Source organism: Rhinoderma darwinii, chromosome 1 (genome assembly GCF_050947455.1).
Source record: "Rhinoderma darwinii isolate aRhiDar2 chromosome 1, aRhiDar2.hap1, whole genome shotgun sequence".
Classification (NCBI taxonomy): domain Eukaryota; kingdom Metazoa; phylum Chordata; class Amphibia; order Anura; family Rhinodermatidae; genus Rhinoderma; species Rhinoderma darwinii.
Genome location: NC_134687.1, coordinates 43,121,779 through 43,193,867, shown reverse-complemented (window position 1 = coordinate 43,193,867; position 72,089 = coordinate 43,121,779). Strand labels below are relative to the sequence as shown.

Here is a 72,089-nt window from a genome sequence, read left to right as displayed (position 1 = left end):
GCGGAACAACAGTCACAGAACCTGCAGTGAACCCTATGTTTTATCTGTCTTTTATAAAAATAAAGTGTATCATATCAAAATACGTTACCTGGAAGACACTCAACAATATGCTCTGGGAACGGGACGCAGAGGAAACAATGTAAGAAAAGATATAATGTTTGTGCAAAATCTCCTGTAAGAAACAATCCCAGAAAATAACATGAGTGTTACTATAGGACAGAATTAGAATTACAAGAGTCCACATTATCACACCGCATCTTTGTGGAACGTTCCAAGTATGCATCTGTTAGTACCTACCAAATGTGGTCCAAGGAAGGACAATCGACAAACCAGTAAAAGGGGCATGAGCGCCCAAGGTTTAGTAATGTGCGTGAGGAGCAAAGGCTAGCTTGTCTGGTCCAATGCAACAGAAGAGCTACTGCAGCACAAATCGCTGAAAAGTCACTGCTGACTACGATAGTAAGGTGTTAGAATACACAGAGCTTTGCAGTTTGTTGCATTTGGGCTCCATAGCCACATACTGGTAAGTGTGCCCATGTTGATCCCATTCCACAGACGAAAGAACCTGCAATGGCATGTGAGTGTCAGAACTGGACCATGGAGCAATGAAAGAAGGTTGCCTGGTCTGATCTGCCATGTTTTCTTGTACATCATGTGAACGGCCGGGTGTGTGTGCGTCACTTACCTGGAGCAGAGATGGCACCAGCATGCACTATGGAAAGACGAACCATGGATATAACTTGGACACATACCACCTACCTAAACGTAGTTGCAGACCAAGTACACCTCAATACTATTCCCTAATGGCAGTGGCCTCTTTTAGCAGGATAATGCGCCCTCTGGAAGGGTTTGAGGAACATGACACATGCCACAGGACACCTTCAGAGTTCTTTTGAAGTCCTTGTCTTGATAGGTCAGAGCTGTTTCGGCTGAATAAGGGGGACCTACACAGTATTAGGCAAGTGGTTTTAATATTATGGCAGAACGGTATGTATCTTCAATTCTTCTTAAAGGGCTGTCTCATATACCCCTTTCCATATTTCCTATTAAAGTACATAGAGTACCTTCTATGAGTTAAAGCAGCCCTCGCTCTGGCAGACCATATCCTCTCAATCTATTACATGGTTGGCCATTTATTTGACAGAATCGGCTTCCACTAACGATAACCGTGAAACAACCCCTTTTATTGTAGCAGGGATATGGACTGAAGGTACTTGACATATCGGGAAAATTTGGTCTCTAGGGTTATTTACCCAACAGCTTGATTGAAAACTTTGCTCCGTTAGGGTGCAATGAAAATGTGTTTGTAATATTCATATATTAATTCATCAAAACATGTTCTATTTTAACATATAAAATTTTCCTCCATAATGATCCAATGTTCTGGTCTCACTGCCAGCAAATGAAAAAGAATACATAACAAGGTTATGGCTCTTTGCATTTAGACAGATCTAGAAAAATCTGGAAATTAATTTGCTATATCATGAGGGTTTTGCAGCTTGGTAAAAGATAACTTCTCCCGATTTCCACCTTCCCGCACTGTGGAAACGGCCAAAACTCTAATTGTTGCTCTCTCGCTAGGTCTACTGCGACTCATTACTAATTGGCATTTCCCTCACCAATCTCTCCCCTCTCTGTCCAACCTTGATAGGAATGGCCTATTCTGTGCCAGTCACTGCACGGGTTGCCTATTCTCTTTTTAGAATTAAATTCAAACATACTGTATAACTCTCACCTACAAAGCTCTCCACAGTGCTGCACCTCTTTAGTCCTTACATCTTCTCGCTCATCTTTATTTACCATCCTACCCATGCTCTCTGTTCTGCTAATGATTTAAGATTAACATCCTCCATAATCCGAGCCTCCCACTCCAGTCTCCAGAATTTTTTGGAACGTGCTTCCCTGGACAATCTGATTAATTCCCAACATCTACATGTTTAAAAGGGTCCTGAAACACATCTTTTTAGGTATTCCTACCACATTCCCTAATTTGACTCCTCCATCTTTTCACACAAACTACGTTATTCCTCAGAACCAAATACCTTCATTTTTTTTTTTTTAGCTATATATACTCACCCTCCATGCCACATTACTGCACTTCATGTCTGTACATGTAGATACTGGCTTGGTGACTTGCGCACACACACACACACACACACACACACACACACACACACACACACACACACAGCTTTAGGTGTCTTCCCAATTTTGCACACATGACGACTGGACCATTGTAAAATTCAAGCACTATACCCCTAGTGTCCCCCCTAATTCCTCACAGATTGTAAACTCTTAATGAATTGGTGGGCAGCTCTGGAAACCTTATCTAGGGACTAAAGGTATAAAATATGACATAAGAATATGGAAAAATAAAAAAGTGGTTTAATATACAGTGAAGGAAATAAGTATTTGATCCCTTGCTGATTTTGTAAGTTTGCCCACTGTCAAAGACATGAACAGTCTAGAATTTTTAGGCTAGGTTAATTTTACCAGTGAGAGATAGATTATATAAAAAACAAAAAACAGAAAAACAAATTGTCAAAATTATATATATTTATTTGCATTGTGCACAGAGAAATAAGTATTTGATCCCTTTGGCAAACAAGACTTAATACTTGGTGGCAAAACCCTTGTTGACAAGCACAGCAGTCAGATGTTTTTTGTAGTTGATGATGAGGTTTGCACACATGTTAGATGGAATTTTGGCCCACTCCTCTTTGCAGATCATCTGTAAATCATTAAGATTTCGAGGCTGTCGCTTGGCAACTCGGATCTTCAGCTCCCTCCATAAGTTTTCGATGGGATTAAGGTCTGGAGACTGGCTAGGCCACTCCATGACCTTAATGTGCTTCTTTTTGAGCCACTCCTTTGTTGCCTTGGCAGTATGTTTCGGGTCATTGTCGTGCTAGAAGACCCAGCCACGAGCCATTTTTAATGTCCTGGTGGAGGGAAGGAGGTTGTCACTCAGGATTTGACGGTACATGGCTCCATCCATTCTCCCATTGATGCGGTGAAGTAGTCCTGTGCCCTTAGCAGAGAAACACCCCCAAAACATAATGTTTCCACCTCCATGCTTGACAGTGTGGACGGTGTTCTTTGGGTCATAGTCAGCATTTCTCTTCCTCCAAACACGGCGAGTTGAGTTAATGCCAAAGAGCTCAATTTTAGTCTCATCTGACCACAGCACCTTCTCCCAATCACTCTCAGAATTATCCAGATGTTCATTTGCAAACTTCAGACGGGCTTGTACATGTGCCTTCTTGAGCAGGGGGACCTTGCGGGCACTGCAGGATTTTAATTCATTACGGCGTAATGTGTTACCAATGGTTTTCTTGGTGACTGTGGTCCCAGCTGCCTTGAGATCATTAACAAGTTCCCCCCGTGTAGTTTTCGGCTGAGCTCTCACCTTCCTCAGGATCAAGGATACCCCACGAGGTGAGATTTTGCATGGAGCCCCAGATCGATGTCGATTGACAGTCATTTTGTATGTCTTCCATTTTCTTACTATTGCACCAACAGTTGTCTCCTTCTCACCCAGCGTCTTACTTATGGTTTTGTAGCCCATTCCAGCCTTGTGCAGGTCTATGATCTTGTCCCTGACATCCTTAGAAAGCTCTTTGGTCTTGCCCATGTTGTAGAGGTTAGAGTCAGACTGATTAATTGAGTCTGAGGACAGGAGTCTTTTATACAAGTGACCATTTAAGACAGCTGTCTTTAATGCAGGCACCAAGTTGATTTGGAGCGTGTAACTGGTCTGGAGGAGACTGAACTCTTAATGGTTGGTAGGGGATCAAATAACTTATTTCTCTGTGCACAATGCAAATAAATATATATCATTTTGACTATGTGATTTTCTGTTTTTTTTTAAATATAATCTATCTCTCACTGGTAAAAGTAACCTAGCCTAAAAATTCTAGACTGTTCATGTCTTTGACAGTGGGCAAACTTACAAAATCGGCAAGGGATCAAATACTTATTTCCTTCACTGTATGTCCTAATGCTCTAGAAGGATGGATAGGTCTGTGCGAGCTAGGCTGGATTAACTCTTTAACTGCTAGAGAGCAATGTGTGAGTGTGTTGGGTAGTTATCAGCCAAGAGCTCGGTAAGTGGTTGCAGCACGTTGCGAGTTTGGATTATGTGGACTGTGTTGGGCGTGTGATTTTTGCTCACTTCAGACATTGCTGTTGAGGTGCGGTCGAAAAAGCATAAAAAACCTGCATGAAGTTTTACCGTGTTTTTTATTGCAATTGCGGTTACAAAAAAATATGTTTCATCTGTAAAAACCCAAACCGCATCGAAAACTGCAGCAAATCATGGTAAAACCACATGCAATTTTATGCAATTTCAACTGCACCTCAACCACAACATCTGAATAAACCTTTATGTGGAAGGTGAAAGCAACATTCAGTGAGTGGATATACTGTAGATTAACCCAGGGGCAGACTGACCAATTAGGTATTTTCCAAGGGGGTTTATGGCCAGATCCCTACTTAAAAGTTTAAGTGCATCCTGGCTAGTCATTGGGAAGGGGCCCATGACCATTAATGCCCGGGGGTTCAGATCACTCCCAGTCCACTCCTAGATAAAACCTTTACAGCGACACCCTTATGTCACATGCAGTGAATGGCATGTACAGTATGTGACAAAACACTTAACGGTATGCTAGGTATTATATTCAGCAGGTACATGATTGTTATTAGAGACGTAACTTGACAACGACCCCCGCCCAACATGTGCCATTTAAAATATTGATGTTAACTTATGTGGCAGAGGGGCCTGTGGGTGCAACTGCTACCTCTGCAGCCCCGATAGTTTTGCTCCGGATATGTTATATTGTACGGAATGAATATTCAGTACACCCCTTATTTTCTACTCTGCACAATGTCAAATATATAATGTACCAGTCAAGCTTTGAACACTCTTTTTGTATACGTGATATGACTTGTTACATTTATTTGGTGAATATAGAGAACGGATGAGTTTATGATGTGTAATTTACCCAGTCTCTGCTTCGACTTCAAGAGAAAAGATTACAATGTTTTTGTATTACTTTAATTATTAAAAGATACAGTTTTTACATTTGTTCCTAATTTATATTAGTTTTTATCACTTAAGCCAAACATATCCACTAAAAATGTAATTTGGAGCCTGCAAACCTTTAACAATAGATGATCTATCCGCAGTAATGGATAATATGAAGAAGTTATATGAAAGGCATCGGATTTATAGAATTTTTAAAATATCCAACTTCTTAAATTGCTTTTCCATTAAATCTCTAATTCTGCAATACTTGTTTTGTTTTAGAAATTCAACTCCGTGGGGGATATTATAGAATTCCACAGAAATTTACCTCTGCTGCTTCTTGATGGAAAAACTAAAAGTCATTTTCAAGGAAACCAATGTTTTCTGACCCGTCCACCTGTCATGGCTGGCAGTACGTCATCACAATCGCTTTAATGGCATTATGCAATTTACCGGTTATATAATATTTGCCATTTAATTTAAAATCAGAACTACTATTGTCTGTACTTCTTTTTCCATGATGAGCACCATTCCTTCCAGCTTGGTAAAACTGCAAATTCCTGTACTAATATTCACAATACTAACTGCCAAGCCACTGTAAAGCCAAGTTCTATAAAAAAAAAAAAATGCATATAATGAAACACCGATTCACCTGAAAAACGAAAGCACCGGAGACATCGAAAAGCTTATCAGTGAGTTCAGAAGTGAGCAGCCTCCAATGTTTTGTAGTGCAAAATTCAGGACTTGGAGCTCCGTTCTCATGCCAATCTTGGCAGCCATGGCCACAGAATAAGTGACTTTTTTTGCATTTATTTCTTTTGAGACCCAGCCACCAACTGTTTATGTGGCTTAGTGGAGCTCTGTAGAAAGACAATTGAGCTCCAAATCTTTATAAACTATATAAAGAAAAGTAAGAAAATAAAATGACTGGTTTCAGAACTCCATGTGCCTCAGTACATGCTCCGTGACATGGCTCTGCTGTGTGTATGAGGCCGTAACCCCTTCATGACCATGGGGTGTTTTGAGCTTTGGTGCCAAAAGCAAAATATAACTTTTTGGAATGCTGCAGAAATTTTACATTTAAAAAGGGTAATTTTGTACTACAATTTTTTTTAGGACTTTTGATTTATTTAAAATTAGAGAGGATATATTTTTATTGTGTAGGTCTTATTTAGGGAAAAATGGTTTGTGAAGAAAATTATTTTTTGCGTTCAATAAACTAGATTGATGTGAATTTGACTGTAAGAAATCTAATGAAGTAATTAATTATAATGTAGCAATTGTCTATTGATATAATACGATTAACTTATATTAATAAAATACTTATTCTTATACTTAATCTATAGAGCTTGCCTAATTTTTTTCCTACCTAACATTTATTTACATGTGCCTTTTTTGCGCCAATTTCTTCCATGATTTGGCCAAATTTTCAGCAAAAAAATGATTGTTATGTAAACTCGCAGTAAAATGCAGCAGTTTAAAAAAAATCACAGCAATCAGGTGGTGATTTTACGTAGTCGTAGCAAAAAAACACCATAAAAATATTGCACCAAAAAAGAGAACATGGAGTCTATAAGTCAAAAGATCAAACGTAAATTTTTATTTCACAAAATCTAAAAAATCAGTACATGAGCGGTTTAAAAAAAATGAAACACCACAGATGACAGAAAAAGGCCCGCCAAAAGATGAAACAATTATCGTGAGAGGGTTCACATAACAATCACATGTCCACATATACGTTGGTATACTGTATCATGAAAAAGTGCGTAGTGCAAAGTGAATATTTGACTGTTTGTATGTCTAGTCGTTGAGATATGAGAACTACACTGTTACCAGCCTCCACAGGAAAACCAATAGAAACCCCCCTACCACTATTCCATTATACTCTATTTAATAAAGTGCTAAGTGCAAACAATGAACAACCTGGAATAAATGGTGGACTACTGACCCATGTTTGCTGTTTCTCAAAGATGGCGACCTGCCCCGACACGCGTTTCGACTGCCGCTTTCGTCTGGGGGTGGCACTTGCTAGTTTCTACTTCCTATTTATCCCCTATGCTAACCAATTATAAGATGTTCTACTCATCTGCAGAATGTTATTACCAGAGACATCTCTGTCATTCCTCGGCGTCATGACCGCGATAGTCCATGGCCGCTCATCACATGATATGGGCGTCATATGACACGTCGAGTGCGTGCGTGATTGCATCATGGACACCTGCGCATGCGCACTTGAAACAGGTACGTAAAAAACTCTCTACATGTCTAGGTTATAACAAGTGAGTGTCTTAGTAAATAGTGCTTACAGCATCTCCATCTACATGCAGGAGAAGAAATATTGTGTATGTACTACTACAGAAATGTACAGATAAGTCATATCATCACAACGTCCTATAAATTTGTTAGTTCTTATAGCATTACTAGTTGTCAGTTTGGTATAATACCTAGATCTAAGATTATATATAACCAAATCTAAGAATGCGTAATACCTTTGAAAACAACAACACAATGATGATCATGACATGTGTACTTAAAGAGGCTCTGTCACCAGATTTTGCAACCCCTATCTGCTATTGCAGCAGATCGGCGCTGCAATGTAGATTAAAGTAACGTTTTTATTTTTAAAAAACGAGCATTTTTGGCCAAGTTATGACCATTTTCGTATTTATGCAAATGAGGCTTGCAAAAGTACAACTGGGCGTGTTGAAAAGTAAAAGTACAACTGGGCGTGTATTATGTGCGTACATCGGGGCGTGTTTACTACTTTTACTAGCTGGGCTTTCTGATGAGAAGTATCATCCACTTCTCTTCACAACGCCCAGCTTCTGGCAGTGCAGATCTGTGACGTCACTCACAGGTCCTGCATCGTGTCGGCACCAGAGGCTACAGTTGATTCTGCAGCAGCATCAGCAGGTAAGTAGCTACATCGACTTACCTGCAAACGCCGATGCATCTGCAGAATCATCTGTAGCCTCTGGTGCCGATGTGTCCTCGCTCGTCTGACACAATGCAGGACCTGTGAGTGACGTCACAGCGTGATCTCTCGAGAACACGCTGTGTCTGCACTGCCAGAAGCTGGGCGTTGTGAAGAGCAGTGGATGATACTTCTATGCACAACGCCCAGCTAGTAAAAGTAGTAAACACGCCCCGATGTACGCACATAATACACGCCCACTTGTACTTTTACTTTTCAACACGCCCACTTGGACTTTTGCAAGCCTCATTTGCATAAATACGAAAATGGTCATAACTTGGCCAAAAATGCTCGTTTTTTTAAAAATAAAAACGTTACTGTAATCTACATTGCAGCGCCGATCTGCTGCAATAGCAGATAGGGGCTGCAAAATCTGGTGACAGAGCCTCTTTAAATACATATAATGAAATAACAATTATCCCATTGTCCAAATTTTTCAGTATCTTTCGAATATATAGATAAATTTGTTGAAATACATGCACATGTCAAACTATACAAAGGGGGTTTCGTAGTGCGTAAATAATATCAAGTGAAAAAATGTCACAAAAACAAAAAATATTAAAAAGAGTATATTATTATGACACAAAGGAAGATCATAATATTTCTTATGAATTGCAAAAGATATTAAATGTGAAAAGGCAAATGTGAAAAAAAAAATATAGTGAAAAGCATGTAGATGTGGCGAAACGTCTCTCTACCTATGGTGCATGCTGGTGAAAAAAACTTTATACCAAATTATTAGTGAAAAAATATATATAAATAAATATTTGTGAGACAAAAAGAGTGATGTCTGTATTTATCAATGTATATTATATTTTATATATTGTGTTGTTGTGGTTGTGCCATAAAAAAAAAAGATATATTTTTGTATGTGTGTGCATATGTTCAATCCACTATTTTTATATATATATATATATATATATATATATATATATATATATATATATAGTAATAAGAATATACATCTCCTACTGACAGTATTCATGTACATAGATGAGATGATGAAAACTTGATAAACGAAGAACATCTTATTGGTATCTTGCATAGGTCCATCAGGTATTTTTATGTAACAATATCCTACATATCAGGATGATTCGCACCACCTATGTCTACTAAAATGAAAAAATAGGAAGAGAAAAAGCATAAGTTAAAATCATGGCATCATATTGGAATAATGCTTTATCCAGTTGCAGAATGCCACAAATCGTACTAATAATCAGAGAAAGGAGGAATAGCCATGAGATTCATTTTAATCCCTTAGGCTGCATGGTCCCCAGCGTCCATATCCATTTGCTCTCAAGTCTCAACTCAATGTCATGTACATGTTCCCAAACGCGAACCCAAAGTTCGCGTGTGGTTAATCCTACATACATTTTATCGCAGGGGCATAAAGCATAATAGATCACACCACGTGTGGCACATGTAATGTGCCATACAATTTTGAATGTTTTGACCCTTTTAGAGTTTGTGAATTCAACAGCACGTTCGATATTCGGACATGAGATGCAATCTCCACAGGGGGAGCAGCCCCATTTTGGCCCTTTGGTCCCAAAGAACTTTTTACCTGGTGGTATTGGGGCATAAAAACTCTGTACCAGGTAAACCTTAAGATTCTTTGCCCGTCGATATGTCACCGAGGGGAATTGTGGTAAAATATTATTTAGTATTGGATCAGCTTTTAGTATTGGCCAATATCTATTCTGCTGACATTTCATCTCATCCCAGCGAGAATGGTATGATGTGATAAATCTCACCTCATTGTTCTTAGTTGTTTTCGCAACTGGTTTTAGAAGTTTGTTTCTTTCAGTATCTTCAGCTCACTTTTTAGCCTTCCTAATACATCGTTTACTGTATCCATGGTCGATAAATCTATTTTCCAGATCTTTTGCTTGCTTTTGAAAATCTTCTTTTCTTGAGCAAGTACGTTTTAATCTGAGGAATTGGCCTATGGGTATAGCTGCAATTGTCTGTTTTGGATGCGCAGAAGTGGCGTGTAAAAGTGAATTTACCGATGTTTCCTTCCTAAATAAATCAGTTTGAATATATCCATTATCATCACATTGAATCAAAATGTCTAAGAAGTCTAATTGTTTTTTATTGTATTTGTATGTTAATCTAATATTCTGGTCATTTTAGTTTAACTCCATCATGAATTGCTCTAACTGGTCAGATGGCCCCTGCCAGATCATGGAGATATCATCAATGAAGATGGCCCAAAATATGACCCGCTCCATTGATGTACCATGATCCGACAGGAATAAGTCACTCTCCCACAGCCCCAGGAATAAATTTGCGTATGAGGGTGCACATGCCGCCCCCATCGCAGTTCCCTGGAGCTGTAGGAAAAATGAGCCATTGAATGTAAATACATTGTGTGTCAGAGCAAATTCTAATAGGGTGGTAAGTAACTGAGCAAAGTTCTCCTCTAGGTTGCTCATACCTAAAAAAATATCTGGTGGCTTGTATTCCATCACTATGTCTGATGCTAGTATACAACGATACAACGTCGCACGTCACCAGCCACATATCCGCATTCAAATGAATATTCTCTCATTTCTGTAGCAAATCAGATGAATCTCTAATGTATGATGGTAGACATTCTACTAAGGGTTTGAGATGATGGTCTATAAATTTGCAAATATTCTCGGTAAAGTTATCTTGCCCGGAGATGATGGGTCTACCCGGTGGGTTCCTCAGATTTTTATGTACTTTTGGTAGTAAATATAATGTCGCGATCACAGGTGTTGATACAATGAGTGCATCATATTCATTTTTAGTTATGATGTCATCGTCAATTGCTTGTCTTAAAATATTTGTCAGTTGTTCACTGTAAGAGAGGATTGGATTGAATGTTAGCCTCTTATAGCATTTGATATCTCTTAATAGGTGATTTGCCTCTTTCTCATACATAGCGCTAGGCGACATCACAATGTTTTCCCCCTTATCAGCCGATTTGTACACCACGTATTTTAAAGCTTTCAATTTCTGAAGGCTCACTCTCATTTTTAGTTAAATTATCATTAATTAGGGTCTTTGGCATAGACTCAAATTCCTTTGTTACCATTTTTACAAATGTATCAATCACAGGGCATAGGAACAATGGTGGAAATTTTTCCGACTTTCTTTTGATACACTCAGGAATTGTTCTTACCTGTATCTCGTCTTGTTCCCCCATAAGTGTCTCTAGATTTCTCAGTGTAGTCTGTTCTTCAGCAGTTTTAAAAATATGATCCTCCTCTTTATAGTGCCATTAATGTTCTGGCGAACAGATTGAGGTCTTTTATTGCTGTAAAAGCTTCAAATGGTGCAGTTGGTGAAAAAGTTAGACCTTTACTCAACACATTTTCATCAATCGCAGAAAGTACATGCTCTGATAAATTAATTACCTTAGGATTACGATCCGATAGTTCGCCTTGTCCATCAGGTCTCATTTTATTTCGGCCGTTATATTTATTGTCAAATTTACGTTTAGATCTTGTTGATCTTTGGCTCGGCATGGAATACTGTTGTATCCTTTCTTCATTGTCACTTTGAAGCGACACAAATGACATGGATGAGGATCTACTTATATTTCCTTTGAGTTCCTTACATCTCCACCGGTACACCCTTTGTTGCAATACATCATTATGATCTCTAAACAGTTTCTTTGCTTTTGTATTTCCTTCTCCAATACTTCAAATTGTTTGTTTAATTCTTGATTGAACACTAGTAGGTTATCTGGGGTGATGGTATCTTTTAATATTCCTTGATTTACCTCAATTTCATTATCTATTGTTTCTAGTGTTTTTTTATTAAGACCAATGAGCAACTCCATAAATTTTCTTGAGCATAGATCACAAGCTTCTTCCCAGTTGGAAATAAAATTCTAACTTTCTATGGGAAAAGAGGGGAATAACTGTATACGTAATTCTCTCGGTATTAGTCCCTTCTGTATATATTATACGATTAACTTATATTAATAATATATAATACCATTAACATATTAATAAAATACTTATTCTTATACTTAATCTATAGAGCTTGCCTAATTTTTTTCCTACCTAACATTTATTTACATGTGCCTCTTTTGCGCCAATTTCTTCCGTGATTTGGCCAAATTCGCAGCAAAAAAATGATTGTTATGTAAACTCGCAGTAAAACGCAGCAGTTTCAAAAAATCACAGCAATCAGTGGTGATTTTACGTAGTCGTAGCAAAAAAACACCATAAAAATATTGCATGTAAAAACTACACTTAAAGAGGCTCTGTCACCAGATTATCAAACCCCTATCTCCTATTGCATGTGATCGGCGCTGCAATGTAGAGAACAGTAACGTTTTTTTTAAAAAAAAAACTTTCATTTTTGGCCAAGTTATGAGCTATTTTATATATATATATGCAAATAAGCTTTGAAATGGACAATTGGGCGTTTTTTTTTCCGTTATGTCCAACTGGGCGTGTATTGTGTTTTTAACTGGGCGTGTTTACGTGTATGACGCTGACCAATCAGTGACCAGTCAGCGTCATACACTCCTCTCCATTCATTTACACAGCAGCGATGTGCAGCCACATAAACAGAGATTAACGTTAATCAAGTGTCCTGATAATGAATACACATGATCATCCAGCCTGGACGTCATGTGTATTCAGAATCCTGACACTTCTGACTCTTTTCTTTGAGATTTCTAGAAGAGAAACGAAATCTCGCGAGATTACGGAGGTAAACGAAATTTCGTTTCTCTTGCTGGAAATCTCAAAGAAGAGTCAGAAGTGTCAGGATTCTGAATACACATGACGTCCAGGCTGGATGATCATGTGTATTCATTATCAGGACACTTGATTAACGTTAATCTCTGTGTATGTGGCTGCACATCGCTGCTGTGTAAATCAATGGAGATGAGTGTATGATGCTGACTGGTCAGCGTCATACACGTAAACACGCCCAGTTAAAAACACAATACACGCCCAGGTGGACATAACAAAAAAAAAAGCGCCCAGTTGTCCATTTCAAACCTCATTTGCATATATATATATAAAATAGCTCATAACTTGGCCAAAAATGAACGTTTTTAAAAAAAAACTAAAAATGTTACTGTTATCTACATTGCAGCGCCGATCACATGCAATAGGAGATAGGGATTTGAGAATCTGGTGACAGAGCCTCTTTAAAGGGGTTTTCCCATCAGGAACATTTATGACATATCCACAGGATATGTCAAATGTCAGATAGATGCGGGCCCCATCTATCTCTTGAACAGGGCCCCCTAAACCCCGTTCTACCTCTCTCTGTGGAGGCTGAAGCGTGCGATTTATGACCATAAAGAAGAAAACAGAGTAGCTCGCTGAGCTACGCGGTTTCTGTAAGTCCCATAGTAGTGAATGGCAGTTACGGAAGCAGCGTAGCATGTGAGCTACGATGTTTTCGTAACTACCTTCCAGTTCTACGGGACTTACGGAAACAGCAGTTTTCTTTTTCATGGTCGGAAATCTCTGTATTGTGGCTGAAGCGTGTGATTTCCAACCATGAAGAAGAAAATAGCGTAGCTCGCTGAGCTATGCAGTTTCCATAAGTCTCATAGAACTGAATGCCAGTTACGGAAACAGCATAGCGTAGCTCACATTGGGCACTCCAGTGCTGCCGGAACCCCACAATTGCAGAGAGAAGTAGGACCATAAATTTATGGCAGCTCTGCAGACTTGCACACTACTAGCTGCTCTAGATTTACGTGATGTGGTCGGGAAGTGGTTAAGCCAATTGGCTATTCTAGTAACTAATAAATTCTCTCTTCAATTCTCCTGCCCATTCTCTGACATCAGGATTGAATAGGCGTAAGGTCCTATAATTAATTACAAATATACCCGCTAAAATACTTTACAACTAGAGAAAAATATGTACAAAACTGTTCCTATCTACAAGAAAATATAGAGGCTTGCACTAGAAAATTATTAGCAAAAAATGTATTACTAATTAAATACAACACAATTTTTTTTTTATCTCTTTATATACCTGACATTAAAAATGGAAAAAATCTTAGATAAAAAAGGTAAGATAATTGTTTGGTTTTTTTTTTCTTAAAAGAACACTGCAGGCAAAACTCATGTCTAGTGCTGGAACGGAGGGGGTTAATATGATTTCTGTCTCTGCTGTTCTTTGAATCACTGAGTCATGCACCACCCCCTAAGGCCTTGTATTAGGCACTATTCACACGACAGGGTCCGAGAGTCAGCCGATAAAAACAGCCGATATGGTCCTTTTTCTCGGCCGTTTGGCATCCGTTCCATTTCCGTTCTGGGCCGTGATTCCGTTTAACGGCAGATTTTGACCCGTTTTGTATCAGCTTTTTTCCCTATACGTTTTACAGATGAATTTAATTTGGCAATTTTTTGCCACACACTTCCTTCTGTAGATAATGCCACACAGCCTCCTGTAGATTCTGTCACAGCCACCCTGTAGATGCCACACACTGCCCTCTGTAGATATTGCCACACAGCCCCCTGTAGATATTGCCACAGCCCCTGTAGATATTGCCACAGCCCCCCTATAGATATTGCCACAGTCCCCCTGTTGCTAATGCCAAACTGCCCTCTGTAGATACTGCCACACAGCCCCCTGTAGATACTGCCACACAGCCCCCTGTAGATACTGCCACACACTGCCCTGTGTAGGTACTGCCACAGTCTCCCTGTAGGTAGTGCCACACAGCCCCCCTCTAGGTAGTGCCACACAGCCCCCCTGTACATAGCAACACTGCAGATGGCACACCCCTTTCTGTAGATAGCGCCACTGTAGGGGACATCTCTAGGAGAAGTCCCTGAATTCACTGTCCATATATGAAGAGGAATCCCCGGACACAGCGGCACGTGATTCCGCTCCAGGAGAAGTCCCTGATGTTACTGTCCATATATGGACAGTGACGTCAGGGACTTAAAAAAATATTAAAAATAACTCCTCTTCACATGCACTTCACACTGTGAGAAGAGAGCGAGCGGCAGAAAGCACGGCCGTCACTCGGATCACATCCAAGTGACAGCCGTGTTTTACGCGGCTCCATAGACTTCTATGGGAGCCGTGCAGTCGGGAGAATGGCCAAAAATAGGGCATGTTCAATAGGGCTGTCAAAAAAAAAAATCGGCCGTGTAAATAGCCCCATTAGGGGTCTAATGTTCAAAAAAACGGCCGTCACTTGGCCGAGAATCCCTGTCGTGTGAATAGGGCCTTAGGCATAACACAGCGTGGCAGATTTGACAGGAGTGTTCCTTAAATAATTTTTACTCACAAAAATTTAATTAACTAATTAATTCCTACTGCATCCTCTAAATCAATGTACCCTTATATTAAGATAATTTTTGGATTAACAGAAAAAATGTATTAACTTAGATCTTTTTATATTATCTTTTCATTGCTTTTCACAAAAGAAATAGCACCAATACATGTGAAACCCACTTAAAAGCATCTCCAAATTTTAAAACATGAAAAGGTCTTGTTTGAAAATGTGTTTGAATAATTGAAAAATGTATTATTGCCAATATTTAAAAATGTGTAGTATTCTAATTTTTTTTTTTTGTGTTATATGAAAAACTACATTCTTAAATTTAGTTTTACCAATCACTAACATTTTCAGATAAAAGAAAGTTTAAAAAAACTAACAAGTTCTTGTCCTTCCATACTCTATTATAAAAAAAACCCACCTACAATGTGGTAAACATTGGAATACATTGTACAGATTGTAATTTAACAAAATAATTAAAGTGTTAGGGCTCATGCACATGACCGTACTGGTGTGCATGGCTGTGATTTGCGACTCGGACTGTCGCGGAGTGTTACTTGCGAGCTGCACGTAAATCGCGTGCCGTGCAGATGGCCGTGTGCATGCATTCCTATGATCCTGGACCGCAAAATACGGCCATAAAAAGACATGTTCTTTTTGCGGTCATGTGCATAGGCCCATTGAAATTAATGGGGCCGCAATTCACCCGCAGATTTGCGGGTGAATTGCGGCCGCAAAAACATGTTAGTGTGCATGGGGCCTTAGGGTCCTCTTACACTGTCCAAAATGGGCCGTGTAAACGAACGCTGATCAACTAGACAGCGAGATTTGCTCCTTTCACAAGAAGCTATGTTTGGGGACGAAAGATCATTACTACGATTGCTCGTCCTCATACATTTCTATCATGTGGGCAGCATGTCTCCCTGTTTACACATGGAGTGTTCTGCCAACAGAGATATTTCTTGCAGCATAAAACTATACGATCAGCCGATGAATGAGCGTTTGCTCGTTCATCATTGCCCTGTTTACACAGGGCAATGATCGGGAACCAGCGTTCATATGAACACTCGTTTGCCCGATAATTGGCCCATGTAAAAGCTCCTATAGACCCATTCTTGTAGTTGTGTGATACCTTTTTTTTTTATTGGCGGAGTAGATTGCAAATGGTAGCTTGGCCGGACGTCTTTGATATGCATTTTTTTTGTTTGCGGTACTTTCCGGGTCACTAAATAGAGTAGAAGTCATACTTACACATGAAACATTTATCCCTATTGAGCCCACATTGTAGGACCTTTCTGCAAGTTTTCCATATTGTTCTGACATGTATTTTATCAGTCCCATCGGAACTTTGCTCAAGATGGTGAGCAATCGTCCACATACTTATGAGTTATGTTTGACCGGTGACCATTCATTTTTTGACGCAACATTTGCCCATTTTCCAGACTCCTGTGGAGGTGTATTTCACACATATGATTAGGTAGACCACATTGGATCATTTGCAGAATGACCCTTTAAAGCTGCCCATATCCTTAAGATAGCGAACGGACGAACGAACGAACGAACGTGCGTGCGTTCGTCCAACAGCTATCCCTTTCAACTTTCCCATACACAAGAATATTCTGCTCAACTGAGCGTGCCTGTGTATGTGTATTCAATTGGGAGAGGGGAATAAGCCGTAGCCATACACCTCTATTAGTCGACATACACATTAGATGCTTGGCCGGTCTCGCTAAAATCGTTGGGTTTGGTTGACATATTGTATCTATAATCTGTATTGCCACCTTAAGTATGACTTCTACTCTGTTAGGGGACACTGAATAGAAATTGTAGTAAACAAATGCATACCAAAAACCACCGATCTCTGGACCTCTATCTATCTAGGATGATATTTTACACCTGTTAAATTGCTTAAAATCCTTTCTGCTCTGTCCCATTATGAAAAGGATAACATGCAAGTTACTGTACCACATAATGTCTTAGGAAGAGAGATACACACACAAAAAAAAAAAATCACCTTAAAAGGGAACCTGTCACCAGCATTTCACCTATTGAACTTTACTTATCCCTCACTGGCCGCTGCTATCAAAAGTTCATTGCCATTATCCCCTCTCCTAAACTCTTCCACTCACTGTAAATAACGGTCTGCAAGCATTTTGCGCCTTTTATCGTAATAATCCAGTGTCCCTTTGTGCGCACACCCCAGAAGAGGACTTCAATGCACAAGCATGTGGTTCTGTGTGCTGGGGGGAGGTGAGGAGCTGTCAATCAAAAGTAAGGAGGCGGGGTAAACTCGGAAAGACTTGAGGAATGAAGCTATGACTCTTTTCAAACGAAGATATGAAATTTTTATGCTCATTAGCATACGGTGCTGGAACACTAAAAAACTGAATAGTAAAGCTACAGAGCCGACTAAGAAGACAATTATAGGTTATATAGAAATTATATTTCACCCACTACCACCAGATATTTCTGGTTTAATAGGTAAAAAGCTGGTGACAGGTTCCCTTTAACATAGATATACCGTCCAGGGAGACACGTAGGCACAAATATATTAGAGTATAAAATCATTTATTATAAGTTTTATCTGATGGGTATTCGAATTGATCATCATCACTGAGTCATCAGCCATTAAATGGTTATCCCTAACAAACAATTATGGCATGTCCACAAGATATTCCATAATTGGGGGATATTTACAGGTCCCAACTCTGGAATCCAAACCTAGATGGAGAAGGGGGGGTCACCCAACTAACGTCCCAACTGCTGAGGCGGCCGGTCTAGGCAAAGAATAAATAGAAAGGTGGGCGCGCATGTGCGTGGATCTCACATTTATTCCTATTAGAGTAAGGGAAACAGCCAAACCCGCTTGCTGGCAGGTGAAGTGAATAACATTATAATGGCATCTATCAAGCGATGATATATAGATGGCTTGAGAAAGGCTCCTGTTGAACCGAAACGTTGCTGTATTGAGGTGAATAAAATCCACTTTTGCTTTCATCTACTCTGAAGTCCTTGTGCCGTTGCTGTGGTCTATGTTTTTCTCTATATAGATATATATATATAGGCAGCAAGTGAACAGTCAGTTCTTGAAGTTGATATGATGGAAGCGTAAAGGTCTGAGTGACTTTGACGAGGACTAAATTGTGAAGGCTAGACAACTGGGTCAGAACATCTTCAAAACCGTGGGTCTTTTGAGCCGTTCTTAGTAAGCAGTGATTCGTACATTTCAGAAGTGGTCCAAGGAAGGAAAACCTATAAATCAGAGATGGGGTTATGGGTGTACAATGCTCAATGAAGCGCGTGGGGAGAGAAGACTATTTCATCTGGACCAATCCCACAGAAGAGCTACTGTAGCAGAAATTGCTGAAAAAAATTACTGCTAGCTATGATAGAAAGAGGTCAGAACACACAGTGCATCACAGCTTGCTGCATTTGGGGACGCGTAGCTGCATACTGGTCAGAGTGCCCATGCTGACCCCTGTCCACCACCGAAAGCGCCTACAATGGGTACATGAGCATAATAACTGGACCATGGAGCAATGGAAGAAGGTGGCCTGATCGGATGAATCATATTTTCTTTTACATCATGTGGATGGCCGGGTGCACTTACTTGGGGAAGAAATGCACTATGGGAAGAAGACAAGTGTACCATCTACCTAAAATTGTTGCAGACCAAGTACACCCCTTGATGGAAATAGTATTCCCGAATGGCAGTGACCTCTTTCAGCAGGATAATGCCCCCTGCTACACTGCAAAAATTGTTCAGAAATAGTTTGAAGAACATGACAAACAGTTCAAGGTGTTGACTTGGCCTCAAATTTCTGCAGATCTCAATCTCATCGAGCATCTGTGGAATGTGCTGGAAAAATATTTTAGATCCATGGAGGCCCCACCTTGCAACGTAAAGGATATGCTGCTAATGTTTTGGTGCCAGATACCACAAGACACCCTCAGAGGTCTTCTGGTGTTCATGCCTCGAAGTGCCAGAGTCAAATTGGCGGAACGAAGACGACCAACATAATACTAGGAAGGTATTAATGTTATGGCTGAATGGTGTATATTATATGAACTAATACATCACAGTATGGATTGTGATCTTTGTCCCCTCTAAAAACAGAAAAAATGCCTCCATATGTCTGTACCCTATTTCTGTCAGAGGGAACAGCGACAGATAACTTGTTAGCCAACGAAATATCAAATCACAACACAATTTGTGGTTTATTTGAATGCATGAGGCCACTGTTTTCATAAAGCTGAACGACTACGCAGGTAAGAAGTTACCCTCGCTCCTGCGCAGACTCCTTAAGCTCTTCCCTTAATCATTCGGGAGAGCTCTCTGTAAAAGTTCTTCCTTGATCATAGAAAGAAATGTGCTGCAATACTGTTAGAGCTGCTCCATCCTATGTGTCCACTTCCTGTACTCATTGCTGTGATTGGTGCAGGGAGAGAACAGGAAGCTGATCAGTGTTCAGCTTCCTGTTATAGCAAGGATAGCCCTGGAGCTGTAAACTAGAAGTATGAAGGATTAACCCCTTCACTGCCCTGAGATTGGGCATTACTAAACTAGTGACAGATCCTCTTTAACACTAAACCTAGAAATGAATAATGAAAGAAAAAAAACGTACTTAGTGTTGGTCAGTTCACTGGATTTTCTTAATATGTTTTCCTGAAACAAACGGTGACATTTTACAAGAGAACACATGGGTTACTTTCCTCCTGGACTCCATTTTCCATCGACAGATGCCTGAATAGCCGGACTTCGCAAAGTGTTCAGGGCTTAATGCTCCTAGTCTACAATTGCCGAAAGCACAGATGGGTTTTAGGGTATGTTCACACGCACTAATTACGGATGTAATTCGGGCGCTTTTGCCCCGAATTACGTCCGAAAATAGCGCCTCAATAGCGCGGACAAACATCTGCCCATTGAAAGCAATGTGCAGACGTTTGTCTGTTCACACGAGGCGTAATTTACGCGCCGCTGTCAAATGACGGCGCGTAAATAGACGTCCGCGTCAAAGAAGTGACCTGTCACTTCTTTGGCCGTAATTGGAGCAGTTATTCATTGACTCCAATGAATAGCAGCGCCAATTACGTCCGTAATGGACGCGGCGTTCAAGCGCCTGCACATGCCGTTACGGCTGAAATTACGGGGATGTTTTCAGGCTGAAACATCCCCGTAATTTCAGCCGTTACGGACGCCCTCGTGTGAACATACCCTTACAGAGAGTGACAGGTCTGACGGTTATGAGGAGGAGGGGGAGATGACCAAACTCCTGGGACACTTTTTTTTAAAATATATTTCTTACAGCTCTGTAAACTATTAGACACTTCAGGGTCAAAAATAAGACGAAGATTAACCCCTTAAGGACGAGCCTGTTTTGGCCATACAGACACAGCCCCTTTTTTTTTTTTAATCTGATATGTCATTTTATGTGGTAATAAGTTTGGAATGCTTTTACTTATCCAAGCGATTTTGAGATGGTTTTCTTCGTGACACATTGTACTTGGTTAGTTGTAAAATTTGGTCGATAAAAGCAGAGATACATTTAAAATTTGAAAACGGCAACATTTTTGAAAATTCTTACAATTTTGGTGTTTTTCACAAATAAAAACTGTATGACAAATAGTAATACCACACAAAATAGATAAAAGTTAACATTGCCCATGTTTTTTTTAGGTTTGCATTGTTTTTTGAACATCCTTTTATTTTTCTAGGACTATACAAGGCTTATAACTTAAAGAGGCTCCATCACCAGATTTTGCAAACCCTATCTGCTATTGCAGCAGATAGGCGCTGCAATGTAGATTACAGTAACGTTTTTATTTTTAAGAAACGAGCATTTTTGGCCAAGTTATGACCATTTTTGTATTTATGCAAATGAGGCTTGCTAAAGTCCAACTGGGCGTGTTTAAAGTAAAAGTCCAAGTGGGCGTGTATTATGTGCGTACATCTGGGCGTGTTTACTTCTTTTACTAGCTGGGCGTTCTGACGAGAAGTATCATCCACTTCTCTTCAGAACGCCCAGCTTCGGCCAGATCACGCTGTGACGTCACTCACAGGTCCTGCATCGTGTCAGACGAGCGAGGACACATCGGCACCAGAGGCTACAGTTGATTCTGCAGCAGCATCAGCGTTTGCAGGTAAGTCGATGTAGCTACTTACCTGCAAACGCTGATGCTGCTGCAGAATCAACTGTAGCCTCTGGTGCCGATGTGGCCGACACGATGCAGGACCTGGGGCAGGAAGTGAGTGACGTCACAGCGTGATCTCTCGAGAACACGCTGTGTGTACTGCCAGAAGCTGGGTGGTAATGAACAGAAGTGGATGATGCTGATTCGTCAGCATCATACACTCCCATTCCTAACGCCCAGCTAGTAAAAGAAGTAAAAACGCCCCGATGTACACATAATACACGCCCAGTTGGACTTTTACTGTAAACACGCCCAGTTTTACTTTTGCAAGCCTCATTTGCATAAATACAAAAATGGTCATAACTTGGCCAAAAATGCTCGTTTTTTAATAATAAAAACGTTACTGTAATCTACATTGCAGCGCCGATCTGCTGCAATAGCAGATAGGGGTTGCAAAATCTGGTGACAGAGCCTCTTTAACAATTTTGCACATTTTCAAATCTATTTTTTTTCGGGACCAGTTAAGTTGTGGTGTGGATTTAAGGGCCTATGTATTAGGAAACCCCCCATAAGTCACCCCATTTTAAAAACTGCACCCCTCAAATAATTCAATTGAGCATTTAGAACGTTTCTTAACCCTTTAGAGGTTACACATGCTTTAAAGCTATTAGAAAGTTAAACTTGCAAATGTATTTATTTTTGCAGAAATTCAAGTCTAATCCATTTTTTTCTGTAATACAGAAGGTTTTACCAGAGAAACACAACTTAATATTAGTTGCCAAGATCGTGCCGTTTTTAGAAATATCCCACATGTGGCCCTAGTGTGCTAAAGTACTGAAGCACCGGCCTCATAATCAAAGCAGCACCTAGAAGATTTTGGGGCCTCCTTTTTATTGGAATATATTTTAGGCACCATGTCAGGTCTGAAAACGTCTTGTGGTGCAAAAACAAAGGAAACACCCCAAAAAGACCCTATTTTGGAAACTCAACCCCAAGAAATTAATCTAAGGGCATAGTGAGCATTTTGATTCCACAGGTTTTTTTGCTGAATTTATTGGAATAAGGCTGCGAAAATAAAATGTAGTTTTAAGTCAGATCTTTTCATTTCACAAGGTTTAAAAAAAGAAAAAGCACCCTAAAATGTCTAAAGCAATTTTGCCCACGTACGCCAATATCCCACCTGAGACTCGCACCTATCTCTAGAACTGAGCCCCCTAAACCCCGTTCTACCTTTTTCTGATCCCGCTGCCTCCAGTCTACTTCCTGACTATATGGTCGGGAGTTATGAAAACAGCGTAGCTCACTGGCTACGTTGTTTCCGTAACTACCATTCAGTTCTATAGGATTAACGGAAATAGCGTTAATCCTACAGAATCACCCAGGGCAGAATCCTCCCATTCTTCCCTGGGTGATTTTAATTAGTTGAACGCTGGTTTCTACCATCCCCAAGAATATGTAGGTTTAGTCCCAGTTCTGGGTGTTTGTGCAGCGTAGGTTCCCACCTCATAGAGGTCGCCTTGTAGTGGCAGGTGGGCTCACTCAAAATGTGCGCTAAGAACCTCCCTATTGTAAGTAGATTTAGCAGTAATGCATATTTATTTATATGTTATGTCTTAGGTGGCATTAGTGTTCACAGTGTGCGGTCGCCATTTTCTTGTGTGCTGTATAAATTTGCAGTCACAGGCGTTCTTGCACCTGTATACACATTTTCTTTCCTTTTGTTGGAATGTGCTGTTCAAACTTTAGCGTTGTTTATGTGATTCATATATGCGGGTTTAATGACTGCCTCCATTTTTTGATCTTGCACTCCTCCCATTCTGCCCTGGGTGATTTGAATTAGTTTAATGCTGGTTCCTACCATCCCCAGATATATGTAGGCTTAGTCCCAGTTCTGGGTGTATGTGCAGCGTAGGTTCCCACCTCATAGAGGTCGCCTTGTCGTGGCAGATGGGCTCACACTATTTGATCAAAATGTGCGCTAAGAACCTCCCTATTGTAAGTAGATTTAGCAGTAACGCATATTTATTTATATTTAGTGGCTTAGGTGGCATTAGTGTTCGCAGTGTGCTGTCACTATTTTCTTGTGTGCTGTCTTACAAGCAGATGCATTTAAATTCAGAAAAATGCTATTTTTCACAAATAAACACTAAATATATCGACCAAATTTTCCCACTAACAAAGTCCCATGTGTCACGAGAAAACAATATCAGAATCGCTTGGATAGGTATAAGCATTCTAAAGTTAGTACTGAATAAAGTGACATGTCAGATTTGAAAAATGGGCTCTGAGCCTTAAGGCCCAAACTAGGCTGCGTCGTTAAGGGGTTAATAGCAAGAGTATAGCAAAAATAAAACAAGGGGGTTTTTTTTTTTCTTTAAAAAAACCTTTATTTTACAAAGTAATATTTTTCATGAAAAAATACCTTTTTAACATGACTTGTGTGAAACCATTAGTCATATAAATAAAACAAAAAATGCATTAAATCACAGAATGAAACAAAAAAGTCAACTGATTTTATAGAAAATGTCATTGGGCTTAACACAATGGGCCTCAACTATCAAAACTATCTAACACAAAAACCGGCCTTATTGCTCATGCTAACCAATCACAGTGGAGCGTTCATTTTTTCAAAGCAGTTCAAGAACTGAACGCTGGACTCCGATTGGTTGTTATGGCGAGGGAGACCAGTTTTTTGGGATAGTTTTGATAAATGAGGCTTAAAGAGGCTCTGTCACCACATTATAAGTGCCCTATCTCCTACATAATGTGATCAGTGCTGTAATGTAGGTAACAGCAGTGTTTTTTCTTTAGAAAAACGATCAAATTTCATCAAGTTATGGCCTATTTTAGCTTTATGCTAATGACTATCCTTATGCCCAACTGGGCGCGTTTTTACTTTTGGCCAAGTGGGCGTTGTGGAGAGGAGTGTATGACGCTGACCAATCAGCGTCATACTCTCCTCTCCATTCATTTACTCAGCACAGCATGTGCTGTCACTTACACCCACATTAAAATGTTACTGAAGTGTCTTGAGAGTAAATAGACATCACCTCCAGCCAGGACGTGTTTAATAGACATTGCGTCCTTCGGTAACATTAATGTGGGTGTAAGTAACAGCACACGCTGCTGATTATATGAATGGAGAGAAGTGTATGACGCTGATTGGTCACTGATTGGTCAGCGTCATACACTCCTCTCCACAACGCCCACTTGGCCAAAAAGTAAAAACACGCCCAGTTGGGCATTGAGAAAGTCATTAGCATAAAGATAAATAGATCATATCTTGGTGAAAATTGATCGTTTTTCGAAATAAAAACACTGTTGTTATCTACATTACAGCGCCGATCACATTATGTAGGAGATAGAGCACTTATAATCTGGTGACAGAGCCTCTTTAATATCTTATCTCGACATTAGGAAAACTCGCTTATCTAAGAATCCATGTAAAAAACAAAAAAAGTAATAAAACCATTTAACGTTCAAATTGAACAAGCAAAAAAAAAACAACTCAAAAAGGGGTATTTTTCACAAAGTTTTGTATATACTTTACAACCAGGGTTCTTTTACTTTAACAAAATTTATAGAAGAATTTTTTAAATAATGAAAACAGTAGTCGGGAATTATTCACATAGCCAATAATCTTGCAATATTTTTCCCACAATGAAACAGAAACGTTATAATATATTCAATTAGGATCTTTAGAAACGTTTTACATTCGGCATATATACCGGGGAAATCTCCCAACATATGTGAGGTAGTATACATCAGTAGCATACATCACACATAGGACCCAATGTTATATATAAAAAAAATATATATACCGCACTGTATACTTTGCCACTGTAGAAAAGGTATACCGTTGTATATCTGCCCGGCAGACCCCAAAACGACAATTTTGGCATCTACCATGTCCATAGGGCTCTGTGGATTCATTCAGCGTACGCGTCGGGAGTATCTACCAGCACATATGCTGAACGTACATGCCAAACGTGCTTTATACAATTTCTCTAATCTAAGGTGCAGGGGGTTGGAATATGTTTACCAAATAACCACACACACTTCTACATTGCTATAACCTGTGGATATTTAAAAAGGAACGGTCAGCTCTCCTGATATAAAGTTAATACTTTTATTCCCCATGAAAGAGCAATGTTGGGGCAGCTATACTTAAAACCCTGCACTGTGCCATTCCTCTGTTATCATTCCTGGAAACTTTCAATCAGTGCGGACTGTGTCAAGCTATATAGAGACACACCCTATTGAGAAGGGGACTGATAACACCCAGTTGTTTATTCATACATTTCCAGGAGGAATAACAGAGGAACGAGACAACACAAAATTCTAAGAAAAGGTGCTCCAGAATTGTTATTTCATAGGGAATACAAATATTTACTGAAAAAGACATATCAGGTGAGTTCACAGGTTAAATTTTGTTGGCAGGTACCTGTATGATACAACATGGACAAGATGTTTAGCTACCTTGAAAAAAAGCTCATGGAATTTAGGTCACATGCACATGACCATGTGCACTTCAGCCGTAATACAGTGTGCAAAACGGAATCATAGTGTACTATGATTTGCAGCCTATGCAACCCTTTGTGGGGTCAGTTTCTGCCCAGATGCTCCGAAACGTTTTTTCTAGAGGAAACCTTGGTCTGCTATACGGCATATGATGGATGTGTACAAATCCAACATAAAATAAATTGTGGCATACTCCATCAGATGACAGATATACAGATGTATCCTCCCCAGGAAGCATTACTTCTAGGTGGGGGGTGGGATAACTCCATATATACAACACTCGACAGAGCCTGTATGGCTCCGTGCAGTCTCCGAGCAGTCTCCGGGCACCGCCGTGCAGTCTCCGGGCACCGCCGTGCAGTCTCCGGGCACAGGTCTCTGCTTTGTGCATGAGCCCCTAGAAAACACTGATGGAAATACTAGTTTGAGGGTTATAGAACACTGACATGTATGAGGTTTTGGCAAAACTCCAATACAAAGCAGATATATTTAAAATAAAAGTATTTACTCCTAGGGTTTTTTTTTCAAAAAGTTATTTTATTAACTTCAAATGGATCATATGATATTAGAAAACCAGTATTATTATTTACTCAAAAACAGCGCCGCTCTTCTTCAGGGTCTGTGTCTGGTGTTGCAGCTCAGCCTCTTTAACTTGAATATGGCCAAGGTCGAACCACAAACAACCGCTTAAAAAAGTTTCAATGTAAATAGATTATTGGCCACTAAATATAGTGTGTTTACTCTTATAAGGCTGGACATACATTTTAGATACCTGTGGGCCGAACACTCGTTCAACCGACAGCTACTCCTAGGCTGAGCTTGCAAGTGTATTCAGGGAGAAAGCAGCTTATAAAGAAAAGGATCAGGTATGCTGAAATTCAACATGGCCGACCCTTCTCTCACCGGACATCTGCCGTCGGGGAAAAGTCGGGACGACGCCATACACATTTGCTGCATACTTTCATTAAAGGGAACCGGTCATGCCCATTATGCGGACCTCACTGGCTTCACATTAGCAGATAAGTGACAGACCACTGAAATCAGCGTGGCTGTCACTATATTATGCTGCCCTTTTTAACGTGCATGATAGGTTCCATTTAAGCTGGATTCACATGGTGTTTTATGCAATTTTCAGGCAATTTTTGAGCCAAACAAGAATGGATACAAAAGAGAGGACGGGTCTGACTTTTCCTTCTCTTTGGAGCAACACTATATATGAATTCCACCTTACCGAAATAAAATGGTGCAAACTCGCCACCATTTACCCAATTACCTCAGCAGTTTTTTTTTATTTACATGACTATTGCAGTGTTTGCACCAAAATGAAATTAAATTATTTATTAACACTGAAGAATGATTTACTGGGAGCCCTAGGATATTAATTTACATCAATGTCCTCATCGGATATGGTCGATGATATTTTTAAGTGGAAACGAGAAAATAAATATTGAAACCAACTTGTCGACGGCTTCCATTTTCTAACCTCTATATAAAAAGCCGCTATATATCAGGTCAGCTTGCCTGGACATTTCTTTTTTTTCTAAACACTCGTTTTTACAATCAAACCTTTGGCTGCAGGGAATATTTTTACGAACACCTGTGAAAAGAATTTATGACTTTCTCATACTGGTAAATTTTGTCAAGAGAGCAGTAACAACACCCTAAAAGAATGAAGGTAACATTTTGTTTGCTACAAATTTTTATTTTTTTTAAATGACACTGTGGGCAAAAAATGTACAAGGTTGTCCAGGATGAGAAACAAAAAGAGCCCAACGTTTTTCCATGAATTGTGCCGGATATTGCACTTGAATGTGGATAAGCTGCATTACCAGACACAACCCATGGACAAGAGTGGCTCAGTTTTTGGTTCAAAAAGAGAAAAAAAAAATTGCAGCCCATTTTTGTCCTAATCTGGGACAACCCTTTTAATACTTTTTAAAATTGACTCACTAGGTCCATTTAACATTCCAGGGCCTTTACTTGGTGTCATTTGTCCCCCCAAAGTTCTGTTTTGCAGAGGCTTCTTGTAGTGCACATGGGCTTGTAGTTGAAGTTGTCGTGATCAGGCCCTAAGCCCGCTGATAGTAGTCATTGCCCTTTGAGGCTCTTGCCTAAAAATAGAACAGAACACTAAGCTGGACAGGTTATTATAGCAATGCTCTGCAGCTTTAAAGAGTCTCTGTCACCACATTATAAGTGCCCTATTTCCTACATAAGGAGATCGGCGCTGTAATGTAGGTGACAGCAGTGCTTTTTATTTAAAAAAAACGATCTATTTTCACCACTTTATTAGCAAATTTAGATTTATGCTAATGAGTGTCTTAATGCCCAAGTGGGCGTGTTTTTACTGTAGACCAAGTGGGCGTTGTACAGAGGAGTGTATGACGGTGACCAATCAGCGTCATGCACTCCTCTCCATTCATTTAGTCAGCGCATAGGGATCCTTTTAGATCACTATGTGCTGTCTTATACTAACACATTAACGATACTGAAGTGTTTAGACCGTGAATAGACATTCCACGGGATGTCTATTCACAATCCCTGCACTTCGTTAATGTGTCTATGGTAGTTACAGCAGAGCACAGTGTAATCCCGCTGTAACCTGTCATCTATAGCGTAATCTCGCGAGATTACGCTGTGCTCTGCTGTAACTACCTTATGTAGGAGATAGGGCACTTAGAATGTGGTGACAGAGCCTCTTTAAGGAAATAGGCGTTGAGTTTGGATTGAAATCAGAAAGGGTGCGGGGCTGGCTACCAGTCAAGTAACGTGCAACAGAAGCGGTTATATGTGTGGCACACGGGTAATTTACACTACTAAGTAAACTTGTAAAACAGGCTTTTGATGGGACGAACAGGCCCTGGTATGCTAAATGCCTCAAGTGGATCAGTTTTAACAATTATTTCTTTTTGCTCAGAGTTTTGAGAGCATTGACTCAAGCTTCTATGCATTTATATTATCGAAGTTTCTATGCATAAATACGAACCTAGATGTAGCAACCAACGTTAATGGATGTAAGGTCTGGGCTACATAGCAACAAACTCCCAGTGGTCACATACACGGTCATGGTTTAAGGATTTTCCCCACTACAAATATTTAAAAAGTTATTCCCATGAAGGACATTTATCACCTATCCACAGCATAAGTGATAAATGTATAATCGCTGGGGGCCCCACCACTCGGACCCCCATGGATCTCTAGGTTGCCCGATCTCCGTTCCTTCTCACTGCACGATCGCAGTAAGGAGGATTTTGAATGGAGAAGTGGTCACGCATGTGCGCTGCCACTCCAATCAAGGTCTATGAGGGTGACGAAGACATCCAAGTACAGCGCTCGCCTGTTTCCGTCACCCCTATAGACTTTGAATGGAGCGATTGTGCAGCGAGATAGGTGATAAAAGTCCTTCATGAGAAAACCCCTTTAAGAAATATCGGAAGGATCTGGAGAATGTAGGTCCCATGTGCCGTGTTTGCTGAGTAAAGGTGGCCGTGCATGCATGGTCACTCACCATTATACTCTATGGAAGATATGGAAACTTTAGAAGATCCTATTGCTATACCATAAAGGTCTGTGGTGGGAAAACCTTCACAACTTTAGTTGCTATGCACAATATATCCCGGTACTACACATGGTCATAAGGCTTAAGTGACATTGTTGAAATTACAACAATGAAAAATTAAAGTCTCTACTGACCAATCAACATCCTTTTACAACACCGTGAATGTAGACCCATAGACCCAACAACATAATGTACACATTTGGGCATTTAAAGTGAATGACTGTACATCACATAGAACATCTAATAAAAGGTAAAAAGGTTGATATGTATAGTGAAAAACCATTGGTTTTAATTTTAAATTCTTCTAAAAAAACAACAACAAAGTTTTAACAAAGTTACCACTTATGTAGACCAACACCTAAAGAATAACTACACCTTCAAACATGTGATACGTCATAGAGACATATGAAAAGTTTGGATCGGTGGGGTCTGGGTGTGGAGACCGCCACCATTGCTGGAACAAATGTGCATTAGCGCTCAGCGGAGCGACCTGCACCTTCATATGTGATCAGTACTCAGTCATTCTGAAGACCGCTCTCATAGTCAGTCTGAAGACGGTTCTATGTGAGCAGAGTTTAGCCTGACGATGAGCGCTTAATACAGCCGATGGAGTAAAGCTCTCAGCTGAGCGCTAATGCGCCTTCATTTCTGCAATGGTGGGGGTCTCAGCACCTGGACCCCCACCGATCCAATCTTTTGATGTGGCTCTATGACATATCAAGTTTGATGAAAGTGTATTTCCTATTTAACACCGTCTACTTTACGATCATACAGATTTCTTGCACACTTGCTTGGATAAAGTTATTTTTGTGATGTTGCCCTTAAACACACGGATTGATTTCATAATATGAGATGTTTCCATTGACTCCAGATCAGGATGATTCAATACAACTACAGGTTGATTGTAGCGTGGCAGGTGTGTCCCCTGATCCACCTTAACAGGTTGCAGTCTGAGGGTTTGCAGATGTGGCTGGGCTCTGCTTTTCACAGATGGAGCCACAAGTCTTTTAACCTTCTCCTTTCTGGTTTTAACTAGGGCCTGAAGTTGTTCCATAACTTTACCTACCTGAGAAGCAGTCATATTAGTATTCTGCATTGTGCACGAAAGTGGCTGCATGACAATTCTTTTGTCACAGGATAAAAAGAGTTTCTGAGGCTTAATAAAGTTGTTTGTTTCTATCTTGCCAAGACGGTCAGATATACGCCCAACTTTCCTGATTTTCAGATGGTCAACAGATGGTTGACTCCCAATCTTCTGGTCATCTGTTGGTACTGACTTAAGAGGCAATTGTATTTCAGGATTAGTGCTTTGTTTCAAATCGTCCATCTTAATTTCAGATGACTCTTTTTCACTTTGAAGAACAGTTTTTTCAACAGTCTTCTGAGATTCGTCAATGTCCATTGGCTGGTTTAATGCCAAATCAAATGTAGTAGTTCCTTCTTGGCTTGCAGGTGGGTTCAAAGACGAGTGTGTTGCATCAATATCATTTTCTGGACTTTTGTTTGGACTGATGAATGGACATTCCCATTGTATACCTTCAATGGTGTTTTGGGAGTCAGAACTTAGAGAAAAAACTGATGAAATTATTGGTCCTCCCGAAAACTCCTCAAGATCATCAAACATGTCCTTGGCAATATCATGAATAGCATTAATTATTTCATTGGTTTTATCAATTGAACCGGTCACATTGGTGTGAAGGTTCTCTTTAGTTGAACCAACACTATTTGATGGGTTCAATGTATTCTCTTTGCAGTCCTTACGTAATACTGTACATTCTTGCGATGAAGGTCCAACTGGGTTTTCCGTTATGCTTTTAGATTGGATGTCAGGGTTTGAAGATTTTTTTCCAGAAATCGGTTCAGTTTTAACAGGACGATTTGGCTCACTCGACTCAAACCAATTCATACACTTTAAAACCAAGTGACACGCACTGTTGACCGGTTTCACTTCCACAACCTGAGCAATACAGTTGGGGGGTACTCTAAAAGATGTTGGTGCAACCACAGTTAATGGTATCCATGGATATAGTTGTTGGTCTGCTGGTGAAATGACTTCAACTTCCACCTGACCAGGAACGTTATTTCCATTGGCAACCAAAATATTGTTACTTGAGCCGAGACTGTCCACTTCCGTTGTGAGATCTATTACATCTTCAGTTAATAAAGAAGGGTTGTTCTGTAAGATGTTCTGTACATTGGGTGCAGTCACTTGTGTTTGCATTATATTAATTGATGCTTTCATGGACTCGTTTTCAACAGTGCTCACAGAACACTGGATCTTGCCATCACCATGAATTCTTCTGATGTGTTTGACTATGTAATCGTTTCTTATGGCCCCATAGCCACAGTAGCCACAGGTGTAAGGAAATTTCCCCGTATGTGTCACCAAGTGTCTTTGAAATTCCGTTTTAGTGTAAGACACAAAGTCACAATGCGAGCATGCATACTTAATGTCATTGTGAAGAGACACATGGTTTTTGTACTTATTTGGGTCCTTTGTGGAAAATCTGCATTTTTCACAATTGAACTTTTCTAACATTTGTTTTTGTAGCATACTATTCATCATGGATCCCGTTCCAAGGTTTCCTACTTATTCACATGAAAATACCCTTTGCGTTACATATTTATACTTTTCAAGGACCGATTTATGGATCAAGATGCTTCACATCACCTAAAGAAGATGTCCATTAGCTAAGTAAAAATGTTCATCCTCTGATGGAGTTTGTTAAGTGAATGGTGGTTTCAAAGATTCAAGTTCATGGATTTAAAAAAATATCAGATTGGATATCCCAAAATTGTATTGATGTTGTTCATTGCAATTTCTTCAGCTTTAAATTGCACACATTTCTACAGAGACCTATAACATAAGAACAAAAACTATTTAGAAACCATTCATTGGGAAATATTTTACAACATAATATATATATTTTTTTACGAGAATGCACATTACTGGTCTATGCTTAGGATAGCTCATTCATGTGTATTCAGTTGGGGTTCGAACCTCTGGGACCCCCATCAATTAGCAGAACGGAGGGGCAGCAGGTCTTAATGGAGAAAGGTGAATGAGGCTGAACTGCAGTACCAGACACGGCCACATGTACAGATGAGGTGCTGTGCCTGGAAAAACCCAAAGGACCATGATCCTCCAGCAAGTGCTGTGGCTGCTCTATTCTGCTCATCGTGGGTCTCCCATCGATCACACATTAATGGCCTATACGAAGGGTAGGTCATCAATGTGTATTTCTAAAATATAACGTGTTACATTTTTGAAAAACAAATTATCATGAGGTTAATTTAACAGCCATTCTTGCTAGAGATGGACTTTGAATAAGAAAACAAAACAAAGATATTAGTAAATTGGCAAGTTAGTTTAAAATAAAAACCATATCTTCACTACGCATCTGCCTATTTTCCTTTGGCGATCATCAGATGATTAACAGAAAATCTGACTCCCTTATGACCCTTTTATACCGGCAGATATATCAATGTCGATCTGCGCTCCTTTAGTTCTATTTACATGAGAAATTATTGAACTGTATGTGGATGTGCAAAATAGTTTGCCCCCACACAGTTTGCATTGTCGTCGGCAGCACATACCCTATTTAGACGGGAAGGTGTGCAATGATGATTTTTAGGACTGCATAAAAGTTGCGATTGCTCATTTGTCGGCTGATCGTTGTGCCATTTTACACAGGCCGATGATCGGGCCTTTAGATGGTTTACTTCTTTATCTATGGTGAAAGTGAGTAAGGTGTGTTTATGGGACTTCATTTTGTATGTAGACTCCATTTCATAGTTTGAAGTATCTGTTTCTCTGTAAAACTAAATTTATGCTACGGCTCCCTGAGAAATCATGTCTTGACCTTGCATTGCTGTAAGTAAGTGTCTCATGTGAACCTGGTCTTACTCATGATTGGCTCAGCTCGAGTCAACTCCCTACTTGTAACTGCGTACTAAACAAACTAGAGAAGGATTTTGGGTATACAAAGCATGTCCCTGTCTCTTACTTCTCTCCAATATATCAATATAACTAATGGATGTGGATCTGGGCAAGTGACTGAAGGGTGTCAGTTAAAATATCCATCTAAACCTTCAGTCTAATATATTTTTCACTCTATTGCGTCAAAAGTCTTTGGTTCCGAAACACGGGAGATTAATCATCTGATAGCTGTCACTGGGAGGTCGGTCATCAATGCATCATTGAAACAATAAAACCACGGTAAGTAAGAAACTTATTCTTACAGAAACCGTTTCACTCATGTATTGTTGAGACCTTGTATTAGCTGTTGTGATGAGACAATCTCCTAGACACAGTCACTTGTCCAGAGGTACGTTGAAAACCATTGTGTGATGAATGAATGAAGACGTGTAAATCTATCTTGAGTTAGTGGTATGAATGTGTCAGTGAATGAGGTTTGTCAGACCCCCTCGGTTACAGTTCTATCGTACTGAGTAGACGGTTGGGAGGAGTTTTAACATACACAAAGGTTTTTGAAGTCGTTCAGGCATTACAAATTGGACTGTTGAAAAAAAATTGTGCTGATAAATAAACCTAACTTCAGAGGTGCGGTAGTGTGTGGTCCCTCAAGTTGTGTTAGAAGGTAAAGAAGATTAAGGCTTTTCTAGAATAAAACTGCAACGAATTGGGGGCTGTTGGATTTGTGTTGTATTGTATTGTTATAGGTCTGTTATTTATTTAATGGATTATTTGGCGATTGTGTAAAATTGTTAAGGCTCAAAGGAAAGGTTACCCTGTGGCTCGCTTGATCTGAGAGAGCGGAGTGTAAGAGACGTCTCACTCAGTGGTACTACAAGTGTCCTTAGGGTGACAACTATCCGTAGGTGACAAAGAAGTTGGATATTCGGAGGTAATATCCAGTGCAAGATGCAAGGACTTCTACGGTTAAGTCCTGATGATAGGAAACTTAGAGAGCAGAGCAACATGGGGAGCCCCGTGGTATAGAGACAAAGAAATTGGGACAAACAGGGCAAGCAAGGATGCTACAACAAACTGTGATAAAATGTTTAAAAAAAAAAAAAAAAGTCCGGCATGTTGAAATATGGTTGTTTGGATGTGGAAAAGTGGAAAGATTTCATAAAAATTTATAAAGGATGGTTGAGTGAATATGGGTTAACCGAAAAAGCAGAAGCGTGACAGAGGAAACAATTACTGGTGGATGGAAGGAAGTTGAACGGAATGGACATTATATGTATCAATGTTTTAATGACGGATCAAAGGAAGACTGTAACGTGAGTGGAGTGACTGTCAGCGCAACTCCCCCCTACAAGACGGGGGGGTCCCCAGGGGAGTGGGGGGGCCCGTGAGCTGGAGCTGTCCCCATTGTAAACAAAACCAGCCCGCAGCTGAATATTGCATCAGCTGTGGGAGGCAGAGACCGGATAAGGTACCAAAAGGAGCAGGGATATTCCCCATACAGACTAGGAGCCAAGCTTTCCAGAGACAGGACACCAATAATAACGGACAGAAAGTGATAGTACAACACAATTGTGAATAGTACATGCATTGGTCACCTAGTGATCAGTTGTCAATGAGCAACAGTTTACCCAACTCAAGGAAACAGCCAGTGATGTTTTCCAGACGTCTTGCAGTTATCCAACGTACATACCATTGCACATGTAACTAGTTGTTGTCGGGAGGGGACCCGCTAAAAATGCAGATCAGGAGACAGAACGCAACCCCTCAAGATAGGCAGACCGGGACGAGTGGGCAGGAATACTTTGTAGTTTCACAATTATGGGCAGGACTAGAACGAGACAAGATTGTTGATTCATGTATGGCTATGCAACAAAGACCAGACCAGGGGTTGGAGGTGTTTTGTTGTGAAATGGAGGTCAGGAGGCAAGACTAGCGGTATGAACTGGCCGACAGAAAGGCCGTCAAAATTCCAAGGGAAGCCATAATGAGGGGGGCTTAAGAAGGAGATCAGAGAGAAGATCATTACCGCCAGACCAGAATAGAGAAGTATGGAAATGGCAGCATTGAAGGTAGTAGCTTAGGGGGGGGGGGGGGGATGGAGGAGATGATGAGGAAAAAGACGGCTAAAATAATGGTGAACCAGCCTTACAGGGGCAGGGGTGGTTCCAGAAGAGAGAGTGGTTGACAAAGATTACAGTAACAGAGTGCTGAAACTGTGGAGAAAGGGGACACCTTTCCTCCCAGTGTCAGGCATTCTGGAACTGTGGAGAAAAGGGACACCTTTCCTCCCAGTGTCAAGCAATGACTACAAACGACTCTGACTTGCCGACTCCCTCGGAACAGGAAGCTTGCAATCCAGATGTCGACCTCTGCTCAATGAATGTGATATCGGAAAGTGGGCCCACACCAATGGCAGAGGCAGAAGTGGAGGGTACCAACCTCCAATTCTTAGACACCGGAGAAGCCAAATCTGTTTTGAAGACTTCGCTGATCTCACCGGATTTGATTTCTGCTGACTATCTAACATGTATTTGGGTCAAGGGGACATCTATCAGTAGTCCCCTGACCAAGCCCCTAAGAGTAAGATTACATGATACACGAGAACTGGTCACTTAGTTCTTGGTATCGGACACGGTGTCTTACAATTTCCTTAGCACTGATATATTTGGAGAAATAGGTGCCTGTGTTGAATTTACATCTGAAGGGAGTTAAGTAATGAGACCTCTAGGGGACAAGCAGCTGTCCATGATAACAGCATGTATAGTACAATTCCCCGACACCATGTTAGATGCATTTCCAGAGGAACTATAGCTAGTCCTAGAAAAATTATGGGCAAGGGGGAAACAAGATAAGGTAGGCTACAGGTTTTACCTGTCCAGGTTAAACTCAAACCAGGGTGTGTGCCCCCATGTGTAAAGCAATACCCCCTTAGTCAAGCCCAAGAAAATGCAATAGCTAGAGATATCCAGGAGTTCCTAAAGGTGGGAGCCATAAAAAGATGTATCTCAAGCGTCCTATACCCAGTAAAGAAGAAAACTGAAAAGGGGAAACCAGTGACATACCACAAGGTGATTGACTTGCGGGCTTTGAATGCTGTAACCGTGAGAGATGCCCCCATAGTGCCAAACCCACACACCCTGCTGGCACAAATACCGCCCACAGCACAATGTTTTATGGTCCTAGATCTGGCAAATGCATTATTTTCTCTTCCATTAGCCGAGGACTCTCAGTTATTGTTTGCATTTACACATAAGGGACAACAGTATTGGGTTGTGCTGCCCAGGGAGCCTGGAACTCACCCACCCGGTTCTCCAAGGCCATGAAGGCAGTTTTAGACGGCTGGGCTCCCTAAGATCCAGGTAAGGTCTTCCTACAATATGTGGATGACCTCTTACTGTGCTGCAGTGACAAACAAACTTGTCAGACAAACTATATCTCTCCTCATATTCTTTTCGGAGAGTGAATGCAAGGCATCCAAAAGTAACTTACAGTACTGTTTACATACAGTCAGATTTCTGGGCCATTGCATCTCTCCAGGTGCCAGACAGTTGTTCATGGAAAGGGTTAAGACAATCCAAGAGATTCGACTACCAAGATATCACAGAGCGATGCAAGCATTTTTGGGACTATTGGGATACTGTCGGCCATGGATACATAATGCCTCGGCCCTACTCCAGCCATTGCATGATTCCCTGTCGACTGAGCCATTAACCTTTAGGGTATGTGCACACACACTAATTACGTCCGTAATTGACGGACGTATTTCGGCCGCAAGTCCCGGACCGAACACAGTGCAGGGAGCCGGGCTCCTAGCATCATACTTATGTACGATGCTAGGAGTCCCTGCCTCGCTGCAGGACAACTGTCCCGTACTGTAATCATGTTTTCAGTACGGGACAGTAGTTCCACGGAGAGGCAGGGACTCCTAGCATCGTACATAACTATGATGCTAGGAGCCCGGCTCCCTGCACTGCGTTCGGTCCACTACTTGCGGCCGAAATACGTCCGTCAATTACGGACGTAATTAGTGTGTGTGCACATACCCTTACCCAACCAGCTTTGGACGCCTTCAACTCCTTGAAACTTGCAGTGCAGAGTGCACAGGCTCTAGGTTTGCCTGATTATGGGCTGCCCTTCACTCTTTTCTGCCATGAGTTGGAGGGGTCCTTACTCAGAAACATGGTGACCGAAACAGACCGGTAGAGTATTACTCAACCAACCTAGACCTGGTCATCCTAGGATTACCCTCCTGCATCCGAGCAGTAGCATCAGCAGCTACGCTCCTCAGGAACAGCGCAGATATAGTCCTTGATCATCCACTCACCATTATGGTACCACATTCGGTCACAAAGATACTGCAGCAGGTCCAAACCAAGAACTTGTCCATCTCCAGGCTCACAAAATATGAAGCCGCTGTACTTAAGGCCCTTTTACACAGTCAAATAATCGGTCGCTGCAGCGAGCGCCCCTCGAGACATCGTTGATCGGCGCTCGATTGCTTCGGTCACACGGAGCTATGGATGGGGACGAGCGGTCGTTACTCCGATCGCTCGTCCCCATACTTTATCATCATGTCGGTAGTGTGTCTCCCTGTTTAAAGAGAGAGATGTGCTGCCGACGAAGATGATATTTTACTTTTTTAAAACAATACGACCAGCAGATTATCGAGCGATTGCTCATTCATCTGCTGATTTCTGCCCTGTTTACGCAGGGCAATTGTCGGCAATGAGCTTTCTATGAACGCTCGGCTGCTTGATAAATCGCCCAGTGTAAAGCCCCCTTTAGTCCACCTCAAGTGACAATCCAGAGATGCACCACACTAAACGCAGCCACTCTCATGCCTATGGGTTTAGTGAGGGGGGAGTTAGCATGGGAGTTAGGATACGAGTTAGCAACTGAGGAGGAACAATTTGACATGACTCATCACCATGACAGTCTTGCACTTGTGGAAAGTGAAACCCAAGGCCTAGCAAACATGTTTTGCATAGCACTCACTAACACGGATTTTGAGTTATTTGTAGATGGCTCCAGATCCTTCCAGGTCGGCAAATATTGCACAGGGTATGCTGAAGTCACTCAACATGGGGAATTGTGCAGCAAACCACTCCCCTCCAGCAAATCTGCACAGGAGGCTGAGCTTACAGCACTCGCGGAAGCATGTAGGCTGGCAGAAGGTGAGACAGTTAATATTTACACTAACTCCAAGTATGCCTTTGGCATAGCCCACGATTATGGCCCCATATGGAAAAGTCACCATTTCTTGAATTCTCACGTCAAGCCCAGACAAACGGCAGAATCAGTAGCAGCTCTAATGTCAGCTTTACAACTGCCTCAACAGGTAGCGGTGCTAAAAGTACAGGCTCACACCAAACGCACGACTCCAGAAGCATTAGGTAATAAACTCGCGGACCAAGTAGCCAAGGCTGCAGCTCAACAAGAGCTTCAATAGATTCTGGTATGCCAACCAGGGGTGAGCACGGTCAGCCCCTCTTAGAGGAAAAAGGCATGGAGAAGGGAGCCACACAAAGAGAAGGAGGTATTTGGCCATTGGGAACAAATGGTGCTTATGCAGAAGTCTATATCCTACAATGGTCCAACTGGTCCACAGGCCTACTCACGCATCCAAGGACGCCATGTGCGCTTTAGTAAACACTGAATGGGTGGCACCCGGACTCAATAACAACATGACCTCACGGTTTGTTCAGGGCTGCATGGTAAGTGCCCGGCATAACACAGGTAAGGCAACCAAGGTACCAGGTAAATGCTCCCCGAAGCCAGACTACCAAAGGAAGGCGTATATGAATACATAGTTGTGTGTGTGTTTACCTGTTTTCTGGTCGTCCGGAAGCCTAGCCGGTAAAGATAGCAAATACCAAAAATACCGCCATGAGTGAGTTGGTCTTCAGGTATGGGGTACCTGAGGTAAGACGAGGCAGACAGGAGTACACACTTCATAGGGGAATTAATGTGGGAAGTAATGGCTAGCCTAGGAATCAAATAGACATTTCACATAACGTATCATCCGCAGAGTAGTGAGAGGGTGGAAAGGCTGAAAGCCACACTTAAAGAGGCTCTGTCACCAGATTATAAATGCCCTATCTCCTACATAATGTGATTGGCGCTGTAATGTAAATAACAGCAGTGGTTTTTATTTTGAAAAACGATCATTTTTGAGCAAGTTATGAGCTAGTTTAGATTTATGCTAATGAGTTTCTCAATGGACAACTGGGCGTGTTTTTACTTTTTACCAACTGGGTGTTGTACAGAGGAGTGTATGAGGCTGACCAATCAGTGACCAATCAGTGTCCTACACTTCTCATTGTTCCAGCCCAGCATGATCCACAGCACAGTGTGATTGTGCAGTGAAAGAAGAATGAGAAGAACAAGAACAATGAGAAGTGTAGGACACTGATTAGTCACTGATTGGTCAGCCTCATAAACTCCTCTTCACAACACCCAGTTGGTAAAAAGTAAAAACACGCCCAGTTATCCATTGAGAAACTCATTAGAATAAATCTAAACTAGCTCATAACTTGCTAAAAAATGATCGTTTTTCAAAATAAAAACCACCGCTATTATCTACATTACGGCGCCAATCAGATTATTTAGGAGATAGGGCACTTATAATCTGGTGACAGAGCCTCTTTAAATTGAAAATCCGGAAAGCTTTTGAACAGACAGGAAAGCCGTGGATAGAATGCCTCACCACAGCACTCTACTCCATGAGAGTAACCCCTAACAGGAAGACAGGCCTATTCTCTGCCGAAATCCTGTTTGTTAACCCACTCAAGACAGGCTGTTATTTTCCACAATAGCAAACCCAAAATAGCAGTCTGACTGCCTATCTCACTCAGCTCCATAAACATTTAACCGAGACTCATAAATATGTGTTCTCTTCAACTCCAGGTCCTAATTCCAGGGATGGAACGCACCCTCTGCTCCCAGGAGATTAGGTGGACCTAAAAAGGCATTTGACGAAAGGACTGCAACCCAGGTTTGATCGTCCCTACCAAATATAGCTGATAATTTCAACTTCTGTCAAGCAAGAGGGGAAAACCACCTGGATACACACCAGTCACGGCAAGAAAGTTCTGAATCCTGAGGCCAAGGATGTCGTGCTTTCTGCAGAGCTGCCTACTAGTGATATTGCCGGCGAGGACACTAAATTACGTTCTGAAGGAATATTGGGGCAATAAGTTCATTAAGCATCACCAAAAGATAATGGAACTTACCAATTTAACGGATTGCTGGATCTGTACTCATTCCCCTATATCTGGCAAATCTATGCCTTACCTCGCAGTGTCCGTTTCAGAAGAAGAGCGGTTTACATCTTGGTGCTGGGACAAGAAATAATTGCATTTGAAGGGAAACTGTGGTAAAACTTCAGTGGCACTGCCTGTAGCAGGATGGGTACAAGACCCATGGTGGCAAGTTATCTTGGGTTGAAAATTGGCTTGATTTAAAAAAAAAAAGAGATAGGAAATGGGCTATTATACCCATAAGCTCAATGCAAGTTGGAAGGGTGACAACAGGTGGATTAAAAATAAGTTTTTCTGCTCATGGTAGAAATGCACTGGGAAACAGGGAATGTGATTATGGGTCCTGTTCCCTGCGACATATCCATAATTCCATGTGGTCCAAGATATCCAAATTATTGCCCGGTAATGAAACCTATTGTAAATCTATAGCAGCTTACACGTGGAGCGAGGCAGAAAGTGAGGAGGATGAAAATTGTGGACCATTATTATAGCCCCATGGCTCACAATACAAAGGACTCTTGGTGTTTCTTTATTGATTCTATCCTTTTGATGCATATGGTAGATGTTTTAACCAATGGTACACAATATCAGTTACCTAAATGGCATATATGTAGTATATGGGGACAGTGAACATCGATGGATCCCTCAGGGAGCTGAGGTAATGTGTACTTTGGCCAGACTTGGGCCTGCCACTTGGGTATGGGAAGATAAAAAGACTTCCCGTATGGTAACCTTACAAAGCACATGTTGTCTAAACAAGAAGCTAAGCCAGAAAAAGCAAAGCCCTTAATACATGTGCCATGACAGGAAAAGTTTGGGTTATCTCTAGCATTAGTTGGCTTAACATTAAAGAACGCACATAATTTAGAAAAATTAGCTGAAATATTTGACAATATTACAGATTATGTGTTTGATGCTTTGATTGTAACCTCTGTATTTACTATGAACCCCTTTAGGACGCGGCCTATTTTGGCCTTGTGGACACAAATGATTTTTTCAAATCTGACATGTGTCACTTTATGTGGTAATAACTCCGGAATGCTTTTACCTATCCATGCGATTCTCGTGACATATTGTACTTTATGATAGTGGAAAAATTTGGTCGCTAAATTCAATATTTATTCGTGGAAAAACACCAAAATTTTGAGAAAATTTGCAAAAATTTGCATTTTTCTAAATTTAAATGTATCTGCTTGTAAAACCGATCGTAATACCACACAAAATAGTCACTAGTTACCATTTCCCATATGTCTACTTTATATTTGCATCATTTTTTGAACATCCTTTTATTTTTCTAGGATGTTACATGGCTTAGAACTTTAGCAGCAATTTCTCACATTTTCAAGAAAATTTCAAAAGGCGATTTTTACAGGGGCCAGTTCAGTTCTGAAGTGGTTTTGAGGGCCTTATATATTATAATACTACAGTAAATTACCCCATTTTAAAAACTGCACCCCTCAAAGTATTCAAAACAGCATTCAGAAAGTATTTTAACCCTTTAGGCGTTTCACAGGAAATAAAGCAAAAGTAGAGGGGAAATGTACAAATTTCTTCTTTTTTTGACAAAATTCATTTGTAATAAAAAAAATTGGGTAACACAGAAGGTTTTACCAGAGAAATACAACTCAATATTTATTGCCCAGGTCCTGCAGTTTTTAGGAATATCCCACATGTGGCCCTAGTGCGGTAATGGACTGAAACACAGGCCTCAGAAGCAAAGGATCACCTAGTGGATTTTGGGGCCTGCTTATTTTTAGATAATATTTTAGGCACCATGTCGAGTTTGAAGAGGTCTTGTGGTGCCAAAACAGTGGAAACTCCACAAAAGTGACCCCATTTTGGAAACTACACCCCTCAAGGAATTTATCTAGTGGTATAGTTAGCACTTTGACCCCACAGGTATTTTGCTATATTTATTGGAGTTAGTCTGTGAAAATAAAAATCTACTTTTTTTCTGAAATAACAGACATTTTTAATATTTACAAGGAATAAAGAAGAAAATTCACCCAAACATTTGTAAAGCATCTTCTCCCGATTACGGGAAATACCCGATATGTGGTAATAAACTGCTGTTTGGACCCACGGCAGCGCTCAGAAGGGAGGGAGCGCCATTTGGATTTTGGAGCGCAGATTTTGCTGGATTGGTTTTTAGTGCCATGTCGCAATTGTAACCCCTGGAGGTTACAAAATAGTTGAAACACCCCAAAAGTGACCCCATTTTGGAAACTAGACCCCTCAAGTAATTTTTCTAGGGGTATAGTAAGCATTTATACCACACAGGTCTTTTGCAGAATTTAGTAGAATTAGGCCGTGAAAACGAATATAAACATTTCTGTCCACTAAAATGTAGAATTTTTTTCATTTTCACAAGGGATAAAGGAGAAAAAGTCGCCCTAAATTTGTAACGCAATCTCTCCCGAGTATGACAATACCCCACATGTGGTAATAATTATTTTTTTTTAATAGAAATTAATTAACCTTTGCAGGACTGATCCTTTTTTGCTTTTCCATTTTAGTTTTTCACTCCCCGCCTTCCAAACGCCATAACTTTTTTTATTTTTCCATGAATTGAGCGGTGTGAGAGATTATTTTTGTCAGGACAAGCTGTAGTTTTTATTGGTACCATTTTTTGGTAGATGCAAATTTTTGATCACTTTTTATTACATTTTATTTAGAGCTTTGGTGACCAAAAACAGTGATTTTGGCGTATTAAATTCTTTATTTCTTACGGCGTTCATAATGCGCTATAAATGACAATTGTACTTTATTCTGCGGGTCGGTACGATTACGGCGATACCATATGTATATAGGTTTTTTTATGTTTTGCAGCGTCTGCACGATAAAATCACTTCTTTATAAAATAATTTCTTTTTTGTGTCACCATATTCTGAGAGCCGTAACTTTTTTATTTTTCAGTCAAAAAAGCGTTGTAAGGGCTTGTTTTTTGCGGGACGGGTTGTAGTTTTTATTGATACTATTTTCGGGTACATGCGACTTTTTGATCACTTTTTATTCTATATTTTGGGAGGGGTGGTGACCAAAAAATAGTGATTCTGGCATTGTTTTTAGTTTGGTTTTTTTGCGGCGTTCACCGTGCGGTAAAAACAACATTATAGTGTTATAGATTGGGTCGTTACGAACGCGGTGATACCGAATATGTGTACTGTTTAACGGTTTCATTTTTTTTCCTATAATAAGAAACTTATTATAGGAAAAAAAAATCTTTTATTTTTACACTTTTGTAAAACATTTTTATTAACTTTTTTTTTTTTCTTTACTTTTTACACTTTCTTCTTTTACCTGCAGCTCTGATCACTGCTAGAATACATTACACTACCTAGGTAGTGTAATGTATTCCAACTGTCAGTGTGACATCATAGTCACTCTGACAGTTAGTCTACGAGGTCCAGCAGAGGCTGATCCTCATAGGCTGACATACATGGCAGACCCGGGGGCCGTTGTCTGGCCCCCGGGTGCCATCACAAGCATCAGCAGCCCCCACAATTGCATGGGGGCTGCTGATGTGCTACAAACCCTGTACATGCGGGGATCGCAATCGAGCCCCACATGTAACGGGTTAATTGCCGAAATCAGCGGCAATGAGCCGCTGATCGGCAACTAGTGGAGTGTCAGCTGTCAGGGACAGCTGACCTCCCGGTTCCCGATGCACACTGTCGCCGACAGGGTCACAGACACGGGCATCGACAGTGTGAATCGCGAACGGTAGTGACGTCCTGTCACTGCCAGGAAGTCTATCAGGAGGCTGATCCTGATAGGCTTCCGTACATGGCAGACACGGAGGCCATTACTTGGCCTCCGATCGCCATGCTAGCCATCTGCAAACCTCACGATTTATCATGAGGTCTGCCGATGAGCTAGAAACCCCTGAATGCGGTGACTGCAATCAATCACCGCAATCAAGGGGTTAATTGCCGATATCAGCGGAAATAAGCCGCTGATCGGCATACAGTGGAGTGTCATCTGTCAGGGACAGCTGGCCTCCCGGTGCACACTGTCGCCGACAGTGTGCACCGGGAACCACTCAGTAACTGTACGTCCCTGTGCGCTAAGACACTGGCCGCATGGACGTACAGTTGCGTCCTCGTGCGCCTTGGGGTTAATATTAGTAACGAACCAACATACAATAGTACTAAATTATTTAACAGCCTTCTATGGGGGAATGTGCCAAATAGTTGGACCAGCATGTTGCCATAATATAGACTCTTCTGGCATTATGCAGGTCAAGCATGATAAAGATCAAGCTAAGAAAATAAAGGAAGAGTTCAGGAAAGCCAATTTCAAAGATGATTGGAACCTGGAGTGTCCAGATTGGTTGTCATGGCTCAAACCTCTACCTGGTTTAAGGGTGTTGGGGGATGGATAACGAGTTTACTCCAGGGTCTTCTGCACTATATTTTCTGCTGCGCCTCATATTATGGGGCCTGCCAAAACTTTTCCAATGCTTCGCAGCAAAGGCTAAAATTATTACCCACCACACCCTAGGTCCTCAGATCAGGCATACGCCATGAGCGAAATGGGTATGGTAGGAGTTTTGTTGACATAACCGGGGAATGAGGTGAAAAGGTTAGGCAAGTCCTCTAGGGGGGGATAAGCCCCTCTTAAAGAGGCTCTGTCACCACATTATAAGTGCCCTATCTCCTACATAATCTGGTCGGCGCTGTAATGTAGATAACAGTGGTTTTTCTTTTTAGATGGACAACTGGGCGTGTTTTTACTTTTTACCAACTGGGTGTTGTACAGAGGAGTGTATGAGGCTGACCAATCAGCATCATACACTTCTCATTATTCCAGCCCATTGTTACAGTGCGATTGTGCAGTGAAACAAGCTGGGCTGGAACAATGAGAAGTGTATGACGCTGATTGGTCACTGACTGGTCAGCGTCATACACTCCTCTTCACAACGCCCAGTTGGAAAAAAGTAAAAACACCCCCAGTCGTCTATTAAGAAAGCAATTATCATAAATCTAAAATTGCTCATACCTTGCTCAAAAATGATCGTTTTTCAAAATAAAAACCACTACTATTATCTACATTATCTAAGATCACATTATGTAGGGGATAGGGCATTTATAAGCTGGTGACCGCGCCTCTTTAAGTACCTGGCTTGGCTACAAAATGGCCTCAAAATAAACCAAAGGTGGGAAATGTGAAAGTGAGTAAGGTGTGTTTATGTGACTCCATTTCATAGTTTGAAGTGTCTGTTTCTCTATTAAACGAAACTTATGCCGGGGCTCTCTGAGAAATCATGTGTTGACCTTGCACATCTAAGCTTCCCATGAGAACGTAGACGTGTTGACCTTGCATTGCTGTAAATTTCTCATGAGAACCTGGTCTTACTCATGATTGGCTCAGCTCGAGCCAACACCCTACTTGTGAGATACAATTGTAACTGCGTACGAACAATAAACTAATAAACTAGAGAAGGATTTTGGGTATACAAAGCATGTCTCTGTCTCCTACTTCTCTCCGATATATCGATATAACTAATGGATGTGGATCTGGGCAAGTGACTGAAGGGTGTCCGTTGACACACCCATCTAAATCTTCAGTCTAATATATTTTGCACTCTATTGCGTCAACACTATTCAGATAATTATCCATTAACATTTGAGATTTTTTTTCCTTCTTTTTTTTTTAAAGGAAAATAAACATTTTGATATAATCTAAATACATAAAATGTTTACTTTACAATTGCAAATCATCAACATTAAATACAAGTTAGTAGTGTGCAACACTATTCTTTCCGTTAAAAAAAACGGAAACCTAGCGGAACGGAGGCAAACTGTAACAAAAATAAAATACCATTAAAATCCATGGAATTGCAGACAGAAACAATACTTTCCGTTTGTCTTTCCGCTCTTCTGATGTAACGGATGAGCGGCAAGACCAGACAGAAGGCAAATGTGATGTGAACAGGTCCCTAATTGCATTGCACATTATTTTTTTATTATAGCATGTAGGTAACCATTTAAACCATTGACTACAAGAAGAGAGTTAAATTCTTTGCTCAGAGATAACTCCAATCCCGGCTGTTTGAGAAGGAGCTTGGCAGTCATCAGACAGTCAGAAAACATGTGCTTATTCCAATGCGCCATGAAAAGGCGTATTCATCAGAATAAGGCCCCTAGTGACCGCTGTAAAAAGGCTTATTAGCAGTCCCCAAGGTGTTAAAGAGAACCTTTCACCTGCCGATACATCTGCAGCTGAGTGCAGCATTTAGGTATTGGTGCTCTTATATTTGGCGTCCGATACTTAAATAATCCCTGAACTGTCAATGGGGTGTGTAATGGCAAGGGGCATGTAACGTGGCTGTGACACTGTCCAATCAGCTACAGACAGCAAAAGCTGGTGAGAGGAGAGCGTGTACGCGCGCATGCTCTCACTCTTCAGCTCTCGGCAGACAAGGACAAGACTGATCTCTCGCGAGAGAACAGTCTTGTCCTTGTCTGCCGAACTGGCAAGGGGGCGTGTCACTGCTATGGACAGTACAAGAGCTGGAGAGAGGAGACCGTGCATGCTAACATTTCTTGATTTGTAGAGGTCACTTTTCAACTTGTGCGGTGTACACTGGGGGCAGGGTCTGCAGTCAACTCATTATCAGAGTAACACCCTTATTATAAAGATGGATGCAAATAACACAGGATCTATCATTGAGAATAGGTGATGGGGACTTCTCAGCGCCTTAAAAACCTCCCTCTTCCTCCCTGCACTGTGACCTCTGCATATGACACAGAGCATGCCCACAACACTCCCCCATAGAGGTCAATAGGTCATTCCTGACTAAGCTTAGACTAGGGACCCGATGTAAATCAAATATCTGAAACTGATGACGCAGCAGCTCAGGCAAGCTGACTGCCTGAATAATATGCCTGAATAATAAGAAAATTAAAATATCAGCAAATGTGTGTGTTCCACGATCTGTTTTTAATTCAGTAAAAATGTGATACGTTCCCTTTAAATGATGAATTTCAACATTGCAACTGCACTTTACCTACAATATTGGTTTAGTGCCCATTGGGTTATTTTTCAGATAACTGTAATAAATATCAAGTAAGAATCAAAAATCTCACCCAGAAACAGCTCTGGTAATAACAAGGTTTCTCCCTTGCACATGACCGTAGTTTTATCCGTAATTACGGATCTGTAATTATGTATGCAATTGACAGACCCACTCATTTCTATTGGCCAAGGACACCATTCTGTATACTTACGGATGTATCTCCGGGCTGCAGAAATGACCCGCAAAATATAGAACTTTTCTTATTCTTGTTCGCAATTGCGGCACAGACTCGGTTGGATACGTATTTGCGGACAGTAAAAATCCTTCCGGTCATGTGCATGAGGCCTTAATAATGAGACAATTGACTACTAATTAATAACGTTTGCTTTCCTATTGGATCAATACTGTAGGATAATAGGTTGAACTCTATAGACTTGTGACTTTTTTTTTAATTTATGAACAATGTTGCTATAGAACGTTGCAAAGCAAAAAGGTAAAAAAAAAAATTGAAAAAAAAATTACATAATTAAAATGTCTTTAGATTAAAAATGCTTTAGGCACTTAAAGGTGTAACTACACCTCTAAAGATGGTAAACTGATAAAAGCTTCATGTATTGAATATATTATTCATGTAGTATATATTATTTATCTCACTTTATAGATAATTAACCCCTTGAAGTTCAAGCTAGTAGTTTCTATCGGCACTATTTAACCCTTCAACAACGAGCGACGGATATATCAGTCAAAAACAGGTGCGAGTTACCGCATCGTGACTGATAAATCCGCCACTCGTATCTCGTGGCTATTGCTGCTATACCCACGAGCTCAGTGGCAGGACCACGGCTATTATACATAGCCTCGCTCCTGCCGCAACTGGAGAGTAGTAAGATTCTGGCAGTTTAACCTCTTAGACATACTGCCCAACGTTCAAGTATCGCAAAGAGGGACAACCGATGCGGCACGCGTAGCGGCACATTTTTTTCCTTTTAAGAACTGCCTCTAATCCCGCTCAGTCCCCACCCATACACACCCAGTTCAACCTACACAGTATCATGTTCCCATAGTGCCTCCCACACAGTATAATGCCAAATAGCTGCCCCACACACTATAATACCCTCTAGCTGCCACCATATAGTAGAATGCCCCCATAGCTGCCACCATACAGTATAATGCCCCATACAGTATGAAACCAACAGATTCCCCCATACTGTATAATGTCCACAGATGCCCCAATGCAGTATAATGCACACACAGATGCCCCCATGCAATATAATGCCCAAATGCCCCAATACAGCATAATGCCCCATAGCTGCCCCTATACAGTCCAATGCCCCCATAGCTGCCTAGTGCCAGTGCCCACATATAAAGCGCCAGTGCCCATGTAGATAATGCCACACACAGTGCCCATGTAGATAGCACGAGTGTCCGCTGTAGATAGTGCCCCTATATAGTTCTACAGTGCCCATGTAGATCGTGCCACGCACCCCATGATGATATCCCCACCCCCTGTAGATAGTGCTACCCGTCCTGTAGATAGAGCCAATGGGGCTTCCTCTAGGAGCGGAATCTCCAGCTAGAGCATCAAAAACACGGTGGCCAGGGATTCCGCTCCAGGAGGAGCCCCTGATGTCACTGTCACTATGGACAGTGACATCAGGGGTTCCCTCTAGGAGCGGAACCCACAGCAGGAGCGTCGGCAATGCTTTGGCAGGGGATTCCGCCCAGGAGTAGCCCCATACCATATATGGACAGTGACGTCCGCCCAGCTTACATGTACCCGGATGGACGCCGCCCAGTTTACATGTACCCGGATGGACGCCGCCCAGCTTACATGTACCGCATGTACTCCGCCCAGTTTACATATGCCCTGATGTACTCCTCAACGCTTACATATGCCCTGGGGTATTACTGTAATCTGGAGTACCCACTTAACAATTTAAGGGGGGCATGTCTAAAATGGCACAATCTGAGAACAACACATTGGACACTGAATTAGCATATCTGTGGAAAGTGGCAATTTTCAATCTGCAAAATCGACAGTGTACTAATTTCTGCAAAACATTTGGGGTCAAAATGCTCACTACACTTCTAGATGAATTCCTGGAGGGGTGTAGTTTCCTAAATAGTGTTACTTCTCGGGGGTTTTCACTGTACTGGTACCTCAGCGGAATGCAGCATGGCGCCAAAAAACTACATTGTAAAATCATCTACATGTTATTGGAAATAAAATATTTTTTCATTTTCACGCCCCAATTCTAATAAAATCTCACTACACCTCTAATTTAATTCTTTGAGGGGTATAGTCTCCAAAATGGGATCACACTTGGGGAATTTCTACTGTACTGGTACTTCAGGGGCTCTGCAAATGCGACATGGCCCCCAGAAACCAACTCAGCAAAATCTAAATGGTTTTCATTCGGAGTCCTGCCGTGGGTCCAAACAGCAGTTTATTACCACATATGTGGTATTTCCGTATTTAGGAGAAATTGCTTTACAAATGTTGAGGTGCTTTTTCTCCTTTATTCCTTATAAAAAATTCTATGTTTTTTCATTTTAAAAAAAAAGTAGATTTTCATCTTCAGACTAACGCCAATAAATTCAGCAAAAAACCTGTGTGGTCAAAATGCTAACTATAACCCTAGAAAATGCCATGAGGGGTGTAGTTTCGAAAATGGGGTCACTTGGCACCGAAAACCATTCCAGTAAAATCTGCGCTCCAAAATCCAAATGGCGCTCCTTCCCTTCTGAGCACTGCCGTGGGTCCAAACAGCAGTTTATTACCACATATGGGGTATTTCCGTAATCAGTAGAAATTGCTTTACAAATGTTGGGGTGCTTTTCTCCTTTATTCCTTGCAAGAATTCGAGAATTCTAAGTTTTTCCAGAAAAAAAAAAAGGAGATTTTCATTTTCACAGACGAATTCAAATAAATTTAGCAAAAAACCTGTGTGGTCAAAATGCTAACTATACCCATAGATAAATTCCCTGAGGGGTGTAGTTTCAAAAAAAAAAAAAATGGGGTCACTTTTGGGGGGTTTCCACTGTTTTGGCACAAGACCTCTTCAAACCTGACATGGTGCCTAAAATCTATTCTAATAAAAAGAAGGCCACAAAACCCATTAGTTGCTCCTTTGTTTCTGGGGCCCATGTTTGTCCATTACAACACTAGGGCCACATGTGGGATATTTAAAAAAAAAAAAAACACAGAATCTGGCAAATAATTATTGAGATGTATTTCTCTGGTAAAACCTTCTGTGTTACAGAAAAAACAATGCATTACAAATGAATATTGGCACAAAAAAAAATGAAATTTGTACATTTCACTTCTACTTTGCTTCAATTCCCATGAAACGCCTAAAGGGTTAAAACACTTTCGTAATGCTGTTTTGAATACTTTGAGGGGTGCAGTTTTCAAAATGGGGTGTTTTATGAGGGTTTGTAATATATGGGACCCTCAAAGCCACTTCAGACCTTAACTGGTCCCTGAAAAAATAGCCTATTGAAATTTTCTTAAAACGTGAGAAATCGCTGCTAAAGTTCTAAGCCTTGTAACGTCCTAGAAAAATAAAAGGGACGGTCAAAAAAATTATGCAAACATAAAGTAGACATATGGGAAATATTAATTAGTAACCATTTTGTGTGGTATTACTACCTGTTTTCCAAGCAGATACATTTATAAATTAGAAAAATCATAATTCTTAAAATTTTCAAACAATTTTGGTGTTTTTCACAAATAAGCAATGAATTTATCGACCAAATTCTTCCACTAACATAAAGTACAATATGTCACGAGAAACCAATCTCCGATTCGCTTGGATAGGTAAAACCATTCCAAAGTTTTTACCACAAAGTGATTCGTGTCAGATTTGAAAAAATGGGGCTGGTCCTGAAGGCCAAAGTGAGCTTGGTCCTGAAGGGGTTAAAGTCAATGGAATCCGTTGTGCACTATTGGCTTCCGTCGTGTGACAGATCAGGCTTTTCTGGTATTCTCGTTGTTCTGCCCCTATGACGAAGCAGAACAACGGGACCCGAAATACAGATGTGAACACAGCCTAAAGCTGCCCATAAAATACGGCTTTCAGACGGCTGTTTTCTGAACGACTTGTCGTTCATGATGGGTCTGTGAAGGTTGTCGTTCTAGATGACAAATTCCAGAAGTTAAAATTACAAATTGCTAATCTCTCTCTCTCTGCCTTGATCTTTGGCCTAGTCTGGACTTCTATTGTGATTCAGATCTGTCACTTGACATAAACAACTTTCCAAGGACTGCCCCCAACAATAGCTGAAAAGTCCAACTCGGCAGTTCAACTTTTCCCACAGTCTTCAGTCAGCCTCTGTCACACGCGTTTCTGTCACCAGTGGCAGAAAATTATGTAAATCAGTTTTTTGGGCATCCAAATCCAGCCAGCTTAAGACAATCTCAGAAGCTTACTAAGTACAGTTACACATTAAACTCAATAATACATTTTCATGCAATAAACTCTAAAGCTTCCCTTCGTGGTGGCTGCAGGTAGCCAGAATAGTATCATTTAAAACTATGGCCGTGTAAAGAGAAGCAGAGGATTTGGAGGTCTGTATTAAAAAAAAAAAAAAATGTTGCTCTAACCCCCTATAAACCTATATTAGGAATTCAGTTTCCGTTCATGGGTTCCGTTAGACCTTGCCATTGGAGGAACCCATGAACGGAAAGACTAACGGAAACCATTGCTTCCGTTTGCATTACCGTTGATTTCAATGGTAAAGCTTCCATTATAAATGGTCTCCGTTCCGTAAGGTTTCCATTTATTTTTTTTGCGGAAATAGCGCAGTCAACTACACTATGGTTTCCGCTAAAACAAACAGGGAAGGTTTTACAAATAAAAAATAAATAGCTAACATTTAAAAAAAAAAAAAAACTTGAAAAAGTTAATTGGGCCAAAATTATATCTGACTTAATTACCCTTTTTTATTTATAAAAATAATTCAATGCGAACTGCTGATTTAGAATTAGACAAAAATTGAATGATTAAGAATTTTATGCTATTGTACAATATAATAGATTGTACAAAATCTACCTCAAACATCATTTTGAGGCAGAAATTCCGCCTGCAAAAAACTCAGTGTGAACATAGCCTAATAGTGTGTTTGCGGACCTTCATTTTACACTTTTTACCCAGAAAATCTTTTTTCTGACACCAGACATTGAAATATATACAGAAACTAGTTTTATAAATGAACTAAATTGGGAGTTGATTTTCACCAAGTTGAAACTTAAGTTGCAGGTATTACAAGGTAGAGGATTTTATAGACCTGTCATTATTGGTATCATCATTGAAGATATTCTGTCATGTCTGAAGTTGTGCTTCAGGAACACCACTAGAGAAGAAAGGTCAAATTAAAATGCTGCACAGGACGTAGATGTAGTACTCCGGAAAACAGACGACAATCATCCGGTAAAAGTTGTGGTGTGTGCTCTTAAAAGGGAAAGGTTGCCTATATTTTTGCCTATATATTTTTTTTTTTTCATAACCAAAATCAGACATTCTTTTTTTATTCTATTTTCTGTACAAGATTATGGGGGCAGCCATCTTGCCTGAGCTGCTGTTAACAGCATTTAGAGATTTGCTTTCCAGCGGCCACATGGACCATAGGAAACAGTGAACAGAGCGGGCCTATTGATTTCTATGGGAGAGTTTTCTAGGCATGCTCTGTAACCTGTGCAGAGGTCACTGTGTAGGGAGGGGAGATGTGTCCATGACCTATTGTCAATGCTGGATCCGGTTGTATCTATATAGAGGTGTCACCTGTCATTGTAATCCTGCCTGTGATGATAATGGGATGACTGCTGAGAAGTGATCTCTACAGAACAGGAAGTGTCAATTTATCGGGAGGCTCAGTGGCCAGTGACAACGGCAAGATTTTAGGATAATTTAATAATAATAAAATTACGCAAAATTCTTAAACTTATGTTTAACATAAAAACTTGATCTAAACAAATTCGATCAATTTTAGAATTACATATTCCCTTTAACCCGTTAGTGACCGCCCCATAGTGTTTCTACGTCGGTCACTAACGGGCCTTATTCCGATGCAATAGACTTTTTACGTCGCTGCATCGGAATAAGTAAACAGAGCAGGGAACTGTCAAATCTCCGTGCTCTCAGCTGCCGGAGGTAGCGGAGGGCTGGGGGCGTACCTGCTCGAATGTGTGAGATCGATATTAGTATCGATCTCACCCGTTTAACCCTTCAGATGCGGTGCTCAATAGCGTGCACCGCATCTGAGTGGTTTTGGAGAGAGGGAGGGAGCTCCCTCTCATCCCACTGACACCCGGCGATAAGATCACCGAGTGTCTGTGTCTCCGATGGCAGGCGGGGGCTTAATAAAGGCCCCCAGGTCTGCCTGTAGTGTATGCCTGCTAGGTCATGCCTCTGGCATGACCTAGCAGATGCCTGTCCGTTTTACACGGACAGGCATAATACACTGCAATACAGAAGTATTATAAATGCGATCGGATAATCGCATACTGAAGTCCCCTAGTGGGACTAGTAAAAAAGTGGAAAAAAAATGAAAAACCCACTTTTCCCTCTTACAAACTGCTTTATTATTAACAAACAAAATAAAATAAAAAAAGTTACACATATTTGGTATCGCAGCGTCCGTAATGGCCCCAACTATAAACGTATTACATCATTTAACCCGCATGGTGAACGTTGTAAAAAATAAAATAAAAAAACTTGCAAAAAATTGCTGTTTTCTTTGAATCCAGCCTTAAAAAAAAAAGTGATAAAAAGTGAACAAAAAGTCGCATCTACTCCAAAATGGTACCGATAAAAACTACAAGTCGTCCCGCAAAAAAAAAAGTCCTCATACAACTGCATCGGCGAAAAAATAAAAGCGCTACGGCTCTTCAAATATGGAGACACAAAAACAAATAATTTTGAAAAAAAAAAGTGTTTTTACTGTGTCAAAGTAGTAAAACATACAAAAACTGTACAAATTTGGTATTGTTGCAATCGCAACAACCCGCTGAATAAAGGTATTGTGTTATTTATAGCACACGGTAAACGGCGTAAATTTAGGACGCAAAAAAGTGTGGCGAAACTGCTGGTTTTTTTCTATTCCCCCCCCAAAAAAGTTAATCAATAAATTCTATGTACCCCAAAATGGTGCTATTAAAAAATTACAACTTGTCCCGCAAAAAACAAGACCTTATACAGCTATGTCGACGCAAAAATAAAAAGTTATAGCTCTTTGAATGAGACGATGGAAAAACGTAAAAAATGGCTTGGTCATTAAGGGGTTAAGAGAACTTCTTGAACTCAGCAGAGAATAAGGTAAAAATAAGGGAAGCGAGCAAGGCCGGATACACAAAAGATTGACGGCTTATGCCATACACCATGCGGTGTTAGACAGAGCACCTGCTCAAGGCTATGTAGTGTTCCAAAAGATTGACACTTTGCACATGTAAAGTAGGCCAGCATTGTTTTGCACACCCATAACCATTAAACATGAATGCGTAATATGTCATATCCACTCAAAAATGTATTTCTCTCCAAGAGGTCATTTAGGACTACAAGCTCCGAACCTCATATGGCTATATAAAAGATACAAACATATATAAAGTATAGGATTCTGACTTGACTCAATGTTAAAGAGGCTCTGTCACCAGATTATCAAATCCCTATCATCTCCTATTGCATGTGATCGGCGCTGCAATGTAGAGAACAGTAAAGTTTTGGTTTTTTTAAAACGATCATTTTTGGCCAAGTTATGAGCAATTTTATATTTATGCAAATGAGCCTTTCTAATGGACAACTGGGCGTGTTTTCTCTTATTTCCAACTGGGCGTGTTTACTTGTTTTACTAGCTGGGCGTTGTGAATAGAAGTGGATGATGCTGACATATGATGCTGACATACACTTCTATTCACAACGCCCAGCTAGTAAAACAAGTAAATACACCCAGATGTTACAAACGCAAGACACGCCTAGTTGGAAATAAGAGAAAACACGCCCAGTTGTCCATTAGAAAGGCTCATTTGCATAAATATAAAATTGCTCATAACTTGGCCAAAAATGATCGTTTTAAAAAAAAAAACAAACACGTTCATGTTATCTACATTGCAGCGCCGATCACATGCAATAGGAGATAGGGATTTGATAATCTGGTGACAGAGCCTCTTTAATGCCTTGTTCTTTCACTGTCTGTTATGTATCTCTGTATTTGTACGATTACATTTGTTCCATTAAAATTTAATAAAAATTTGTTTAAAAAAAAAAAGAAAATGTCGTGATTATAAACCTTTTTAAAAAATGTTGTGACTACCCAAATAATAATAATAAAAAAAAAAAATTATCTTCAAATATTTAAAGAGCCTCTGTCACCACATTATAAGTGGCCTATCTTGTACATGATGTGATTGGTGCTGTAATGTAGATTACAGAGGTGTTTTTTTATTTAGAAAAACTATCATTTTTGACGGAGTAATGACCTAGATTAGCTTTATGCTAATGAGATTCTTAATGGACGACTAGGCGTGTTTTTACTTTTGACCAACTGGGCGTTGTGGAGAGAAGGGTATTATGCTGACCAATCAGCGTCATACACTTCTCCCCATTCATGTACTCAGCCCATAGTGATCCTGTGTTGTTCACTATGTGCAGTCACATGCTCACACATTAACGTTACTGAAGTATCTTGACAGTGAATAGACATCGCGTCCAACCAGGACGGGATGTCTATTCACAATCCCGACACTTACAGAACAGCACATCGAGATCACGCTGTGCTGTCATTTACAGCGAGATCTCCCGAGATTACGCTATGCTGTAAGTCACACACAAACGTTACCGATGTGTCGGGATTGTGAATAGTAACAACAATTTTCAGCCGAAACGCGCGTCGTGTGTGACGCCAGACAGCACATCATTCACCTATGGGTAAGCTACTATCATGCAGCAATACGTATCTTTCATGTAGCCATTTGTTTGGGACAGTTACCAATATGTATTCATGCTCTTACTTGGGAACTTTGACTTGGGACTTTACATGCTGTCTAGTACACTGGCTACTTTTCTAATTTTGGAGCTACTCTAGGTCTACTTATGACATTCTAACATATAGATTTTATATATAGTTATATATCATCTAATACTAGTAGCTGTCTGGCCACTCTATTTCTCACACTGTGGTTATCATCTTTGATTTTAATATGTGAATTTTTATGTTTTGTATCAACAAAAATTATAAATTTTATCAGCAATAGAGTGGTTTTGACTATTTTTAGGTCTTCCTTCTAGATCTATCTGCCTAATTTGACACGGTAGAGCACCCAATACTATTTCACACTCTAGACTCCTTTGGCTTAACGGATAAGTTCCTATCCTGGTTTTCCTCCTCTCTCTGACCACACCTTCATAGTGTCTTTTGCTGGCTCTTCTTTCTCTCCACTTTTTCTCTCTGCCGCAATTCCTCAAGGTATCCATCCCTACATCACCACTGACAATGCTAAAAACACTTATCCAGGCCCAGTTCAATTCTCATCTGAACAACTGTAATTTGCCACGAACTCGCATTCTACCATAAAAACACAAAAAACTGGGTCCAAATCAATAAATCGTAAATACAAAAAACAGATTGATCTTTCCGTCTAACAGTTAGGGCCCTTTTACACGGGCCAATGATCGGGCAAACGAGCATTTCTATGAATACGCGCTCCCGATCATTGGACTATGTAAACAGGGCAATGATCAGCCGATGACTTAGCAAACGCTGATCTGCTTATTTATGCAGCAAGAAATATTATTGTTGTCGGCAGCACATCTCCCTGTGTAAACGGAGATGTGCTGCAGACATGCTGGAAATATATGGGGACGAGCGATTGTTGTAACTATCACTCGTCCCTATACATTACTGATCGTTGCTCCTTGTGAAAAGTGCAAACGACCACCGATCAAGAAGCTGCCTCTTTGATCGGCGCTTGTTTTCACGGCCCATATTGGGCCATGTAATCGGATCTTTAGTCTAACGCCTCTGCGCTCTCCTGCTAGTATACAAAGCTCTCCACAATGCTACAATGTCATGTATCGCCACTTATCTCCATTTACCAACCCACTGCTTTTTGCACAGCTAAAGAGGCTCTGTCACCACGTTATAAGTGGCCTATATTGTACATGATGTGATCGGCGCTGTTATGTAGATTACAGCAGTGTTTTTTATTTAGAAAAACGATTATTTTTGACGGAGTTATGACCTATTTTAGCTTTATGCTAATGAGTTTCTCAATGAACAACTGGGCGTGTTTTACTATATGGCCAAGTGGGCGTTGTACAGAGGAGTGTATGACGCTGACCAATCAGTGACCAACCAGCGTCATACACTTCTCTCCATTCATTTACACAGCACATAGCGATATAGCTATATCTTTATGTGCAGCCACATACACAAACACTAACATTACTGAAGTGTCCTGACAGTGAATATACATTACCTCCAGCCAGGACGTGAAGTGTATTCAGAATCCTGACACTTCGCTAACACAATCCCGACACTACAGCACAGTAAACGTAATCTTGCGAGATTACGCCGTAAACTGTCATTTCAAACGAGATTACGCTTCCTGTGCTGTAGTGTCGGGATTGTGTTAGCGAAGTGTCAGGATTATGAATACACATCCCGTCCTGGCTGGAGGTAATGTATATTCATTGTCAGGACACTGCAGTAGCGTTATAGTGTGTTTATGTGGCAGCACATAGCGATATAGCTATATCCCTATCTGCAGTGTAAATGAATGGGAAGAAGTGTATGACGCTGATTGATCACTGATTGGTCAGCGTCATACACTCCTCTGTACAACGCCCACTTGGCCAAAAAGTAAAACAAGCCCAGTTGTTCATTAAGAAACTCATTAGAATAAAGCTAATATAGGTCATAACTCCGTCAAAAATTATCGTTTTTCTAAATAAAAAAACACTGCTGTAATCTACATTACAGCGCCGATCACATGATGTACAATATAGGCCACTTATAACGTGGTGACAGAGCCTCTTAAACCCCTACGAATGCTCGATTTGTGATTTTAAATGCATTAGTCACTCCTGTTGAACAGATGCCTTCTACAGTTTTTGATAAGATTCCTCAAATTAAAAGGCAAAATTTGTCATTCTGGATATACAATTATAATGCTTGAAGTCTAACAGACTCAATTATATGATCGAATACTCCTTTTAGATTTCTAAAAAAAATTTTTTACATAATCATTAAAGAGGCTCTGTCACCAGATTTTGCAACCCCTATCTCCTATTGCAGCAGATCGGCGCTGCAATGTAGATAAGAGTAACGTTTTTTTTAAAAGAGGATCTGTCACTAGTTTATTAATTCCCTACCTCCTTACTAATCTAATAGGCACTATGATAACTAGTGTGAAGATCAGAGTGAAGATCAGAGTGAAGATCAGCCAATGAACAAGCAAATGCTCGTTTATCGGCATCTTTTATGCGAACCAAAAAAACGGGTCGCTAGTTGGCAGGACATCGTCCAGTGTAAACAGGGAGATTTTCTGTCAAAATGTTGCACATGCATAAGGTCGATCATTGTAACTTCTATCGTACCCAGAGATTAACCCGTTAGTGACCGCCCCATAGTGTTTTTACGTTGGTCACTAACGGGCCTTATTCCGATGCAATAGACTTTTTACGTCGCTGCATCGGAATAAGTAAACAGAGCAGGGAGCTGTCAAATCTCCCTGCTCTTAGCTACCAGAGGTAGCTGAGGGCGTCCCTGCTCTGCCGGGTGAGATCGATATTAGTATCGATCTCACCCATTTAACCCTTCAGATACGGTGCTGAATAGCGTGCACCGCATCTGAGTGGTTTTGGAGAGAGGGAGGGAGCTCCCTCTCATCCCACTGACACCCGGCGATAAGATCACCGAGTGTCTGTGTCTCCGATGGCACCCGGGGGCCTAATAAAGGCCCCCAGGTCTGCCTGTCGTGAATGCCTGCTAGATCATGCCTCTGATATGACCTAGCAGATGCCTGTCCGTTTTACACGGACAGGCATAATACACTGCAATACAGAAGTATTGCAGTGTATTATAAATGCGATCGGATAATCGCATAGTGAAGTCCCCTAGTGGGACTAGTAAAAAAGTTTAAAAAAAATAAATGGAAAAACCCACTTTTCCCCCTTACAAACTGCTTTATTATTATTATTATTAACAAACAAAATAAAGTAAAAAAAGTTACACATATTTGGTATCGCCGCGTCCGTAACAACCCCAACTATAGTTATTACATCATTTAACCCGAACGGTGAACGTCGTAAAAAATAAAATTAAAAAACATGCAAAAATTGCTGTTTTCTTTGAATCCAGCCTTAAAAAAAAATGTGATAAAAAGTGATCAAAAAGTCGCATCTACTCCAAAATGGTACTAATAAAAACTACAAGTCGTCCCGCAAAAAGAAAAAAAAAAAGAAAGAAAAAAAGCGCTGTGTAAAAGTAGTAAAACATACTAAATCTATACAAATTTGGTATCGTTGCAATCGCAACAACCCGCTGAATAAAGTTAGTGTTATTTATACCACACGGTAAACGTGAATTTAGGATGCAAAAAAGTGTGGCGAAATTGTAGGCTTTTTTCTACCCCCCCCCCCCCAAAAAAAGTTAAACGTTAAATCACTAAATTCTATGTACCCCAAAATGGTGCTATTAAAAATTACAACTTGTCCCGCAAAAAACAGGACCTTATACAGCTATGTCGACGCAAAAATTAAAAGGCTATAGCTCTTTGAATGAGACGATGGAAAAACGTAAAAAATGGCTTGGTCATGAAGGCCAAAAATAGGCTGGTCATTAAGGGGTTAAGAACAAATGCTCCATGTGAACTAATGTGCTGTATCGTCGATTGGCGCTTACTTTCACGGCCAGCATTGAGCCGTCTAAAAAGAACCTTTAGCTATTCCCTTACTGATGACTTAACATTTTACATGCACAGACATTAATGGAATATGATAAACAAATCTAATACATATTGAAAAAAAATAAGAATAAAAAGTCCCCTATTGGGACAAATGGGAATGTTAAAAAAACTTTAAAAAAAAACGGCACTTAGAAAAAAATTACAACAAACGGATTTAAAAAAAAATAAATATTAGATTTTTATTAAGTAAAAGTAAATAAAAAATATTGTTGGGCATATTCAATTTAGCTGTACTCATAATGACCTGTAAAATCATTTTATACTATTACCATGAACGGTTAATGCCATAAAAGAAAAAAAAATGGTAGAATTGCATTTTTTATGTATACCTCTATTATAAAAATATCATGAATTAAACACTACCATATATGCTCCCGAAAATGAAGCCATAAAATGTACCATTCACCCTGAAAAGACACAGTGTCTCAGGTAGCTACATAGTCTTAAAAATATATTTAAAAAAGGTTACCAAAACTGGCTTGGTCCCTAAAAGATTACTACACATAGAAAATGTACAAAAAAAAAACAAAACAAAACAGCAATTAATCATATAATCTCCATTGATCATATTGAAAATAAAGTGGAGAAAAATAAATATAATTTATTTTTTCTATGTGTGCCATTTTTCCCCCTCTTCCGTCTCACAATCCTGTGTCTGGATGTAAGACAACTGTCTACAAAAGGAGTCTACCCCTCTGCCCTGTCTGCAGTAGGACATACAGATTGATAAGCCCCACCCTATTTGCTAATCTCCGCCCACTCATTCATTTACAAGACAAAGAAAGAAGAGTTCAGCAGGAAATTACCAGTGTTCTCTGGAGGACTTCTGAAACATGAAATAAATCCTGCAGACTGACAAACTCGGATGGCAAATTTATGTTCGGTTTACTTTTATCATTCATTTCTAGGTTTTACCTGTTGTAAAAGTAAATCTTATCTTCCTGTTGCACACAATTTGTGATGTTTTATTAAAATCGTCATTAAAGATTGTAATTTTTTTGTTATTATTTTGCGTTTACAGGAAGGATTTTTTTTTCTTCTACAAAATGAATAGGATTTTTGTAACTTTTTGTCTGAATAAAAAATGTTTTGCTTTATACAACGAATTCACCAAAAGATATCGTTGTAGGATATTATAATTGCACTTTTTTTTACAGTTTCTGCCTTCCCTCTAGAGTGCGTGGCTGACACTGACAGCGGAGTGTTTCCTACTGGTGTACCAGAATAAATTATGCAACCAGAGGACATTCACTGTTGGTTCCTAGTGTCGCATAGTGAAGAAGCAGATACTGTGTAGGTCAAATTGTCTTTAATAGATACAGGTGACGCGTTTCGGAGCCGAACTGGCTCCTTCCTCAGGCAGGATCAGAAAATAAAGGAAGAGTAAAAAGCAGTACATGTATTTATGCTTAAAAAAAACTGGGAAAACAAATTGTCAAAAGCAAAAGGTCAAAGGGCACCTGTCACATAAAATAACGTACAAAATAAATGAGGTAGCGGAAAAATTAGGGCGATGACAGTATGTTCTAGTCACAGAAACGTTATAGTGGTACCTATAATAATATCAGGGGATTCTGTAAAGTCATTCTGAAGAACAAAGAAATGCCGTTCCTTCGGCACAGTTGGTGAGCGGACCTGCTGGATAACAGGGTTACGTAACAAATAAATTTGGGTCAGGAGAAATGGACTGGGGTATGAACAGGGAGGGAAATGTAGAGAGGGGAGTATTTCTTAGTACGAGCCGCTAGATACGATCTAACATCTAAACGGCTGGAGTATCTAGTGAATGCGCCGGAACTGTGCGCTCATTGGTTGAAAGTAAAGCGTTTTTGAAATCGCTATAAACACAAGGCTGGTAACAATAATAGAAATTACAATAGTAACAACAGTGGTGGTGCCAGCAATACGTAGCGTGAATATATAGGTATATATTAATACACACATATATCTCACTCGCTTCATCAAGTTCATGTTGGGGGTAATTAGCATATCGTTCATTGGATGTTCGTAGTGGTTTACAAAGAAACGCAATATTAGAGTATTGTTTCGGAAATTGCATGGAGACCGGTGGGGATTAGGGTATTCCACCTGTTTATCCAATATACCTCGCGTCGGCAAAGAGTTTCAAACCTGTTGGCTTGAGAGGCATCTATATAGTCGATGGGTATTATTTGATATCTCCCCCATGTGTTACAGTGCAATGTTTTGGGAATGCTGTGTCCACAGTTTTTTCTTGCAGTTTGAACGGTGTTGGTTTAGGCGACAATGTAATGGTTGGGTGGTGCGTCCAACGTATTGGGCTCCGCAAATGCAACTAATTAAATAGCTAACAAATTGTGATTGGCAAGTCAGCCTATGTTTGAGTGTGAATATTTCACCCGTGTTGTTACTAGTGAAGGATTTGCACCTGTGTTGGATGCTAGAGCAACAGAGGCAACGTGTTTTCTCACAGCGGAAGCTCCCCAAAGTTGATATGGGTTTGTTTTTGTTGTTGTTATTGTTGCCCAATGTTTGACCCGGCTGGGGGCAGTAAACTCTTATGGGTTTGAGCTCTACGGTAGGTACAAATTGGTTTATTTTGTAGGAGAGTTTTTTAAAAAGGGTCAAGCGTTAATACATGCCAATGTTTGGTTAGAATCTCTCTCATTTTTCCACATTTTTTGTTGTATGTAATGATGAAATTGAGTTTTTGAATTAAAATCACCTGTGGATGATGATTTCTTTGATGCTAAACAGCCTGTTTGTTATAATTTTTTAGTTCTCTGATATGCATCAGTGAGGAGGTGATTTGGGTCCCTTTTGCTTGAATCTTTCCTGTAAAATGATAGCTTGTTGGTTGAAATCATTGTCTCGGGTACAGTTTTTACGTACTCGTTTGTATTGGCTGTAGGGGATATTTTGAAGCAATTTTTATATAACGTCCACTTGAAAAGTCCAAATAACTATTTGTATCTATTTTTTTTAAAAAGGTGTGGGTGATTTGGGAAAGCGTATGGGTGATTGTAAGATCAAGAAAGTCTATTTCATTCAAATTAATATTGCTCGTAAAGGTTAGGCCCCAAGTTTTTGTGTTTAATGTAGTAGTAAAATTGGTACCTGAACGCACGTCTCCTCGCCAAATAAAAAACAGATCATCTATATATCTTCGATAAAATAATATATGGGGTTTAAAATTGGAATTATTCCAAATATGGGAGTCTTCAAATATGCCCATAAAGAGATTAGCATAGCTCGGTGCCACCCTCGTGTCCATGGCTGTTCCTTTTTGTTAGCGGAAAACCACATTTTTAAAAGTAAAAACATTATTTTTTTAAATAAAGTCCATCCCTTGAAGGATGAAGGAGATTTGTTCTTTCTTTTTGGTATTGTCCCTCTCCAGGATGGTCATGAGGCTGTCTAGACCCAAATCGTGCTGTATATTGCTATATAAAGCTGTAACGTCTAGGGTAAATAGTAAGAGATCATTGGACCATGGAATATTTAGCAATTCTGAAATCTGTTGTGTGGAGTCTTAAGTAACTGGGTAGTTCTTGTACATAATTTTGAAGAAGAATGTAAACAATGAGATAGATGGCAAGTTGGAGAATAAATACCTGAAATGACGGGTCTCCCTGGTGGATTGGTCAAGGTTTGTGTGTATTTTAGGTAAATGGTAAAATAATGGAATGCTTGGATTTTTTGATAGTAGGTTATTCCTTTCGTGTTTGTTACTTAGAGATTCTTTGAAAGCCTTATTAATGATTAGGTTAAGATTTTTGGCAATATCACGGGTGGGGTCAGAGGGTAACTGGGTATAGTAGTCTGAGTCGGAAAGGATATTAAAGGCCTCTTGTTCGTATTCTTCTATGCTTTGGATTACTATTCCCCCTCCCTTGTCGGCTGCTCTGATAATGAGGTCTTTGTTATCTTTCAGGGATTTTATAGCTTCTTTTTCTTTTAGATTAAGGTTGTCCTTGTATTTGTAAAGGCATTTTTCCACTAGTTTAAATTCATTAGCTACTAGATCGTGATACGTGGCTATGACGTGGCCTTGGCTTTCAATTGGATAGAATTTTGACGGTACCCTGAGCTCAGTGTGTGTATATCCATCATTTGCAATTCCAATTTCTGAGTTGTCAGGTTTGGGAGGAGGTTTCATTTTAGTATTAGAGATTTGGAAGTGTCTAGCTCGGGTAAGTTCTCTAGTGAATCGGTGGAGATCCAGGAAAAGATCAAACCCATTTGGTCCTGATGTGGGGCAGAAAAGAAGTCCTTTTTTCAAAATGGATAGTTTGGAAGGGTTAAGTTTGTAGTTGGAGAGGTTAAAAAGGTGTATGGGTGGATCGCTAATGGTGGTTGAGCTTACTGCTGTTCTCTTTTTCTTTTTGCCTCCTCAGCATCCTCTAAGGCATTTTTCTTTTTTTGGGGTTGTTGAGATTCAATGGAGGAAAATAACTTTTCATTGTTTTGTATACTGGAAGACGGTGGTTATGGTTGTCCCTAAAAAAGGGGCCGCAGGGGTGAGAAATGGTACTGAGGCAATAGCTCCTGCTGAGGTGTGATCAATAGTAAAAGGGCGTGGGGAGGGGGGACCGATGGGGAGGGTTCTGGAACAGCCCATGGAGGGTCATGGATAACTAGCTCTGAATTGTCATGCGTGCAGAGAATAGAAAGGTTCAATTAACTCATGACCCTTTCTAAAAACCTCTCCTACAAAATAAACCAATTTGTACCTACCGTAGAGCTCAAACCCTTAAGAGTTTACTGGCCCCCCGCCGAGTCAAACATTGGGCAACAACAACAAAAAAACCAAACCCATATCAACTTTGGGGAGCTTCCGCTGTGAGAAAACACGTTGCCTCTGTTGCTCTAGCATCCAACACAGGCGCAAATCCTTCACTAGTAACAACACGGGTGAAATATTCACACTCAAACATAGGCTGACTTGCCAATCACAATTTGTTAGCTATTTAATTAGTTGCATTTGCGGAGCCCAATACGTTGTACGCACCACCCAACCGTTACATTGTCGCCTAAACCAACACCGTTCAAACTGCAAGAAAAAACTGTGGACACAGCATTCCCAAAACATTGCACTGTAACACATGGGGGAGATTTCAAATGTTACCAAATAATACCCATCGACTATATAGATGCCTCTCAAGCCAACAGGTTTGAAACTCTTTGCCGACGCGAGGTATATTGGATAAACAGGTTGAATACCCTAATCCCCACCGGTCTCCATGCAATTTCCGAAACAATACTCTAATATTGCGTTTCTTTGTAAACCACTACGAACATCCAATGAACGATATGGTAATTACCTCCAACATGAACTTGATTAAGCGAGTGAGATATATGTGTGTATTAATATATACCTATATATTCACACTACGTATTGCTGGCACCACCACTGTTGTTACTATTGTAATTTCTATTATTGTTACCAGCCTTGTGTTTATAGCGATTTCAAAAACGCTTTACTTTCAACCAATGAGCGCGCAGTTCCGGCGCATTCACTAGATACTCCAGCCGTTTAGATGTTAGATCGTATTTAGCGGCTCGTACTAAGAAATACACCCCTTCTTCCCTCTCTACATTCCCCTCCCTGTTCATACCCCAATCCATTTCTCCAGACCCAAATTTATTTGTTACGTAACCGTTATCCAGCAGGTCCGCTCACCAACTGTGCTGAAGGAACGGCATTTCTTTGTTTTTCAGAATGACTTTACCAAATCCCCTGATATTATTATAGGTACCACTATAACGTTTCTGTGACTAGAACATACTGTCATCACCCTTATTTTTCCACTACCGCATTTGTTTTGTACATTATTTTATGTTTTATGTGACAGGTGCCCTTTGACCTTTGCTTTTGACCATTTGTTTCCCTTTTTTTTTTTTTAAGCATAAATACATGTACTGCTTTTTACTCTTCCTTTATTTTCCGATACTGCCTGAGGAAGGAGCTGGTTCGGCTCCGAAACGCGTCGCCTGTATCTATTAAAAGACTGTTTGACCTACACAGTGTCTGCTTCTTCACTACGACACAGGAACCAACAGTGAATTACGTTCTAAGGGACCAGCATCGCTTCAAGGGTTGATTTTTGAGTTTTTTACCGACACCGAGGTGTTATTCTCACAATCCCACTATCCTACTAATAAACGGTCTAAGTTTTTGGTTTCCGGTACAACCCGTGGCTTAAAGTTCTCTGGCGATTAACTACAAATTCAAAGTCTAACATCTTGAGGGGTGCCGTGAGCAAGACATCACCAGGTGAGCATATTTATCACCACATCATCTATTTTAGTAATGCCCTATGGTTGCGCCGGTTTGTATTCCCTTTTTCTTCTAGTGAAACTTGTAGAGTTAAAGGTGCACTCACAGTCAATAGAAGGAATGCCTGTTTAACAATTTGGGTGGTCAGGAAAAAGGGTTCTGTCTGCCTGCAGGCATTCCTTCTATTGACTATATGTATTGTACCTGCTGACTACCCAGGGTCACAATCTGTTTTTCTGTCTTAAAGGTGCACTCACCACCCCCAAAAATTTAAAGTCTATGAAAAAGCCACAAAGCAGTTAACACCACGACCATTGGTAAAACATCAATGAACTGCAAGCAACCAAATACGTAGATTAATTATGTTCTATCAATTGTAATTAATAAGATTAAGCATCAAAAATCCATACTGAACTATACATATTTTTTTATGTTTTTATTTTCTGTATTTACATTTTTTATTCTATTTTCTTGCCATGATTATGGGGCAGCCATCTTGACTGAGCTGCTTTACAGTACGAACATGGACATAAGATAACAAAATCATAAAATGACGTGTTGGCTTTGATGGAAGTGTTGTGGGCATGCTCTGTGTCATGTGCAGAGGTTGGAGGAGAAGCTGATCTGTCCTCATCACTTACAGCCAATGGTCCTCCTCTTCCTGTGCTCGAGAAAAACTGTTGAGTTGAAACGCTGCACGACCGGATTAAAGCTATTCTACTTTTTTGCATCAAGACGTGAGTGCATTCTATTACTTTTTTGGTGGATATTGTAATGGGGTCATCTGGATGGAGCCCCCAGTTGACTTGCACCACGCATACTATTGTGACTTTGGATGCCGTTCTTACAATGGTGCGATTTTGTGTAATCTCCTCCAGCTTTATAACAGAGGTGTTACCTTCCATTGTATTCCTATCCTCGGATAATAATGAGATTACTGACCCTGCCCCCAGTGTATACAAAAACGGACAAGTCATCACTACAAAACAATTCTAGAATGGAAACAAAATAACAGTGTAATCCGTATATAGGGTTAAATCTGGTGGATAAACAACGAATTACTATCCCACTGTTAGGCCTCGTTCACATCTGCGCCATGGTCCAGTTCGGACGTTCCGTCTGAGCTTTCTGTCGAAATGGGACCCTGACTGACACAAACCAAAAGGTTTCCGTTTCCATCACCATTCCGTTTGTGTCACGGTCCCGTTCCAATTGTAGGCTCAGACGGAACGTGACCCTGGCGCAGATGTGAACGAAGCCTTACCTATATCCTGCAGCGCCCAAGTACCTGTTATTTTATTTACTATCTCTATAAAGCAGGAATTGTCAGCTCAGAGGAAAACGTAAAAAAATAAAAAATAATTATAGCATGAAAGCTCAATTTCAACTATAGATTCACTTTAAAAAGGACAAACTGATACCTCATAGGATATATATATATATATATATATATATATATATATATATATATATATATATATATATATCAAATGGAAAATCTTTAATAATGAAAATATTATCTAAAAACAAATCAGCTCTGTTGAAATTATAGGTATAGCAAAAACAAATATTTCATCTATTTTACAAAATGTTACAAAGTCATCATTTATGAATAGGCCGATGTACCCGGTATGTTGATGCCCGCATGGTACTAAATGTCACGCCACAATTATTGAAAAGAAGACAATGTATCCTTCAATAAGCACAAAAATTTACGGAGAAATAAATGTGTTGCTTATCACAACCAATGAGATGTTGGATTCCCCCTTATTGTTTTTTTAAATATAAAATATTTTACGAAAATTAAGTTACAAAGATCTGCTTTTCTTAAAGGCTCTTATGTAAGAATGTTTTTACCAAAATGTGATTACTTTGCAAATGAGACCTAGAGAAAATGTGGTTTGGATACTGCCAAGCTCCTCGCCCATTCTCTGCCCTCACCTCCTGGCTGTGAACCTCCAGCAAGCAGTCTGTATGTGATAAAGCTGCTCAGCTCAACGCTGTATTCAGATTAGATAAGGGGCCAAGCAGCGCGGCAACCGGCGTACAACGACTGCCCCCAGCCTTATTAATTCAATTTTATTCCAAATATTAACAAAAGTTTAGGAAAAAAAAGTCTCATTGATACAGGTCTCTTCCTGGCAAGAGATCAAGGGCATACATACCATAGAGGTGGACAATGCGGCTGCTATGGGGCTTAATACTAGTTGGTCCATGCCCTTTGCTAATAAATGGGGAGACCCTGTGAGGACTCCCCTCTCCAGTGTATTGATGGAAAATAATGGGGTAGGGAATTGGCCTAAGGGTAATGGAAAGGACATGGAGGGGGAAACTAAGGGTCCTCTTATATGGCTGAACATGGGCCGTGTAAATGAGCGCCGATCAATGAGACAGCTGGTCGATTGGCGCTCGTTTGTTCCTTTCACAAGGAGCTATGATCAGTAATGTGTGGGGACCAGCAGTTGTTACTACGATCTTTCGTCTCCATACATTACCATCATGTTGGCAGCACGTTGCCATGTTTAAACAGGGTGATGCGCTGCCGATTACGATGATATTTGGTGCAGCATAAGCGATACAATCAGCAGATGATCCGGCGTTTGCTCGTTCATTGGCTGATCATTGCCCTGTTTACGCAGGACAATCAGCGGGAATGAGCATTCAAGTGAACGCTCTAATTGGCACGTGTAAAACCTATGGCGGGCTAATCTATGCTACGGGGTCCCCTCCTGTCTATGTATGCCCCTGCACCAGATGAAAGTACACGAAGGCGAGTGAAAATTTACTACTGGAAAAAGTACAAACCAGTAGAGCCCTGTTTACACACGCAGATTATTATTTGACGCTTAACAATTTAAAGCAATAGTAACAATAAGCACAACCAGCAACAATAAAAGCTTTATCTATCGTTGCTGGATATGGATTGTTCATACATTTGAGATATCGTATATTCAGACTTGTCCCTGTAATACTGGTTTGGCGCTACCATGAAAAATGCATCCGAAATTGTTCCTAAAACGCACAATAGTTGTAATTCCCTAAGGAATCATATACTGGCTGTAATAATAGTCATGTCGTTAAAAAATAGTTACAGGTAAATAATAAAGTGTATGATCACGCACCTGTGGAGGGATAGTAATAGATATATACACACACACACACACACACACACATATATATATCTATCACATCTGCTGCAGTCACTCCATATATATATAGAAACACCATCCAACCCTGCACATTCCCTCACACGCCGGTCTGTCAGTGACTTGGTGATATAACAGTGACTATTACGGCCATGTATCCGCAGGGTATACTCTGATCTGCACGGTGTATAAAGTAGGCCGTCATTTTATTTTTGCTCCACTTATTTATCATGAAACTGAATCAAACTACTCCATATTTACTTCTCCAATAGAAATCATCCCCCCACAGGCCCTTTATAATACCTACAAAAAGTTCTCTCTCACACTTCTATTCTATGTTGTGATACGACACAGGCCAAAGCCTGAGACTGCACCACTGAGGCTATGAAGACATTTCAGCCTTCTAAAAGGTCTCCGACACTTGTTAGGCCTCCTCGGGCACCATGGCTGCAATGTGCGGCCACTTCGCCACTCGTTCTCCGCCTGTCCAGGTGGGACAGTAATCGTGTGAACCCCGTTCTGGAAATCGGCGCTGGGCCCCGCATCTATCAGACATTTACGGCATATACATGTCTAAGGTGGGTTTAACCCTTTAAAGGAGTTTTTTTTTTCTTTAAGAGAATCCTTTCTGCAAAAAGTTTTGTCCTGACACACATTTCCACTGCATCAGACATTATATACGGCACGACGCCCTGTCCAATGAATAGGCAGCCATATATACATGGATGAGCCAATTCTGCCAAAGCGGGAGCCACCTTTACTTAGTGGTTCTCCCATTTAGCTTGTAAAGGGGGGGGGGGGTCCTGAGAAGGGAACCTCCCTCAATGATATATACATAGATATCTCTCTCTATCACACATATATATATACACACATATACATACATACACACACATACATACACACGGTTGCCTGAGCCCACCACATACAGCTACTAGTTTACATTGATCTTTGTATAGGGTCACATTGATCACAGCAAAAGATCAACAGATACAAAATTATTTGTGCGCATTCCTAAAATTTGATAGGAAATGTAGAATCCGTATCTTACAACAATATTGATAAAAAGAACAAAAACTGCTCCATGTGGACAGGACTTTAAACAAAACCAACACATTGCCAACAAAAACCTATTGTGATGAGCCCCAAACATGCAAAGAGCACTCAGAAGTTAGTAAAGTACACGGTTAACCATTTCAGCACCGAGCACCATGACAACGATTGCCTTGACGAGCACCGCTATAAGCCACACAATGCATTAACCCCTTCCTGGCTATAGGCCCCATAGTCCCGATCCTTTATATACACAGGGTGTCATGAGAACATTATCACAGACCATTCTGCAGAGCATTGATCTCCTCCTCGGGGTTTTCACGTCGATTCAGAGCGGCAAACCCGCCCCCATTCTCCTGCACACGGCCGCATTAACCAAGCACGCGCCGGATAGGATGTGATCACCGTCCCCTGCCCTTGTCCACACGCGCCCTCAACAATCCCGAACAAGAGACATCGTCACAACGATCCGGGATCACCTCGTCAGCGGCCGGAACGGGGGCTCCTCACCTCGGTGGTCTTCATTGTTTACCCTAGAGATCCCGAATGTCAATCATTCCGCTCACCATGTGCAAAGCGCTCCTGATCCGAGAACAGACGGCCGCTGGCCCTGTCTGCCATGACGTCAGAGATCCTGTAGACGGCGCTCCTATTGGCTGCTGGGCTACGTGTCTCCAGTAGAACTCTACAGGAGGAGTGGCTGATGGCTCAGCTATAGAGACAGAGCAATATTAGAATATGGACATCACAGCGCCATCTGGTGTTCAACTACCGGAAGGACAATCAGCTGTGTGTTGCTAGAAGTGAAATGGTTTTTGTCGCTGCTGCAGGAAGGAGGACGGTTTGTAGTCGGCTGCATTTATAATATTTTCATTCTTTACCTTCATTGTAATTTATTTTGTTTTTCTTTTTTTGTATGTAAATATAAGACGTTAGGTTTCCTCTTGTGGGAAGTCGTTTAATATTCAGTATTATCTTGAAGTTATCAGTTATGA

General features: G+C 40.5%; 1 protein-coding gene and 1 long non-coding RNA gene across 6 annotated transcripts in view; one reads left to right on the top strand and one right to left on the bottom strand.

The window, feature by feature from the left end:
• Positions 1-6,183, top strand: part of LOC142728699 (uncharacterized) — a 7,564-nt gene extending 1,381 nt beyond the window's left edge. The window contains exons 2-3 of the long non-coding RNA XR_012877738.1: positions 1-139; positions 5,309-6,183. The exon at positions 1-139 is cut by the window's left edge and continues 17 nt beyond it. This is a non-coding gene — a long non-coding RNA (uncharacterized LOC142728699). The remainder of the gene's footprint in view (positions 140-5,308) is intronic.
• A 20,033-nt stretch (positions 6,184-26,216) lies between these two features.
• Positions 26,217-71,832, bottom strand: ZNF518B (zinc finger protein 518B). 5 transcript variants are annotated; one of them, XM_075858146.1, is made up of 2 exons: positions 71,574-71,784; positions 26,217-32,315 (listed from the first exon to the last, which is right to left on the bottom strand). In XM_075858146.1, the coding sequence occupies exon 2, from the start codon at positions 32,022-32,024 to the stop codon at positions 30,225-30,227; it is 1,800 nt and encodes a 599-aa protein (XP_075714261.1). In that variant the 5' UTR covers positions 32,025-32,315; positions 71,574-71,784; the 3' UTR covers positions 26,217-30,224. The 5 variants fall into 5 exon arrangements, 4 of the variants coding, with proteins under 4 accessions (XP_075714261.1, XP_075714277.1, XP_075714268.1 ...); XM_075858162.1 differs by having other exon boundaries at positions 71,605-71,784; XM_075858153.1 differs by having other exon boundaries at positions 71,661-71,784.
• Positions 71,833-72,089: the final 257 nt, after the last annotated feature.

Coding starts and splice junctions, on each gene's coding strand:
- ZNF518B (XM_075858146.1), bottom strand. CDS start 32,024: ATGATGAATAGTATGCTACAAAAACAAATGTTAGAAAAGTTCAATTGT.